This window comes from Microcaecilia unicolor, chromosome 5, assembly GCF_901765095.1.
Source record: "Microcaecilia unicolor chromosome 5, aMicUni1.1, whole genome shotgun sequence".
Classification (NCBI taxonomy): domain Eukaryota; kingdom Metazoa; phylum Chordata; class Amphibia; order Gymnophiona; family Siphonopidae; genus Microcaecilia; species Microcaecilia unicolor.
This window is the reverse complement of record NC_044035.1, coordinates 222,190,206-222,251,438: the sequence shown is the minus strand read 5'-3', so window position 1 is coordinate 222,251,438 and position 61,233 is coordinate 222,190,206. Positions and strand designations below refer to the sequence as shown.

The 61,233-nt window shown below is 44.1% G+C and overlaps 1 protein-coding gene across 1 annotated transcript; it reads right to left on the bottom strand.

Annotated features, from left to right (window-relative positions):
* Nucleotides 1-5,066: 5,066 nt before the first annotated feature.
* On the bottom strand, nucleotides 5,067-43,233 carry LOC115471236 (putative gastrointestinal growth factor xP1). Its single transcript, XM_030204940.1, has 3 exons — nucleotides 43,089-43,233; nucleotides 20,857-21,003; nucleotides 5,067-5,297 (listed from the first exon to the last, which is right to left on the bottom strand). Exons 1-3 carry the CDS (start codon nucleotides 43,168-43,170, stop codon nucleotides 5,284-5,286), a joined length of 243 nt encoding a protein of 80 aa, XP_030060800.1. The 5' UTR covers nucleotides 43,171-43,233; the 3' UTR covers nucleotides 5,067-5,283.
* Nucleotides 43,234-61,233: the final 18,000 nt, after the last annotated feature.

Here is a 61,233-nt window from a genome sequence, read left to right as displayed (position 1 = left end):
CCGTATCTCAAAAAAGATATAGTAGAATTGGAAAAGGTACAGCGAAGGGCGACGAAAATGATAGTGGGGATGGGACGACTTTCCTATGAAGAGAGGCTGAGAAGGCTAGGGCTTTTCAGCTTGGAGAAGAGACGGCTGAGGGGAGATATGATAGAAGTGTATAATAATGAGTGGAATGGATCGGGTGGATGTGAAGCGACTGTTCACGCTATCCAAAAATACTAGGACTAGAGGGCATGAGTTGAAGCTACAGTGTGGTAAATTTAAAACGAATCGGAGAAAATGTTTCTTCACCCAACGTGTAATTAGACTCTGGAATTCGTTGCCGGAGAACGTGGTACGGGCGGTTAGCTTGACGGAGTTTAAAAAGGGGTTAGATAGATTCCTAAAAGACAAGTCCATAGACCGCTATTAAATGGACTTGGAAAAATTCCGCATTTTTAGGTATAACTTGTCTGGAATGTTTTTACGTTTGGGGAGCGTGCCAGGTGCCCTTGACCTGGATTGGCAACTGTCGGTGACAGGATGCTGGGCTAGATGGACCTTTGGTCTTTCCCAGTATGGCACTACTTATGTACTTATGTACTTATGTTGTCCTGAATTGGTTTTACAGAATTTCTTAAAAATAGAAGGTATTATGTTAAGAAGAATGGGGAAATCTCAAAAGGTTGGACTCCAGCTTATGGATTCCCCCAGGGCTCACCATTGTCCACTATCCAGCTTATTTTCAAAAGAGAAGGGCGCCCATCTTTCCACACAAATCGGGAGATGGGCGTCCTTCTCCCAGGGGTGGCCAAATTGGCATAATCGAAAGCCGATTTTGGGAGCCCTCAACTGCAGGCCGTTGCGGGGACGACCAGAGTTCCCGGGGGCGTGTCGGAAGCATAGCAAGGGCGGGACTGGGGCGTGCTTAACACATGGGTGTACTCGGCCAATAATGGAAAAAAGAAGGGCGCCCCTGACGAACACTTTGCCTGAACTGACTAGATGACCACCAGAGGGAATCGGGGATGACCTCCCCTTACTCCCCCAGTGGTCACTAACCCCCTCCCACCCTAAAAAACAAACTTTAAAAATATTTTTTGCCAGCCTCAAATGTCATACCCAGCTCCATGACAGCGGTATGCAGGTCCCTGGAGCAGGTGTAGTGGGTGCAGTGCACTTCAGGCAGGCGGACCTGGGGGGGGGTTGAGGGGCTCAGCACCCAAGATAAGGGAGTTATGCACCTGGGAGCAATTTGTGAAGTCCACTGCAGTGCCCCTTAGGGTGCACGGTTGGTGTCCTGGCATGTCAGGAGGACCAGTGCACTATGAATGCTGGCTCCTCCCACGACCAAATGGCTTGGATTTTGGCAGTTTTCAGATGGACGTTTTTGGTTTCCATTATCAGCGAAAACCGAGGTCGGCCATCTCTAAGGGCGGCCATATCTAAGGTCGACATAAATGGCAAGATTTGGGCGTCCCTGACCGTATTATCGAAACAAAAGATGGACGCCCATCTTGTTTCGATAATACGGTCAGGGACGCCCCTTTATGGGCACCCCCGTTTAATTATGCCCCTCCACATTATTTAACATATATATGAGTTCTTTAGGGAATTTTTAAAATTCTTCTCAATATTACTTCTCTTCCTTTGCAGACAATATTTTCATCTTGGTGCCATTGTTGTCTGGGAGTTCCATTGCAGACAGTCTAATTAAATAATGTGTAGAAAAAAACACATCTATGGGTATTCCAAAACTTGTTAAAACTCAATACTGCTAAAACCAAATTGCTATATTTTAGCATTTCATCAATAAATATACCTGAATATATTACACTTAAGACAGGTGAACGCCTGGATTTTGACACTGCTTCCAGGCTTCTTGGTTTTATACTAGATTCACATTTGGCAATGGAATGTCAGTTTAAATGTTTGAACAGAAGGATCTTTCTTAAGTTACAGCATCTAAGAGTGGCAATGTCTTATTTTCCTGAACAGTTTAAAGTATTGGTCTAAGTGATTATATTGTCCCAGATTGATTATTGCAGTGCATTAATATGCAGACATTCATCTTACATTTCAATCAAGGTTGCAATTTTCACAGAATTGTGCTATTAAATTGATCTTTTGTTGTAAGAAATTTGATCATGCCCCTCCATTGTTGAAACATTTACATAGGCTACCTGTACAGGCCTGAATAGATTTTAAGGTGGATTGTTTGACATTTAAAATCATTTATAGTTGTTGCCCTTTGGATCATATTTCTTTGATGACTTATCTATCTAATCGTTCATCAACTCAATCAAATTGTCTTTTAAATCTTAGTTTTCCAGCTGTTAATAAGATTAATTTTAAGCGTTTTCATGATAGTCCTTTTAATTATTTTGCCACTAAATTATGGAATTCAATCCCAATCCCAATCCAAATTATAGATGCATATCTGAATTTTCGAAAAGCACTGAAAACATATTTGTTTAGTAAATATTTCTGATTTTATATGATTTTTTGCTTATATCTGAATGTGGTTTTACCCACTTTGATTCCAACTGGATATAAGTGGGATATAAATCTCAGAAATGAAATGGAATATTTTCTACATTTCCTACGATAGCATATAAACGTGGTAAAATGATAGGGGAGCATTTCTCCAGTCATAAATATAGGACTAAGAGAAACTATAAGAGGAGTGCTTGTAGGCAGTGCCAGTGGCATTCTTCCATGATACAAGGCTCAGTTTGGGTGGACCCAGGTACAAATTATAAGATCAGGGATAGAAAAAATACCACATGTTCAAGCTTAAATGTGGTATATGTTATTGTATACCTCTGTAATAAGGTCTATGCATGAAGGTGTAGCCACCCAACTAAAGTGAGATTGAATGAACATAAGTCTCGAATAACTACACAGAACTTGCAGGCACCCTTGATCCAACATTGGTTGGACAAATGTCATACAGTATCAGCGGCATAATCGAAAGAGAACGCCCATCTTCTGACACAAATCGGGAGAAGGGCGTCCTTCTCTCAAGGTCGCCCAAATTGGCATAATCAAAAGCCGATTTGGGGCGTCCTCAACTGCTTTCCATCACGAGGATGACCAAAGTTCACGGGGGCATGTCAGCAGTGTACCGAAGGCAGGACAGGGGCGTGGTTAAGAGATGGGCGTCCTCGGCCGATTATGGAAAAAAGAAGGGCGTCCCTGACGAGCATTTGGCTGACTTTACTTGGTCCAATTTTTTTCGCGACCAAGCCTCGAAAAGGTGCCCGAACTGACCAGATGACCACCAGAATGAATGGGGGATGACCTCCCCTTACTCCTCCAGTGGTCACCAACCCCCTCCCACCCCCCAAAAAAATTAAAACACATTTTTCCAGGCTCTATGCCAGCCTCAAATGTCATACCCAGCTCCATGACAGCAGTATGCAGGTCTGTGGAACAGTTTTTAGTGGGTGCAGTGCACTTCAGGCAGGCAGACCCAGGCCCATCCCCCCCACCTGTTACACTTGTGGTGGTAAATGTGACCCTCCAAAACCCACTCTAAACCCACTGTACCCACATGTAGGTGCCCCCCTTCACCCCTTAGGGCTATGGTAATGTTGTACAGTTGTGGGGAGTGGGGTTTGGGGGGCTCAGAACCAAAGGTAAGGGAGCTATGCACCTGGGAGCAATTTGTGAAGTCCACTGCAGTGCCCCCCAGGGTGCCCGGTTGGTGTCCTGGCATGTGAGGGGGACCAGTGCACTACGAATGGTGGCTTCTCCCATGACCAAAGGGCTTGCATTTGATCATTTTTGAGATGGGCGTCCTCGGTGTCCATTATCGGTGAAAACCGAGGTCGTCCATCTCTAAGGTCGACCATCTCAACATTTAGATCGACCATCTCTTAGGTCAACCTAAATGTTGAGATTTGGGCGTCCTCAACCGTATTATCGAAACGAAAGATGGACGCCTATCTTGTTTCAATAATATGGGATGCCCCTCCCCTTCATAGGGATGTCCTCAGAAATGGGTGCCCTTACAGATGGGCGTCCCCATTCGAAAATGCCCCTCCACATGATATAAGATGGCGAGTAACTGATCGAATAACAGTAGGGTGGGAGGATGGCAATATAAAACATTTGTTAAATTAAAATGAACAGCAGTGGATTTTTCATTTGAATTTTGTAGCCCCTGAGAGTTTGAATACAGAAATTGAATGGATGACAGTGGTTTAGTCCAGGGCTCTGTTCACTGGGTAAAGGAGTCAGGTGACAGGTAGTAGTAGGTATAAGTAGGGCTCTTTGTTATTTTATATAAAGGAGAAATATCAAGTAAAAGTTATATTTGTTATGAAAAATTCTAGTGGAGATAAGAAACAATGAACAATTAAGGAATATAGGGGAGCTGTGAAGAGGTGGGTGTGTAAAACTCAAGGGCAATGAAGTACTGAGGCTTTGAATGACACCGCTGAGGTGCATGATAAAGTAAGAGAGGGAAGAGTTGATTATATAGAGTTCATTATATGTGAACCATAATATTAAAAAATTTGACTAATTCCCTCCCTTTTTAGTTATTTTTGTTTGTAACAGGAAGTCTTTATTAAAGTTGCACAATACAAACAAAGCAAAAGATCAGACAGTCTCAAGTTCCCAGATGTTATACAGACACAGCAAGAAAATATAACAGAAAGTAGTTCCCTATTTATGAAAGGTTTACATACCCCAAACTAAAGTCCAATAGAATGCCAGAAAGGGGACTGTTCTTTCTCACATCCATTTCTGGAGTTCCCTCCTTTTTTAAATGCCTCATATTTTGATTCCTGCTTTGGTTTTATCTGATCTCTGTGGGAACTCATCTCATCTTTTGTTTTCTTTTACCCTACAGGTTTCAGAATGTTGATGGGCTTGTAGTATATTGGCTTTGTATATTATGAAATATGAAAACAGAAACATCAGTGCTTTAATATAATATTTAATATATGAACCATGCCCTGCAGCAACCAAACAAAACTTTGCATTTACTTCTTTTGTGAAACAAAGAGAAGTGTTTGCATTAGTAAATCAGATCTATATTTTAAGGAGATTAAAACATTGAATGGAAGCAAGTCTGCGGTGTCTGTTTTGCTTCTTTATTTTAAAAGGATGATATAGTACAAGAAACATAGGGACCAATTTTAGTAGTTGGGGAAAGACATCAGAATGGTAGGAATCCAATGATTCATATAATCCAGAGCACATGATGATGGATGAGGGATGTGAGGACTAATGCAATTCTTGTGGGAAGATGGTCCAGGAGCGGAGGAAGAGTGTGCAGATGCACATACATTACAACACGCATTCTGAAAAGAAACAGAACCAAATAATTATGTACAACATTTCAGAGATTCTAAGTCAGGTGGTTTCTTTTCTATTCTGAATTAGTGAAGTGCATTCATTTAAAACAGCATGAGAAATGTTGACATTTGCCATACCATCTCATGTAATTTTTACCCTGAAAGGACAGGGGAAAAAACTGTCATGTTTTTTTTCCTGTATCATCAATAGTGTGCTCCATTGATCAATGGTGTACATTGTTGCTCAATAACTAGGCACACAATAATGCACACTATTGATGACATTGCCTTCTGAAACACAAAAAAAATATTCTACCACAAGGGTAGAATTGAATAAAATGGGTCCCTGTGCTAAAATAACCCAACGTGTAAAATAACTCAACTTAACAGTAGCCCACATTGATAACTTCGCCCCTAAAACTCACTCATTTGAAAATCTCACTCACCCACTTTTTGAGCCTCTTTTCTTTCTCATCAGAGCTTCAGTGCCAATGCACTGATCCTGATTACTGCTTTCATTAGATAAATGGCCCCACCATTAGGAAGAAATCCAATCACACATTTGTGTGTATTTTGCTTCCTCATTCCCCATTCCTTTTCAATGTATCTAAAGTACACGTGCAGTGAAAGCCAGAAGTGTTTAATGGGAGAACATTGTAAAGGATGCAAATTATCCTCATCAACTTCTAAGCAGGTTGTAGATGCAAGAAAAAAACACAATTTGAAGTGTCTATACACAAATGCTAGAAGCCTAAAAAATAAGATGGAAGTGTTAGAGTATATAGCACTAAATGAAGTGGTAGATATAAAAGGCATCTCAGAGACCTGGTGGAAGACAACCGATGGGACACTGTGTTATCAGGGAACAAATTATATCGCAATGACAGAGTGGATCAAATTGGGGGGGGGGGGGGTTGCGCTATATGTTAAAGAAGGAATTGAGTCAACCAAAATAAACATTCTGCCTGAAACAGATAGAAGCGTGGAATCCTTATTGATAGAAATTCCATGTGTGAAGGGAAAGAGTGTAATGATAGGTCTAAACTACCATCCTCCAGGACAGAATGGACAGATGAAGAAATGTTTGCAGAAATAAGAAAAGCTGGCAAATTGGGCAACGCTATAATAACGGGTGATTTCAACTATCCCAGTATTGACTGAATAAATGTTACATCATGGAGTGCTAGGGAAGTAAAATTCTTACATGTAGTAAATGATTGCTTCTTGGAGCAACTGGTCCAAGAACCAACAAGAGGGGAAGCTATTTTAGATCTAGTCTTTAGTGGAATGCAGGGCATAGTACGAGAGATAATGGTGTTGGGTCTGCTGGGAAACAGTGAACATAACATGATCAAATTTGAACTGATATCTGAAGTGAAGTCACTAAGGAAATCTATTGTAGCATTTAACTTTTGAAAGGGCAACTACGATAAAATGAGGAAAATGTTTAAAAAGAAGCTAAAAGGATTAGCCACAAAGATTAGGACATTAAATAGGGCATGGACATTCTTTAAAAATACTATTGTGGAAGCCCAGACCAGATATTTTCCACATATTAACAAAGGCGAAAGAAGAGCAAATGTTAGCCAGCATGGTTAAAAGGTGAAGTGAAAGGAGGAGTGGCTAAGATGGCAGCTATGCCGTGAGTTTGCTGTGTCTTGCTGCTGCTTAGACTGTGTTTTTGTCCCTAGTAACTATGCCACATATGAAGAGGAAGGGGGTCTTTCTTGATGTTACCTCGGCTTCCCAAACCTCTCCCCCATGCAGCAGTCAATTGTGCAGTTCACAGCCAGGACTCCTGCCCTTTCTACCTGAGATTTAATCCTGGTGACAGCTACGAGTGAAGAAGAGTTCTCAGCTATAGTGCTAGATGTCACCCTATCTCCCCCAATGCTTGCTCATCCACTGTGCTCTACCAAACTGGCAGAAAGGTGGAGTTCCCTCAATAGAAATCCTTTAGGTGGGACCCCATGCTGGGAGCGATTTGGCTGCTGAATTTGGCATGCATGGAAGGAACATCACTGACTGGCTGCCAGTGCAGGCAGTGTCTGAGTCAGCCGTGATACCAACGTTGAAGAACATTAATAAAATGGACATTGCCATTGAGAAATTGCAAAGGAAGTATCATCTGTAGTGAGTAAAATCGATGTTCTGTCTTTAAGTAAAGTATATTATATTCCTATTAAATCTGCGGGAGGCCCAAGTAAGGCCTTTGCACAAGTGGTACAAGAGGCTGCATTGGATGATTTGACTGTGTCAGCATTTTTGGAAATATCTTTAAATGAGAACTCAGAGCAAATGATGCTGATTGCATCTTTTGTGTTTGAGCAGGACTTGAACGCTGTTATGAGACTGTACTTTAGGAATTCTCAGACTCTTCTGTGGAAGGAAAATCTGGATTTATACGGACGTAGTTAGACAAGACCGCAGGAAGGCCTTTTTGGCCTTACATCAAGAAGTATTATCTTTGGAGACCTCTTTTCTACTGACTTATATTTGCAAATGTTTAATTAAAATTATAGGGATGAAGTACATATTTTTTCAGCCTGAGCAGTTAAAATCCTTTTTCGATCTCAAGAAGATCACAAGCAGAATGTCCTAAGCAAGTTGGATTTATGTGGGTGGGTTGTATATCACATTAATGGCCTTTCTTTATATTTTTTGTTTTTGCATTTTTAGATCTCTTTCTCTTTTTTGCTACTCCCCCTCTCAGTTTGTGATTTAAGAAGGAAACTTTTGCTTTGTACTGAAATGTTTTTTTTCCTTTGTTATTTCTTTCCGCTTGTCATAAGCAAGTGGTTTAACTTGTATTGCTATTTGGAAATTATAAATAAATTAAAAAAATTAAAAAGGTGAAGTGAAAGAGGCTATTAGAGCCAAAAGAATATGTTTCAAAGAATGGAAAAAGGATCTGAATAAAGAAAATAAGAAGCAACATAAGGATCCAAATGAATAAAATAAGAAGCAACGTAAGGAGTTGCAAGCTAGAGGCAAAGCATTGATAAAAAAAGGATAAAAGAGAATATGAAGAAAAACTTGCCATAGAGACAAAAACCCATAGTAACAACTTTTTCAGGTACATCAGAAGCAGAAAGCCCGTGAGGGAATCCGTTGGACCATTAGATCATGAAGGAGCAAAAAGGGAGGACAAGGCCATAGCGGACAGACTGAGGGCCTGATGCACAAAGCTTACTGTGCTGTTATGTTTGCTTTAGACTGGCTGTAGTCAGCCTAAAGCAAAATCTAGCCAGTAATGCACAAAGGTGTTTTCTGTAGCTCTAACATGTGCCATTAGCAGCTATCAAAATTCCTATGCAAATACATTACAAGGAGCTCATTATTATTCCAATGAGCATTCCGAGTAATGCACAGACAGTTCTGTGCAAGGAGCTCCTACCTTTAACATGCAATATTTTATGGCAGGTCTGGACCTGTCGTTATGGGCAGCAGTCTGCTTGTACTGTATAGTAGTGCAAGCAGACTGCCCCCTATAAGGTAAGCTCTCAAGTGCTCAGACACCCCAACCCCTCCAGAACTTTTTGGTATCACTGCTGGTCCAGTGGACCGCCTCCTGACCCCCCCCCCCCAGCGCCCCCATGCTTCCCAACCCTCGGCACACCCAGAACAAAAATCGCCTGGTAGTCCAGTGGACCCTGATCCCCCCCCCCCCCACACCTCCTCCTGGATCCCCCATGCCTCCCGACCCCCCGCAAAAAAATTCCTGGTGGTCCAGCGGACCCCAACACCCTGATCCCCTCTGTACCCTCTCCTGGCCCCTCCCTCCCTGAAGCAAAAATGGCCTTGGTGGTCTAGTGATCCTGAGCCCGCCCTGCGCCACCTTCCCGACCCCCCCAAAGGGATTTGTGGCCCGGGTGGTCTAGAGTTGTTACTGTTTGGATTTCTGCCAGCTATGAGTGACCTGGATAGGATTGGCCACTTTTGGAAGGAGGATACTGGGCTAGATGTACCATTGTCCTGACCCAGTATAGCTAGTCGTATGTTCCTATAATGAAGTAGTGTAACCTGCAGAGAGTGGCTCTGACCACCTTGTTGGGCAGACTGAATGGACCATGCGTGTCTTTATCTGCCATCCTATACTATGTTAGTATGTTAACTTAGGAAGTTAGCCACTTCAATGTCTGCTTTTGAAAATCTACCCCCCCCCCCCCCCCCCCCATGTACACACACACACACACACCACTACCATGAGCATCAAAATTTAGCATTCACAAGGCATTTAAATCTAGCTGGTGAAAAGTGAATGTGTTCCGGGTAGGAGCATAGCCATGGTGGACCTGGGCTCCCATGCTTCGGGCTCAGGCCCCCTCTAAAATTATGGCACTGAATGCCCGGTGAGCAGGGATGCTCAAGCCTCGCCAACCAAGAGATTTTATGCCCAAGCTCCCATCCATGTTGTCTGAGGAAGAGCCAGAAGTGCCAGCATCGAGGATGGATCACCCTGCTGGTTTTCTCACTGCTCAGGCAGCACAGGTGGAGGCTTCAGCAGAAAATCTTTTTGGCTGGCGGGGCTTCAGCATTCCAACCAGCAAAAGTGTATTACAGTGGGGGTGGGGCAGAGGCAGTGCCTGGGGGAAGGGGAGAACTGAAAGGAAATGCTTGCCTCCCTTGTTCATTCCTAGGACCCCCCCCCCCAAATAACATCTGACTACACCTGTGGTTCAGAGGCATTTCTGGGACAGGCTTACAGCATAGCTGCTTAACATTCATTTGCAGCCCTAGCAAGCTAAGTTTAGGCAGCTAACCACAGCCACACAAGTAATCTGGACAGATTTTGGCCTGATATAGGAGAATTTCCAGTTACAAGCTGTTCCAACTGATAATGTGCCCAAGCTTGCTAATTACATTTGCTTTGGATCTTAGGTGCTCCTGGTTATGTTGAAAGTGCTGTGTATACAGTGGGGGAAATAAGTATTTGATCCCTTGCTGATTTTGTAAGTTTGCCCACTGACAAAGACATGAGCAGCCCATAATTGAAGGGTAGGTTATTGGTAACAGTGAGAGATAGCACATCACAAATTAAATCCGGAAAATCACATTGTGGAAAGTATATGAATTTATTTGCATTCTGCAGAGGGAAATAAGTATTTGATCCCCCACCAACCAGTAAGAGATCTGGCCCCTACAGACCAGGTAGATGCTCCAAATCAACTCGTTACCTGCATGACAGACAGCTGTCGGCAATGGTCACCTGTATGAAAGACACCTGTCCACAGACTCAGTGAATCAGTCAGACTCTAACCTCTACAAAATGGCCAAGAGCAAGGAGCTGTCTAAGGATGTCAGGGACAAGATCATACACCTGCACAAGGCTGGAATGGGCTACAAAACCATCAGTAAGACGCTGGGCGAGAAGGAGACAACTGTTGGTGCCATAGTAAGAAAATGGAAGAAGTACAAAATGACTGTCAATCGACAAAGATCTGGGGCTCCACGCAAAATCTCACCTCGTGGGGTATCCTTGATCATGAGGAAGGTTAGAAATCAGCCTACAACTACAAGGGGGGAACTTGTCAATGATCTCAAGGCAGCTGGGACCACTGTCACCACGAAAACCATTGGTAACACATTACGACATAACGGATTGCAATCCTGCAGTGCCCGCAAGGTCCCCCTGCTCCGGAAGGCACATGTGACGGCCCGTCTGAAGTTTGCCAGTGAACACCTGGATGATGCCGAGAGTGATTGGGAGAAGGTGCTGTGGTCAGATGAGACAAAAATTGAGCTCTTTGGCATGAACTCAACTCGCCGTGTTTGGAGGAAGAGAAATGCTGCCTATGACCCAAAGAACACCGTCCCCACTGTCAAGCATGGAGGTGGAAATGTTATGTTTTGGGGGTGTTTCTCTGCTAAGGGCACAGGACTACTTCACCGCATCAATGGGAGAATGGATGGGGCCATGTACCGTACAATTCTGAGTGACAACCTCCTTCCCTCCGCCAGGGCCTTAAAAATGGGTCGTGGCTGGGTCTTCCAGCACGACAATGACCCAAAACATACAGCCAAGGCAACAAAGGAGTGGCTCAGGAAGAAGCACATTAGGGTCATGGAGTGGCCTAGCCAGTCACCAGACCTTAATCCCATTGAAAACTTATGGAGGGAGCTGAAGCTGCGAGTTGCCAAGTGACAGCCCAGAACTCTTAATGATTTAGAGATGATCTGCAAAGAGGAGTGGACCAAAATTCCTCCTGACATGTGTGCAAACCTCATCATCAACTACAGAAGACGTCTGACCGCTGTGCTTGCCAACAAGGGTTTTGCCACCAAGTATTAGGTCTTGTTTGCCAGAGGGATTAAATACTTATTTCCCTCTGCAGAATGCAAATAAATTCATATACTTTCCACAATGTGATTTTCCGGATTTAATTTGTGATGTGCTATCTCTCACTGTTACCAATAACCTACCCTTCAATTATGGGCTGCTCATGTCTTTGTCAGTGGGCAAACTTACAAAATCAGCAAGGAATCAAATACTTATTTCCCCCACTGTATAGTTGGGGGAGCAGTTAGGAGAGCTCATTGCTTTTGACGGAAGGAGGATCTATATGTTGGGAGTTTACCTTGATTGGGGAGGGGACTGACTTAAATGGGAGGGGGGGGCGTGAGTGTCTTGATAACAGTTTTCATTAGGTATGAATGTTATCTAAAAATACCAGAAGCCCAGACCAGATATAAGCCATGCATTAAAAATGGCAGAAAGAAGACCAAATGACTGCCAATATAGTTAAAAGTGAGGCAAAAGAGCCAAAAGAACATATTTCAAAAAAATGGATAGCTAATCCAAATGAAGAAAACAGGAAAAAGCTTAAGGAATAGAAAGTTAAATGCAAACCACTGATCAAGCAGCCAATTCCTTAGCGTATGTAGCAGATAAATCCAAGAACTGGTGGGTTGTGTCCATCTACCAGCAGGTGGAGATAGAGATTACAAAGCTGAAGGCAGTGATACCAGACTGCCAGCTCGTCCTCCTTCACCTCAGTACATCTCTATCTCAGGTAGGTGGTGGACGGTGCTTCAGCAGCTCCTGGATTTGTTTGTTGGGATACTCCTGGGTCCTGTGGGCCAGTTGAGTTTAGGGGTGTCTGGCTGGTGGTGCCGACTTTGGGGGCATACTCAGTCTTCTGGGTCCCTGCTTCACCCTTTTCCCCTTTGCCTCCCGGTCTTTAGAGCTCTAGCCTTCCTCACCAGTAAAAAAAACCAAACCAAAACAAGAGAGCTCCTTTCCCTTCATTTGGTGTTAAAACAAAACAAAACAGAAGATTTCTGACAGGACCGGGCAGTACAGGGTTTCCCTGTCTTAGTGCTGTGCTTTCAGTCTGTGTGCCAGTTAGGCAGCAGGCTACTGCGTCTGTGGGACTCTGCTTCTCCTCCGGAGAAACCTGCTGTTCGGTGAGTCACTGCCTTTCTCTTTTGGCGCGGGGGTACCGTGCTTAATGTGGGTGACGCTGGTGTTTGAAAGCAGTTCCCGCTGCGGTAGCAGTTCTCCGCAGCAGGACTCCGTGTGGTGGCGTGTTTAAATGCTGGGGAGGGAAGTGCTGAAGTTCCCCTTCCCTGAGCAGCCTTTCCCATGCTAAAATGGCGGGAACGCGTGCCTTTTTGCTGGCACGGCCCTCTCTTTTCTCCTGATATCAGCTCTGATCCTTTCCCGCCCTGCGGCCTTGATGTGGGCAGGGGGGAGGGACGGCTTCTCATAAAGGACCTTGTGTTCCATTAAAGACGGCTGGTTCAGAGGATTCCCCTTTATTTTCTCCAGCCTTTGGTTTCCTTTACCAAAATCACTGTTGAGTCAGAAACTGTTTGCATGTAGCTGGGGCAGTGGCACAAATTCTTCTCAAACTGCCCCCACTATGCAAGGGGATCCAAGGGAAGAACAGAATTACTTTAAGCTGTTTCTATATCTTCTGAGCAGGACCTCCTCTGCTCTGGGACCCTTAATTTGAACTTTTCTTCTTAAGAGAGCTTGGCCTCTGTAGCCCTTTTTGTGATTGGGGGAGTTTTTATGCCCATCTTGGGCAGATGGGTTCTAGAGGGCTAAGTTTTCCAGAAAGAATCTGATGGTCCTGCGATGTGCCTTGATATTTTCGGGATGCATGTCAGCCACTCTGGGCTTCTTTGGGGCAGGGGATTTCTGATTCTCCCCCCCCCCCCCCCCCCCCCCCCCCCCCCCCCGAGTTCATTCTGCTGCTCTGTATGCCTATATGTTGCAGAAGTCTGGTAGGGGAGCTAACAGTTCCTTTTTAGTTCACCCTTTGGAGTTTTCTGGCTTGTTCCCTGTCTCAGTCTCTTCTGATGGACCCTGCCCCAAAGAGGGGATGTTTTCTCTCCAGCTGAACAGTAGGGTCCATTTCTCCCCTGTCTTCCTCTATTCGGAGGGAGACTTTTCAGGGCAGTCCTTTTCTGCACAAAGGCAGCAAGAATTTCCTGTGCTGGAAAGCCATGTTTGCCTAAGTGGGTACATTGATAGCAGTAGGCCTCACTGTGGTGAGTTTAGATTTTCTTATAGTTCCTGCGTTAGCTAAGACTGTTCCTGTGTGGGAAACAGTGAGCAGCATCAGAGCAGGGCTCCTTGTATGTTGGACCTGTGAAAGGGCCTATTTAGTGTTTTTATTTTCAGACTTTTCTGTCCCCTTAGTTTTTCTCTGAGGGCAGTTGCTTGAACAGCTTGGAAGTTTCCCTCCTTCCTTTGTGAAATTCTTTTTATACTGGCAGTAAAGGCATTGCCTATGAGCACACCACCCTGAGTGTGCCTGATCTCTGATCTTCGAAGCTCAGCAGGGTTCAGCCTGGCTGGTTTCTACTTGGATGGGAGACTGCCTGGGAATACCAGGTGCAGTAGGCTTTCTTGTTTTTTTCTGCATCTTTTGCTCCTTTACAATTACAAGTGGGAGTTTCTAGGCTGAGTGCCTTTGGCTCAGTGGTGTGCTGGAGCCGGCTCGCACCGGCTCGCAAGAGCCGCTTGTTAACTTTGCTCGGCTCTTGCAAGCCGGTTGTTGAAACCCACAAACCAACTCTCCCTCCCTCCCTCTTCCCTCACATCACCGACCTGACGAATTCTTCGGGGCAGGCAGTCTTGCCTGCTCGCTGCAAGTGCTGACTCTCCCCCGCTGGCACTGCAGGTTCGTGCTTTAGAAATGGCCACCGAGACTTCCAGAGGCGGCCTCGCGAGACTTCGCCCTTGTAAGTATCGGCAGCCATTTTGAAGCGCGAACCGGCAGCGCCAGCGGGGGACTGAGTCAGTGCTTGCAGCGGGCAGGCAAGACTGCCTGCCCCGAAGAATTAAAGGAGTCAGATCGGTGACGGAAGGGAGGGAGGGAGGGAGGAGAATTCTATTAACAACTCGGGAGGGGGTGGCAGGGGAGAGAACTAGTGAGTCGCTGGGCATGGGTGGATCATGGAGGGGAGAGAAGGGTCGTCGCTGGGTATGGGTTGATGGAGGGCAGGGGAGAGGAGGGTCACTGCTGGGTATATAGGTGCATGCAGGGCAGGGAAGAGGAGGGTCACCGGACATGGGTGGATGGAGGGCAGGGGAGAGGAGGGTCACTGGGTATGGGTGCATGGAGGGCAGGGAAGGGTCGCTGGGTGCATGCAGGGCAGGGGGAGAGAAGGGTCACTGGACATGGGTGGATGGAGGGCAGGGGAGAGGAGGGTCGCTGGACATGGGTGGATGGAGGGCAAGGGAGAGGAGGGTCGCTGGGCATGGGTGGATGGAGGGCAGGGGAGAGGAGGGGAGAGAGAAGAAATGCTGGACATGGATGGAGGGGAGGGAAGAGTGAGGAAGGAGATGAGATGAGGGAAAAGGAAGAGAGGAGAAAAACTGCATATGGATGAAGAAAATAGGCAGAAGTTGAGGACCAGAAATGAAGAAGAAAGGAAAGAAATAAATGGAAAGGAAGCCCTGGAAACAGAGTTAAGAGGACAGATAGCAGCAGAATCGGATATTGGGCCAGCATGATCAGAAAAACAGTCACCAGACAACAAAGGTAGAAAAAAAAATCATTTTATTTTCATTATAGTGTTTGGAATATGTTCACTTTGAGAATCGGGTGCTCAACATTAAAAGTTTATATTTATTTACTTATTTATGGCATTTTATCCCACATTAAACATGAATTAGATTGGAACCTGGGATCATTTAATTTTTTTTTCCTGGAGAGAGTAATGCATTGCGCCCCCCCCCCCCCCCCTGGCTATAGCCAGCTCTGCAATTTTGGGGCGGCGCAGAGGTGGACGGGGGGGGGGGGGGGGGGCGCAAGGGTGGACGGGGGGGGGGGGGGGGGGGGGGCCGGAGAGGTGGACCGGGGAGAGAGCCTGTTGTTAAAAATTTACCAGCACACCACTGCTTTGGCTCCACCTTTCTGTGGGAAATGTTTCATATTGTTATTTTCTGGGGCTAGTGCTCTGGTCTCCATGGTAACCATGGATCCTCAGTGTTGTTGTCAAGGGGGTTTTAGCACCAGGTGCTAAAGCTTCAGCAATATAGTTATGTTTTTTCTGCAAGATGGTTGGCTTTCAGCATGAAGGTCACAGGTTTAAGGCTGGTTTGTGAATCATATTAGAAACTGTGACCCTCATCTCCTTTTCTGTGGGGCATATTTTACTTCCCTCTCTCATATTGCTTGCCTTGATAAGCAGTTCTTTCCATAGCTGGGACAGTTTGCACTAGGCTTCAGTGCCAAAGGTTAGCAGTGGTGGTTTCCCACAGTAGTTCTGCTCTTCTAGTTTTGCTCTCTGACACTGATCAAACTATTGCATTCCAGCTCCACTGTATCTGTGGCACTTCTAGGTAGCTGTTTGTTGCAGTGTCTCTATGGCTTTTATTGCACTTTTTCTTTATATTGGACAGCTAGCTATATTCAGAGCTACTTCAATGTAGCCTCCACTTCAATTTTCCCTGCACTTCTCCCTTAGGAAGCATTTCTTTTCTTTCCTCTTTGGCCCCATCTTCTGCAGTTTCTCTGTTTGGCCGTTCTGAGCCCTCATGTTTAGTTCCAGGCTTTGCCTATCGGCATGGCTATGGCTCCATTCACCTTTTCCTAGGTTTGTGAATTTTGCGGCATTCTCCACAAGGACAGCATCAGAGTGCACCTCACTATAGATGAGATCCGAGAGTTTTCTTCCTGGGTCTTCTTGGAATCCTTGAGCTGGATGGTCACCCTTCAAATGAGCCACCTCATCCCATTCCAGGCAGCTCTGGTATGATTTTTTTCTTGACTGGGGACTGGAGGATCTAGGTTCAGACTTGGGTGCGCAGTCTGCTCAGGGCGCTGAGTCCTTGGGCCTGGCTATGCATTCATATCTTGGGTTCTGTGGTGGACACTTTGGAGGTAGTGCTGTGGGCGGTGCTCATAGATTTTATTTTATTTATTTTATTTTATTTATTGCATTTGTATCCCACATTTTCCCACCTATTTGCAGGCTCAATGTGGCTTACAGAGGTCTGTTATGGCATTGCCATTTCAGGGTGTCTGATACAATTGTTGATGCAAAGAAATTAAGGGTGGAAAGAAGTACTAAGAAAGTAGATATAGAAAGATGACTTTCGGATTGGGGTGGTTTGGTGAGGTGGTATAGTTAAGCTATGGGTCCTCTTTGTAGGCTTTATTGAAGAGATACGTCTTCAGGAATTTACAAAAGTTGGATATTTTGTCGATTGTTTTCAGATCAGCTGGTGGTTTGTTCCACAACTGCGTACTCATGTAGGAGAAGGAGGTCGTGTGTATAAGCTTGTATTTTAGTCCTTTACAGCTAGGGAAGGTGTAGGGTGGACTCCTGTGTTCCAGAAGTGTCAGCAGTGTCTTCCGTGGCTGTTCTCGGTACGCCTGCGCATGAACTGGTGGCTTCGCAATTCCTCCCTATGGAAGAGATGCCTTGGCGCCTTCGCAGTGGATGGTGGTGGTCACGGATGCGAGTCTCTTGGATTGGAGAGCCCTTTGCCTCCTCCTTCTGTCTCAGGGATGGTGGATGGTACAGGGGACAGTGTAGCTGATCTCCCACCTGGATCTGCCTTTGGTGCTGTTAGTCTTCTAGCCTTTCAGGACACATTGCAGGCCAGGCGATGTTTGTGCTGTCTCCCCCACCTGGACTGCTTTTGGTGCTGTTCGTCTTCTAGCACTTCAGGAGACGTTGCAGGCTAGGCGGTGCTTGTGCCATCGGAGAAGATGAGGCGGTGGCTGCTTCCTCAACAGAGTGAGAGTCAAACTGTGGCCATCAGGGCGTGTCGCCCCCATGGAGTGGGCAGAGGACCTCGTATTCCGTTTCTACGCAGCCCACTTTGCAGGTTTTTCCTACAGTGAGTTCTCTTTTCTGCCGTCTTCTGGTCTCGGTAGAATGGTTATTCCGCACCAGTGCTTCTCCAACATGGCCTCAGGTAGAGAGCTCCGTAGGTATATCAGATGTCGTCCCGGCTGGACGCCCAGGTGCCTTACATAAGTACATAAGTAATGCCATACTGGGAAAAGACCAAGGGTCCATCGAGCCCAGCATCTTGTCCACGACAGCGGCCAATCCAGGCCAAGGGCACCTGGCAAGCTTCCCAAATGTACAAACATTCTATACATGTTATTCCTGGGATTTTGGATTTTTCCAAGTCCGTTTAGTAGCGGTTTATGAACTTGTCCTTTAGGAAACCGTCCAACCCCTTTTTAAACTCTGCTAAGCTAACCGCCTTCACCACATTTTCCGGCAATGAATTCCAGAGTTTAATTACACGTTGGATGAAGAAAAAGTTTCTCCGATTTGTTTTAAATTTACTACACTGTAGTTTAATCGCATGCCCCCTAGTCCTAGTATTTTTGGAAAGCGTGAACAGATGCTTCACATCCACCTGTTCCACTCCACTCTTTATTTTATATACCTCTATCATGTCTCCCCTCAGCCGTCTCTTCTCCAAGCTGAATAGCCCTAGCCTCCTTAGTCTTTCTTCATAGGGAAGTCGTCCCATCCCCTCTATCATTTTAGTCGCCCTTCGCTGCACCTTTTCCAATTGTACTATATCTTTCTTGAGATGCGGCGACCAGAATTGAACACAATACTCAAGGTGCGGTCGCACCATGGAGCGATACAACGGCATTATAACATCCTCACACCTGTTTTCCATACCTTTCCTAATAATACCCAACATTCTATTCGCTTTCCTAGCCGCAGCAGCACACTGAGCAGAAGGTTTCAGTGTGTTATCGACGACGACACCCAGATCCCTTTCTTGGTCCATAACTCCTAACGTGGAACCTTGCATGACGTAGCTATAATTTGGGTTCTTTTTTCCCACATGCATCACCTTGCACTTGCTCACATTAAACGTCATCTGTCATTTAGCCGCCCAGTCTCCCAGTCTCCCAGTCTCGTAAGATCCTCTTGTAATTTTTCACAATCCTGTCGCGAGTTAACGACTTTGAATAACTTTGTGTCATCAGCAAATTTAATTACCTCGCTAGTTACTCCCATCTCTAAATCATTTATAAATATATTAAAAAGCAGCGGTCCTAGCACAGACCCCTGAGGAACCCCACTAACTACCCTTCTCCATTGTGAATACTGCCCATTTAACCCCACTCTCTGTTTCCTATCCTTCAACCTTCTTTCTTCTCTCATCGGAGAGAGGGTGATTCGGCAGGGCTGGTTGTTCTATTGATTCCTTAGCCAGAGGACGTTCTTCGATAGTGTTTCCTCCGTGGTCTCTCTGCGGCCGAGTTCTTTTTGGATCGTTCTCCACCGGGGTCGAGTCTTTCTGGTAGCTCCGGATTAACCACGGCGCCCTTGGTATGCGGATATGGTGAGGCTCCTGGTGGTGCCTTCGTTTTGGATCTGCTTGACTCCGGGCTCTTCCTTCTGGGTCCACTCCTGAGTGGATGATCCCTCTCACTTTGGTCTTACAGCCTGGTTTTTTGAGAGGCCGACTTTGAGGAACGGAGTTCTTTGGACACTATGGTTACTGTTCTGTTGCGATCTTGTATATGGTCCATGGTCCACATCAACCGCGTATTCTAAGGTGTTGAGAATTTTTTGAGGCTGGTTGCGGCCCACGCTTGGTTTTCATTGTGGGCGTCTGTTCCTCAGCAATTGAGTTCTTTCTGCAGGATGGGTTGCAGAAGAGCCTGGTCTGGCCTTGCACTTGGAGGTGGTGCATTTCTTGCAGAGTGCTTTGTTCCTCCGCTGCTGCGACCTTCTTCTCCCTGAAACCTCGTTCATATTCTACGAGTCTAGCTTGGGGCTCCTTGTCTACCAAGCATTGCTTTGGACTCCTTTTGTTCCTTTGCAGAATGCTTCACTTAGCAACTTACAAGCAGTGTTCTTGGTTGCCAATTCTTCGGCATGCAGTGTGTCTGAATTTTTAGCACAGCCATGCCGAGCTGTTTTTTCCTGCAATTTGCTGAGTCTGGAGTGACCTTGTTTTTGGTTCCTCCTTTCGTTTCCAGCTGTGGTTTGGCTTTTCTTTTTCAGCCTCTCTTTCTTCCCTCCTTTTCGGAGGGGGATTTTCATTCAGAGTACACGGCGCTTCATCTTCTGGATGTTCAGGGGGCTCTCCAGTGTTTGCAGATTTTGCATATTTTTCAGCGTTCAGATCTTCTCTTTGGCTTTGTCGCTGGTTCTTGCTGTGGGATGACACCCTCTGGTCTGATCTGATTTTTTTCTCGTTGGATTGCAGATACTTTGTGGATTTTTTGGAAAGGTTGCATCCCGCTGGTGGCATTCCAGGCTTGGTTCACGAGTTTGCTATCTATTTCTGGGCGGCATGGGTGTGCTGTCTCTATTCAGATGCTGCCTTTGCAGCAGCAGCTCTATCTCGGGGAGCGGCGACTTCCCACCCTACTTAGGGATTGCTTTGGTACATCCCATCAGTTCTTGGATTCATCTGCTGCATACGCTAAGGAAGGTAAAATTATGCCTTACCTGCTGATAATTTTCTTTCCTTTAGTAGCAGCAGATGAATCCAGGATCCCACCCTTTGTCAGCCGCGCTTGTTTTGCCTACTGTTTTTGTCCTGGTCTTTGGTTTCCAAACCCCCCCCCCCCCCCCCAAAAAAAAAGGAGAAGAGAAAAGAGAACAGAAACCACTGAAGAGGACTCCATTGCAGTCATGGTTTCTCTTAAGTCAGACTGGCAAGTTTCTATTTTGTATGGTTGGTGAGGAAGGCTTCCTGGTTTCTTGTCTGATTCTGCTTAGTGATGAGACATGTACTGAGGTGAAGGAGGAGCTGGCCGTCTGGTATCACTGCCTTCAGCTTTGTAATCTCTATCTCCACCTGCTGGTAGATGGACACAACCCACCAGTTCTTGGATTCATCTGCTGCGACTAAAGGAAAGAAAATTATCAGCAGGTAAGGCATAATTTTACTATATAAGAACTTGAAAAGAATTTTGCCCTGGAAGCAACAGTTCATAACAAACTCTTTCTCAGGTACATTTGAAACAAGAAGCTTATGAGGGTGTTCGTTGGCCCAATAAGTAAAACAGACACTCGGGTAGGGCAAGGCCATAGCGGACAGACTAAATAAATTCTTTGCTTTAGTCTTTACTGATGATGCCCCTGTAAGGAACATGAATATTACCTGCTTCTGGACTGGGATAGTAGCACCAAATCACTCCAGTCTTGTCTGAATCAAAGCAGCATCCCTTATCATAACAGGCCTGGGCTGAGATGCTTGGAGGTCCACAGTTTATCCTGAATTTGGGTTGAATTTGGCACTGGGCTTCGGCTGTCAGAAAAAAATTAATTTGTTATCTATACCCTTCTGTCTTTTAGCAACCTTAGGAATTTTTGTTTTGTTTAACTGCTTGTTTGCTTTTTCAATAATAATAATAATAATAATATAACACAACACAATAATTTTTTACGAACTTCACCAGTTGGGTTGCATATCTTACTGAGCACCTAGAGATGTCTCTTCCAAACCCAAGCTAATAACAATATGCTATAGACAAAGTAGGGTGGAAAAACCCTCAAGAGGAGCCCAAACCATGAGGGAGCATCCAAAATATTTCTCTTCTGCCATTGGATGGTGGAGCCGGTGGAGGGAAGATGGGTTGGTGGTTGGGAGGAGAGGATAGTGGTGGGCAGACTTATACGGTCTGTGCCAGAGCCAGTGGTAGGAGGCGGGACTGGTGGTGGGGAGGCGGGGAATAGTGCTGGGCAGACTTATACGGTCTGTGCCAGAGCCGGTGGTGGGAGGCGGGGCTGGTGGTTGGGAGGAGGGGATAGTGCTGGGCAGACTTATACGGTCTGTGCCCTGAAAAAGACAGGTAGAAATCAACGTAAGGTATACACATATGAGTTTATCTTGTTGGGCAGACTGGATGGACCGTGCAGGTCTTTTTCTGCCGTCATCTACTATGTTACTATGTTCTTCAAATTTACATGTAATACAGACTTGTACCCACTAGGTGTAGGAAAAAAAAGTCCATGCTGTTCTCCAGTTGGCAAGTATAGACTGAAGAGCTAAAGCCCGTAAATATATCAAAAAGCTTCATCAGTTCCTTCCTCAGTAGAGATGGCAATGCTACTGATCTCAAAACATTCCCAAAAGATGTGAGACAAAGGGGTTTAAAGTTAACCTCCTATATGTATTATCCGGGATAGAGGCCCATAACAGCCCTTCCAAGGCCCCCTCTTGAACAAAAATCTGCTCTAATCTAGTTATTGGGGATAGATCTACCTTACTTCGTACCGCAATTTGCTTTAATTGGGAAGCCCAGTAATACCATAAGATATTCGGCATCCCCCTTCCCCCTTGCTCAGGTGTACCCCACAATATTTTCCGTGCTAATCTTGCTGGTGCTCCCCCCCCCCCATACAAATGTCCCTAGATCAGATTGCAACCTCACTATTTCCCTTTTAGGTACCGGGATTGGCAACGTTTGGAATAGGAATAGAAGCCTGGGTATGATGTTCATTTTCACGGCCGCTATACACCCCCACCAAGAGAGCCACCCCTTCTTCCACCTAGTCATATCTCCTCTAAGTTCCCTCAATATGGGCATATAATTTAATTGATATAACTTATTTAGGTCTCGCGGGATCTGTATGCCTAAAAACCTAAAACTATCTTCAGTAGTTTTAAATTTAAACGTCTCTTTTATTCTTTCTTGCTCAGAGTCTGTTGTAGTGACCCTCATAACCTCGGACTTATCGTAGTTCACCTTAAATCCTGACACCCGGCCATAGGTTTTGAGTTCCCTAATCAATATGGGCAGTGTCAACATTGGAGAGGAGACGTAGAATAGGATGTCGTCCGCGAAGAGTGCAATCTTATGCTCCCGGCCTCCCATCCGGACCCCACGAATGTCTTGGAGTATTCGAATCCGCTGAGCTAGTGGTTCTATGGCTAAGGCGAATAATAATGGGGATAGCGGGCACCCTTGCCGAGTTCCCCGTTGAATACTGAATTGCTCAGAATACCCCCCATTGACTTTTATTCTGGCCACCGGATGCTCGTATAACTTCCTCATCCATCCCATGTAGCCCTTCCCCATCCCCATGTGTATCATAACCTCCCATAGGAACTCCCACTCTACCCTATCAAATGCTTTCTCCGTGTCGATTGCTAAGAGTGTCAGGGAGTCCCCTCTCCTCTGAGCCCCCCACATAATATTCAGAGTCCGGCGGATATTGTCTGCTACCTGTCTATGTGGTACGAATCCCGCTTGATCTTCATGAGTGGCAAAATCTTGCTTAGGTGGTCTGCCATCACCTTAGCCAAAATCTTGACATCGATATTTAACAAGGAGATCGGCCTATAAGAGCCGCATAAAGCTGGGTCCCGCCCTGGTTTTAGGAGAACTGTTATTCCTGCCACTTGCATACTTGTAGGCATCCCTTCTCCAATAAAGCAGGCATTACCAACCCTAACTAGTAAAGGGGCAAGTTCCTGTTTGAACACTTTATAATACTTCCCCGTGAACCCAACCAATCCCGGCGCTTTCCCTCCTTTCAATCCCTTGATGACCCCTAGCACTTCCGTCAATGTAATTGAAGCTTCCAATTCCACTCTCTGATTATCTGTTATTTTACTAAGGCCCAAATCTCTCACATAGTTCCGCATCTCCTCTAGATTTGCCCACTCTTCTTTAGAGTAGAGTTTTGTATAGTATTGCACGAACTCTGCTCTTATATCTGCATCCTGATGTACCATGTTTCCTCCTCCCCTTTTTATTTTTGTTATCGTGTTCTGTATTTGTCTTTGGCACAGTCTCCTAGCTAACATGTTTCCTGCTTTATTGCTACATTCAAAGAATTTTTGCTGTAATAATTTTCTTTGATACTCCATCCGCCCTATTTGTATCTTTTGTAGTTCTATTCTACATGTAAGTAGTTCCCTGAATATCTGTGGATTTCCCCCTTTTTGATGAAGCGCCTCACAATCTGCCAGCTTCTGATGAATCAACACTTCCTGCACCCCTTTCTCCCTCTTTCTTTGTGCCCCTTTTTTGATCAAATGCCCCCGCACCACCGCTTTAAAGGCGTCCCATATTGTCCCATCTGCTACCTCCTCATTATCATTGAATGTTAAGTACTCTTTGATTACTTCTCTCACCTCCTGACAATCTTTCTCGAATTCTATCAGGGATTATTCAGCCTCCATACCCTTCCCTCACCTACCCTTCCCAGCCCTCCCCCACTTTTACCCACACTGGGGCGTGATCCGAGGTGTGTATGTTTTCTATTTCCGACCCTTTGATTGCCCCCCATATGGAACGACTACCCCAGATTGCGTCTATCCTGGCTTAGCGTGTGACTAGTGAGTGAAAGTTTTTTTGACCCGGATGTTGCAGTCTCCATATGTCTAATAGGTCAAGTTCTCACATTAGTCTAAGAATTTTCCCCCTCGTATACCTCACCCCTGTTCTTTTTCCTTCGAATGATCTATCCCCGCTGCAGGGAAATTAAAATCTCCCCCTAAGATTATCTGGCCTTTAGCAAATGTCACTAAATCTGATCGGATCTTATCAAAGAATACCCCTTGCCTCTCATTTGGTTCATATATATTAATGAATGTAATTGGTTGGTTCTTAATTGTTCCTTTAATAGCTAAACATCTACCATCCCCCCCCGTACTCTTGTTCCTTAATAAATTGTAAATTATCTTTAAGATATATGATTAGCCCCCCAGATTTACCCCCTTCAAGATTTGCACATGGGTACCCCTCGCCAAGTACCCTGTTCCGTAACATGCTTTGTCCCTCTTCTGGATGTGTGTTTCCTGTAGCATTGCCACATCCCACTCCATCCTGCGCAATTCTCTAAAAATGATACTCCTCTTCCCTGGGTTGTTAAGACCGTTCATGTTCAATGACCCTACCTTCAGAACCCCCCTCCCCCTTTCCCCTCCCCCTCTTCCCCCCTCCCCTGTCCCCTATCTTCCCCCTCAACTGGCCATCCTCCCTTGTTGCCAGTGCCTCCCGAAGGAAGTGAGTCCTTGTCAGATATTTCCCCCCGACAGCAGACTCCCCCCAATTATACATCACCACACGTCCCGCATGCTCAATATTGTCCATCACTGCTGCTCAGATCTGCAGCCTAAGCCGCTGGTTGTAAAAGTCTCCATGTGATTTCCTATCTGACAGTTCTCAGTCCACTCCTTCTTCTCCGGATTCCACCCTTCTCTCTTCCACGTTATTAGTTTCCTTCCCCTCTGGACTTTGTCCCTCCTTGTTGCTTTGCCTTCACTGATCCTAGCTTGTGGTGCTGTGCTGGGCCCTCCTCGTTCGGAAGATCATCACAACCCAGGTCTCTTAGGGTCTTCCATGCCCCTTTGGGTGATTGTAGTTTCCTGTGCTTGTCTCCGACTGTGACCTGAAGCCCAAACGGGTACAGCCACCGGTACCTCAGTCCCGCCTTCTGTAGGTATTGAGTCACCTCCTTGAATTCCTTTCATCTCTGGAGAGTGAGTCTAGCCAAATCTTGGTATATTTTTGGTTTACAATTTTTCCAGCTGAAGTCCCCCAGGGCTCGGGCTGCTTTCCACACCGCATCCTTCATTCCAAATTCATGGAAGCAGGCAATAATGTCCCGGGGCTGACCACTCCTCTGCGGTCCCAGGCTCCGGTGCGCTCTATGATAAGACGCTCCCTTTCAATTTGTTCACCGCCTCCTGCCTGCTCTTTAAGTATGTATGAGCTGATCTCTTGCACCACATTCACCGCATCCCTGAACTGCTCATCTTCTGGAATGCCTTTGAATCTGAGATTACACCTCATCGAGCGGTTTTCTTCCACCATGTATTCCATGTCCAGTCTGAGTTGTTGCTCTTTCTTCAGTGCTGCCTGCAGTGCCTGCACCTCGTCTCCCAGCGTGTCAACTTTCTTCTCTGTCTCTGCTACTCTGGACCCATCTCTTTTAGTTCCTCATGGAGCTCTGCTACCGAGGATTGTATTCCCCTCCTGGTAGCTATCATCTTCGCTTTCAGGTCTTTAAACCAGCGGGCAATTTCATTTTTATCTAGCTCCGCACCACTCACTGTCAGTTCCTCGGGGTCCGGTTCCGACTCGGAGTCTCTGGCCACCATCTTGCTGCCTCGTGGTACTGATCGCGATCCCATGATTTTGCCTGTTTCACTTTTATCCTCTGTGTATTTAAACTTTGCAAGCCTCTTTCGGGCTGCCATGATGCTGAGCCACCTTCCGGTTTAAAATTACGGGTGGTGTACTCCTTTTTTGGGGAGGTTTAACCAATTTCTACTCCGTTGAGTACACAGCTTCGCCATCAGATGTCCATATCTTAGCGCTGACGTCACTTCCTGCAGGTATAATGGTTCATTGGAAGATAGAGTTTTGAAGACAAGTATTAAGATTTTATAGGTAATGCGGTGAGTTAGATGAAGCCAGTGTGTATCTTTAAGATAGGATGTGGTATGATTGATAGCAAAGGTTAGGAATTTCAATTTGATTGCTATGTTTTGGATGATCTGGAGACATCAGAGTTCCTTGACCCTAAGTCCCTGGTATAAGATTTTCTTTCTCCCCATTTAACAGATGCTAGTTGTGCATGACAAGTTTTATTTATGTTTTATTGATTTTTTTTTTTAGAAAATTGTCTATGTCTTACAACATTTAGCAATAAATAAACAAATTGTGATACACTGGCTCTGTGTGATTACTGAAATAATGCTTTGAATATGGTCACTTCAGTTATGTGAATGCTCCGGTTATGTGTAAGTGAAACTTCAGTCCAGACAGTGATGCTCCTTGGTCGGCTGCCACCCAGAGCAGATCGCCACTGCTTCCCCACCCCCATGTGTAGCATGACACCCCTTGGGTGCAGTGTCCCCCTGGCACATCACCTCCAACCCCCCCCCCCCCCCTCCGGGTGCATTGTTCTTACATGCTGGGGTGCTGGGAGCAGCCGCGCAGCTGTCAGCTCTGCCGGTTCCCTGCTCCCTCTGCCCCTGAACAGGAAGTAACAACAAAGGGAGCAATGAACTGGTGGAGCCAACAGCCACGCGGCTGCTCCCTGCACCCATCCTGCAGCGTGCACCCACGGCAGTCCGCCCCCACTGCCCTGCCCTCAGTACACTGCTGAGTCCAGAGCCTTTGCACTTAACTGGAGTGTGTTGTATTACTAAAGTGTTTTGTTTTACCTTCAGCCCTCTGAGTGGCTGTGTTTGTTAAGTTCCATGCCCAATCCTTGCTCACGCTGCTACACCTGGGTTAACAGTAAAATAACTCCTCTTAACAGCAGTCCACATTGATAACTTCCCCACTTAATATTTTACATATGTAAACAAAGAATACTGTCTGTATCATGTATTATTTATTTTATTGGCTTATGAAGAAATTCACCCAAGATATTGCATAAAAAGTATATCTTGATATAGACACTTTATATTGTATTAACAGCGCAATTGTAAAATGACCAAATGTCAACAAAACACACGATTAATCAATGAATCAATCAGAGATAGGCAAATTAATTTCTAGTAATGTGGATGATACAGAGGGACATTTTCGAAAGAAACGTCCAAGTTGCGATTTAGACGTCTTTGCAAAACGTCCAAATCCAGGGGCGGGGAAAACCATATTTTCGAAAAAAGATGGACGTCCATCTTTCATTTCGAAAATACTGTCAGAGACGTCCAAATCCTTAAATTTGGACGTCCCTAGATTTGGACGTCCCTAGACACGGACGTCTTTGACTTTCGGTGATTTTTGAAACCAAAGACGTCCATGTCAAAAACGTCCAAATGCAAGCCATTTGGTCATGGGAGAAGCCAGCATTTGTAGTGCACTTGTCCCCCTGACATGCCAGGACACCAACCGGGCACCCTAGGGGGCATTGCAGTGGACTTCATAAAATGCTTCCAGGAACATAGCTCCCTTACCTTGTGTGCTGAGCCCTCACTACCCCCAACTATACACACTACCATAGCCCTTACAGGTGAAGGGGGGCACCTATATATGGGTACAGTGGGTTTGTGGTGGGTTTTGGAGAGCTTGCTGTTTCCTCCACAAATGTAATAGGTAGGGGGGGTATGGGCCTGGGCCTGCCTGTCTGAAGTGCACTGCAGTACCCACTAAAACTGCTCCTGGGACCTGCATGTGCTGTCATGGACCTGAGTATGACATCTGAGGATGGCATAAAGGCTGGCACGATATATTTTGGCACGATGTTTTTTCAGGGTGGGAGGGGGTTAGTGACCACTGGGGGAGTAACGGGAGGTCATCCCCGATTCCCTCTGGTGGTCATCTAGTCATTTCGGGCATCTTTTTGTGCCTTATTCGTAAAAACAACACATCCGGGTGAAAACGTCCAAGTGTTCATCAGGGACGTCCTTGCTTATTATGGGTCAAAGATGTCCAAGTGTTAGGCACGCCCAAGTCCCGCCTTTGTTATGCCTCCGGCATGCCCCCTTGAACTTTGGATGTCCTTGCGATGGACTGCAGTTGGAGACGACCAAAATTGGATTTCGATTATATCAATTTGGACGTTTCTGTGAGAAGGAGGTCCATCTTCTTTGTGTCGAAAGATGGACATCCTTCTCTTTCGAAAATGAGCCTGACAGTGTCTGAAATATACACATTAAAACACCACAGTAGAACATTTATATAACAAAAATATGATGATATCATCAGAATGGTAGATACACCATAGTAGGCAACATAGCAGAATATTCATATAACATAGATGTGATACTCAAATTCAGCACAATAAAAATGAAACATCTTAATAGGCAACACATTAGAACATTTATATAGCATAGATGTTTTATATATTTCTTATATACCACTTCCAAGCTATACAAGTGGTGTACATGTAGATACAGTAGGTTAGTTTTCTGTCCCAGGAGGGCTCACAATCTAAGGCCCTGTTTATTAAGCAGCACTAAGGGCACGCTAGTGTTTTTAGCACGCGCTAAACGCTAAACACATCCATAGGAATATATTAGTGCACGCTAATTTTAGGCGCGCGATAAAAATGCTAGCATGTCTTAGTAAACAGGGCCCTAAGTTTGCACCTGAGTCAATGAAGGTTTAAGTGGCTTGTCCAATATCACAAAGAGTTGAGTGGCATTTGAAAAAGGCTCCCCTGGTTCTCCGTTAACTGCTCTAACCGTTAGGCTACTCATACACTTACAATGTCAACACAATACAATGAAATATCTTAATAGGCAACACAGTGGACAAGTGCAATTGGGGCATATAGGCCAAAAAAAGATGGGTAAGAAATACATTGGGTATAATTGTGAGTGGCTAGATTAAAGGCAAATTACATGTACAATGGAGTGGAGTATAATAGGTAAACACAAATCATTTGTTTACTCTTTCAAAAAGTACAAAGGGACATTTCATGAAGAAACACAGTAATACATTTAATATTTTTTACTCAAAACATAATTACTCTAAGCCTTTGTTGTAGCCAGAAAGCAATTTTTGGGTGGGCCAGTGGGTAGTTTGGGTGGGCATGCATTTCCTTTTGTCTTCCCCTCTCATTCCCCCCGCCCCCTCATGAATTTTAAAAATAAATACTTTAGCTGGTGAAAATCCCCAGCTCCACCAGCTGAAGACATCCACAGTTGCAAACAGGGCAATTGCTCTGGGTCCCCAGGCCAGAGAGACCTTCTAGCCTGCCTGAAGCTGAAGAAGGCACAGCCTGTTAACGGATTTCAGGGTCCCCTCCTAAATTTTTGCCTTGAGCCCCAGCCATGTCTAACACTCACTCTGTACATCCCAAAAACTTACAGAAAATAATATTCTTCTTTCTGCCTTTGATATCTGGTCATTTTATTTTTCTAATCACATTGTCCCAGTCTCTAGCTTCTGAATTCCTCTGTTTTCTCCATCAAAGAACTTGCGAGTGCAGTAAAAGCATTCAGCGTCGGTGTCTCAGCTTACAGGTCTTTGTGGACCTGGCATGGGCAATTAACCCGAGTCTCTGAGGAAAGCATTGAAACCCGCGGTGTCTGGCGTAACCAGGGGAAGCCTATGTGGATTACAGATTTCAGAGACATGGATACGATTTAAAGATAAGTTTATTATTTATTGAGCACATTCAGTTGGAGCAGTTTTGTGTGTTTGCAATAGCACTTCCAAAAAATTCATAATTAAGGGAAAGCCCGATGAAGAGATGCTATGCCACTAGGCAAAATAACTAATGATCTTGCCTTTATAAGTGGTGTCTCCTGAGGGTTCTTTTATATAAATAAAGAAAAAATAACAACAAGAATTTGTATATATATAAACAATGCTTAAAGAGAGAAAGTAAAAGGTACTGCTATTTGCAGGCATTAAGTTCAGATCTTTGGTTTTGTAGTTCATTTGGTTGTTTTTACCAAAGAGCATTCTTGGGGAGATTTTATGTTGTTTCAGATGCAAGCGGTGGCATCAGTGGAAAAGGGAGGAAGGTAGAAGGGAGTGCCACCTGTGTCCAGCAGTCAGTAGAAAACTGTCATTTACAGTGGCTGCTTTCTATTCTGCCAGTCTCCCCTAGTGGCTTTGGACTCCACTGGTTCCCTGCTCCCTGTGATGTTACTTCCTGTTCCAGGGCAGAGGGAACCGGCAGAGCCAACAGCTGCATGGCTGCTCCCAGCACCTCAGGAGGTAAAAGCAATGCACCTGGGGGGGGGGGGGGTGTTTTGAGGGGGGATGCGTAGCGACGATCCACCCTGGGTTGCAGCTGACCAACGAACACCACTGCAATGCACAATTACATTCAACAAGGGGGAGAATTGAACCCGGCATTTTGGGGAGATTCTAAATCATTATAACTGCTAGATAGAAAAAATCTAGATATGGAAAATAAGTGGCCTGAAGTTAGTCATGAGGTTTTGGATAAGATAGTATCTCTTTGTTCTAAAACTACATAACAGCGGAAGAGTGATAAATGGATCTCTCCTGAATTATTAATATTAAAATGAGAATGTAGGAGACTTGAGTGTAAATGGAATAAGGATAAATCAGAAACAGCTATAAAGAACTGGAGGACAGCAATAATTATAAACAAGTAATTACTCAGACAAGAAAGTTGCATTATTCAGACTTAATCCAAAAAAAATTCTAATAACACCAAACAATGGGTTTTCATCGTTAATCCGTTACTTAGATCAGAAGTTTGTACAATTTCTGAAAAGAATGAATATTCAACAGTAGATCAGTTAGCTTTATTCTTCTAAGAGAAGTTTCTAAAGTTAAGAACTGGTTTCTTAAATAATACAGAAAACAAAGAATTATCCACTGAAAGTCATGGGATTCCCAAAGATAGACTATGAAAGGAATTTGATAATAATTCATGGAACACTTTTTCCAATTTAGTTCAAAAATATGCTTCCTCTTTTTGTATATTGGACATCTATCCCCCCTGATACAATGAAGGCAGCGCCACTGTTATTTCGTTTAAATGTCTGTTCATGGATCAATTATCAGTTATCCAAAGGTATTTTTCCTAACAATATAGCAGAAATAATAATAATAATATCTATTTCTAAAGATCTAAAACTACCTAAACAGGTGGTTGCTAACTATAGACCTGTGGCATCTATCCCATTTTTTGTGAAGCTTATGGAGGGTCTGGCTGCATCACAGTTCAGTTGATCCAGTATTTAGACATGTATGACATTCTGCCTACAGCTGGGTTTCGCCCATTCTTTAGTACGGAGACGGTGTTAGGCTCACTGTTAGACCATGTAAGATCATTGTTGAGAGAAGGAAAGTGTGCTTTACTCCTTCAGTTCAATTTATCATCGGCTTTTAACTTGGTGGACCGTGCTTTGTTGCTATAGAACCTAGAGGAGATAGGAATCACGGGTAACTAAGCTCGGACCTATCATTTAGTTGGAATTACCCATGTGGGGCTCCACAGGGCTCCCCGCTGTCTCCAATACTGTTTAATGTCTTTCTACAGTCTCTAAGCTTACTATTAAATAGAAATTATTTTCATCACTACATCTATGCAGATGACATTTCTGTCTTAATTTCTTTTCAATATATTTGTGACATAAATATTTCTAGAGTTCAGAGCTGTATGGAACTGTTAGAAGGGTGGATGAATATACAGAGAAAACAAAATTTCTATGCTTTCATTCAAGACCTGAACAAATCCCGCAGTCACTCACTATTAATATTGTTCTTTACCAGGTAAATTCGGTATTTAAAAAATGCTCTTTTTTATTAAAAAAACTTCAAACCATTAGGAAATATTTTGAATCTAATCAATATGAACGATTAGTCCACTCTATATTGTTATCTACTCTTGACTATTGTAATCTGATTTATTTAGGCTGTCCGAAGGTAATGTTAAGAAAATTGCAAATGGTGCAGCCATTAGACTGATATTTGGTTTATCCAAGTACGATTATGTACTTCCTTTTTGCTTAAAACTTCATTGGTTGTCGATTGCAGCAAGAGTTTTCTTTAAATTTGCTTGTATTCTTTATAACATGTTGCATGGGCAAATTCCTGTTTACATGCTGAATCACTTTTGTTTTACACCTCTTAATAGAGTTCGGAGGCATTCAGCTGACAATTTGTTTACATTTCAACATGTTAAGGAAAGAAAAATGCTATGTCTTTTTGACCTGCTATTAGCAGTCTAGGGAGTACATTTATGGAAAGCAGAGCTATTTTCTTCATCTCATTCTTATTTGTCATTCAGGGAGTTCCCAAAAACACATCTCTTTTTTAGAAAATTTTGTAATTAAAATGTTATTGATACTGTATCTCAGAAGTTTGTTCTGGCTTCTTTGATTGGAACCCACTTAGAACTGTTGAGGTGTTAGTGGGCTAGAAGCCTGGATGTAATGTAATATAATGTAAAAAAGTGTCGCGTTTTCAAAGCTGGAAACTGGGTTTGTGAGCCCTTGGGCCACTGCCGAGGAGCGGCAGCGGCAGGCAAAACCACCTTCAAACCACGAACAGGGCAGAACAGGACTGGAACCCCAGACTGGGGTTGCAGCAGAGGCAAACCAGCTGGAACAGGCAGAGCTGGAACCCTAATCTTCACCTGCGCTTAGCCGCCCTTCCCCAGGAGTTGAGCCCCTGGGTGCAGGCGGCCGGCAGGGCTTTGCAGGACAGGGCAGGGGCAGAACACCAACAGACAACACACAACAGAGTAGGACTAAAAGCTGCCAGTGCAGCCACCAAACAAGAAACACAAACAGATAAGAAATAGGACTGCTGCCAGGAGCCACTACACAAGACACGCAGAGAACCAAGAACTAGACATAGAAACGCAAACAAGAATCAAGACTAGGACAGTACAAGCTAAACTACACAAAGACTAAACTAGAATCAGGCAGGAAACTAGAACCAGAAACTAAACTAGGCAGAAGTGCAACAAGCACCAACATACCTGGGCCTTAGACGATGCAAAAGCAAGGCAGAAAGGTTTCAAAATGGCTAATAAGCCCAGCAGCAGCTGAGGCTCACTGCAGCAATCACCAGGCAACCACGGGTGCTGTGCAGGCTCACACAAAACAAGCAAGTCTGGCAGCCCAGAAGATCCGGACTGGACTGGGCTAAAGTCTGGAACGGGTGGTGGACTATAGCAGCCACCGGTTCTGGCCACCAGAGGGTGAGGTGAGCACAGACATAACAAAAAGGTGATAGAAGAAGTTTTTAAAGGTTGCTTGAATTTCCAAGATTGAAGTAAGTGATGAGCCTAACACTATCACAAGATTCCTGACCTATGATTTATGGAGGAGTTCATACTTCCCAAATACGATTTTGAAGTCAGGTACCTGTGTGCTTGTTTTAGAAACCCACAGAATTTCTGTTTGATTTGGGTTCAGACAGAGCTTTTTGGTTTTGCCATTCCTGAGTTACTGTTAGAAAGGCAATCAATTTAATCAAAGCTGTGGGTAGATCTGATTCAATGGGTATGAGCTGCTGGACATCATTGGCACAGATATAGAATTTTGCTGCCATCAACAGAAGCAACTCATTGCTTGAGGTAGATATTAAATGAAATAGATTACCGTATGGATTCAGTGTCCAAGGTGATGATGTGCTATTGTCTGTCTGAAAGATATGATTTAAAGCATGCAAATATTGTGCTACTGATACTTATTTCCACCAGCCATGCAAGAATCATATTATAGTCCACAGTGCTGAAGGCTACTGAGAAATCCCTCAGCGGCATCCTGCCTATGTGGGAACAGGAAGTGTAGTAGAGGGAAGGTTTCCAGGGTTGGCCAAAGGTAGCGCGCTTTCATCACTGGCACTGCCAGTGGCCCGAAAGATTGAAGGCCTGCAGAGAGGGGAAGGGGTGGGAAGGGAGAGATATACCAGACCCTGGGGGGGGGGGGGTGGTGAAGAGATGCTGCATCTGTGGATGTGAAGGCTGGAAAGAGAGAAAGAGATACTGCACTGATAGGGCAAAGGGAAAGGTAAAAGAGATGCCAATTCACAGGGGGGGGGGGGGTAGGGAGAGAGATATCAGGACATGGGGGGAGAGGGAAGAGAGAGTTCAGAGAAGGAGGTGGGGAAGCGAGAACGAGAGATGATGGACCCAGAGACAGAGATGCTGAGATTGGAGGGGGGAGTGAGCTGAGAGAAAAGAGAAAATTGGAACAGAAATGGGGGGAGACAGTGGGAAAGATGCTGGACAAAGAGAGAGAGAGGTGGAACCATGAGGAGGTGGAGGGGAGAGAGAGGGAAAGGTGTTGGCCCTAGGGTGGGATGCAGAAGAAAGTGGAGAGGAGGAAAAGCTGGAAAAGGGGAGGGATAGGGACACAGTGGGCAGATACTGAACATGGGAGGAATGTGCAAGACAGGACAGATAGGGGCACAAAGGTAATGACAGTGGAATGGAGAGAGAAGAAATGCCAAATGGACAAGAGACCCTGGAAAGCAGAAATTGGCTAGACTGGGGGGGAGGGATGGGGAGAAGGGAGAGTAGAAGATGGATGGGGCTAGGGTGTGAAAGGAGGAGAATGGGAACAGGGCATAAAATGGATGGGACTAGGTAGTGGGGGAGAAGATTGGATGAGGGGAAGAAAGGGAACAGAGCAGAAAATGAATGGGATATAGAAGTTGGATGGATGGGGGGGAGGGGAAGAAAGGAACAGAGTAGAAGATGACCAGGACTCATGGGGGAGGGGGACAAAAGTTTACTGGGGCTTGGTGATTGAATGGAAGATGAGGTGAGCAGAACAGGGAATTATGGAGTACTTGGCAATTGGTAAATATGAGCTGGAGTATATTGATGAATTGGGAGAATGACAGAAGGTATGAAATGAGGGATAAGATAAGAAGGGCAAGAAAAGGGGATGGAGTGTAGAGAAAGGTTGAGACAGTGTGAATGACTTGGGAGACTGGAAAGAGGATGAGAGGCATTGCAAAAGGGATGGGAGTACTGGAGAGGGATATGAGAAGAAGGGGATGGGTCTCTGAAGGGTGAGTGAGAGTGGAAGTATGGCTAAAAAGATGGTGAAAGAGAGATAATAGGAGATAGGATAGAGGGTATGAGATAGAAGAATGGCCTGGAGGCAAGGGAAAGAAGGAGAGACATGGACGGAGATAGGATTAGAGTCAGTGGAGGGTAGGTGAGGGCTGAGAAAATAAGTACAGAGGATGGAAATAGGGGACTAGATATAGGGGGAAAGTTAGACGTGGGAATAGAAGACAGGGAAAGGAAAGAGACAGAGGGGGAATTGGGCGAGCTGGAGAGGAGATAAGAGGGATATGGGAAAAGCCAACAGGTAGATAAGAAGTGAAAAAGAGACTAAGGACTAGAGGGTGAGAGAAAGGGAGAATGAGGGTAAAATCAGATGAGTGGATATAAACGCAGAGAAAAGAGAAGTGGGGGAAATAACATACAACAAAATATCAGTGCTGGAGAGGTAGAGAAGGAAAGGAAGAAGACAAGGAGAGAAAAAATGTAAAGGAAAATGTAAAGGAAATGTAGAGATGACTGGCACATGGAAAGTGGAAAAGAGACTGGGACCAGACCAATTAGGAAAATAAAATACCCAGACAAAAGTAGAAAAGAAAAAAAAATTGTTTGATACCTTTTAAGGACTGAGATATGCCTGCTTTATGAAATGTACCTTTTTTTTAAAACATTTTTGTATTTCATAGAGTACAGGAGAAAATGCATTTCTGTTTATCTTTTACCACTATAGCACTACATACAGTCTGGCTTTCTAGGGCGGGGACGTCATTTCTGTTTCTGTCCTGCATGTTTTTTGGGTCCCCTATTTTGTATCAGGTGAGGGTCTGTCCGTGTTCTGAAAATATGACTGAGGTGAGGATTCTGCTAGCATGTAGCATCTGTGTAGGACTCCAAAACAGTCCAACTTATTCTAGAATCCCAGTAGCAAGTATATTGCTGCTCTAGAGCCCAGTATATTTATAGCACTGTCTTTTCATCGGTTAGTGCTGTCTTGGTTTGATAGGTTTCTTGTATAGGTTTTGAGTGTCTTTTTGCAGTTTTGTGTTGCTTCATAAAGTGTTTGGTCCTATTTAAAAGCAGGCCCTGGAAAAAAAAGGGTCTTCTTTACCAAAATAAAACTACTCAGGGCTAGTGATGATGATGATGATGGGTAATTATAGCCCATCACTCGCCCAAAAATAGGTTCAGAGCTGGTTAGCAGCAAATTATATTATAAACAACAATAATCCAAGATTACAATTGAATATACTTTAAGTTATCAATACTTTCAAGATAGATAGTCATGAAACAACTGTGACTTCAACAGTTTCTGAAAATTAATATAAGATGAACAAGATCTAATTTCTACTGGAAGTACATTCCAAAATTTTGCCATTTGGAAAATCATAGACCTCTCTTGAATACTTTTGAATTTAATTCCTCTAAACCAGTGTTTCCCAAGTCCAGTCCTGGAGTACTTCTTGCCAGTTAGGATTTCAGGATATCTACAATGAATATGCATGAGAGAGATTTGTATATAATGGAGGCAGTGTATGCAAATTAAGTTCATGTATATTCATTGTGGATATCTTGGAAACCTGTCTGGCAAGGGATACTCCAGGACTGGACTTGGAAAACACTGCTCTAAGGGGCCCTTTTACAGAGCAGCAGTAAGCCCAAGGCAGGATTACTGCTTGCTCTTCCGGGACTACCGCCAGCCCAATGCGGCCACCAGCGGTAGTCCCACCTCGAGTGTGCCATTTCTGGGGGAAAAAGAAAACCCCCAGAAATGGTTTGCATAGTGATAACCCGGTGGTAATCGGGCATCGCTGCATGCTGCCCAGTTAGCGTGGAAGCCCTTATTGCCACCTCAGTGGGTGGCGGTAAGTGCTCCCTGCTGCATGGCCAAGTGTGTCTGGGGGCTTTTTTTCCTGCTGCGGTAAAAACGGCCCTGGTGCATGGGAAAAATGATCCCCACCACTAGCACAGGGCCCTTTTTCCCGCAGCTTGTTAAAAGGACCGCAAAGGACCCCTAAACAAGGGAACTGTCAATGTAAGATAAGTACTAGCTACCAACAGTGTAACTAATAAAGTTAAATCAACTGAGCAATATCCCTCTAAAATGTTAAAAACAAAACAGTATATCCTACAAATAATTCTGACTTTCACCAGAAGCCAATGTAAACTATTCAACAGTGGACACACATGATCATATTTGCTTTCCAAAAAATAAGCCTAGCAGCTGTGTTTTGGATTAACTGCAATCTCTGTAGTTGCTTTTTATCAATTCCAGCATACAGAGAATTGCAGTAATCCATTGCTGCTAAAATTGTTCAGCCCCCATATTCATGGAGGCAGGGCATATTGTGATGTATATTTAATATGAGCATTATTTGTATTTGATTGCATTTTTTGTGTAATAGCATTGTGTACTGGGGTTCTCTTCCCCCCCCCCCCCCCCCCCCCCATAGTTTGCAGTTCCTGTGATTGGCTCCTTGTGAGTTTTCCTTTTTGGCTGGCAGCACTAAGCTAGGGCCTGCCCTCTTTCTTTGCCGCACAGTTTGGGTGTGAAAGGCTCAGTCTGTGCCTTCCATTCCATGTGCTAGCAGCTTTTCTAAGAGCTGACCTTTCCCAGTTCCACTGTGGTTCCACCAAGGTTTTTTTTACCTTCTTTTTCCCTCTCTTCTCTTTCTCCTCTCTCTCTCCTTTAGGTTCTTTCCTTAGAGCAAGTCCCTTCCCAAGTCTCTTAGAGGCTTCTCCCTTAGGTTGCTGTAAAAGGCATTTTCTCTTTGTTTCTTTCTGTTTGAGTTTACAGCTTTACCTCTCAGCAGTGCTAAGATCTGGCCTCTGGGTGGCTGGGTATAGACTCCATGTTGCAATAGGCATCGTTCTTACAGGCAGCTGGATTGTAGATTGGATTCTCTTTGTGCATAGGGAGAATTGCAATAAAGTAGATTTGCCTAAGAACTGAGAGTCTAGTGGTAAAGTTTTCAACTGGGGGAGGAGGAGGAGGTTTAACTGACTGTGAGGCCACACTGACCTGGATAGTAACAAAAAACAATAATTGTACTAACACCCTAAAATGATCAGGAATAAAGCACGAATGAACCAGTCGGAGCTGTTTAAGTTTAAAGAAAGCCTTCTGAGATAAATGTTTAATTTGGGCATCCATTGTCATAGTAGAATCTAAAGTCACCCCCAATACTCTTGACTTTTGATCCACCACCAACTGAGATCCATTTGAGTGAGTAATGTAGCTAGGAATATTAGAATCATTTATACTAAACCACAAAACCTTTGTCTTATCTGTATTCAGTTTAAGCTTAACAGAGAAAGACCAACATCCCGTACTGTGTAGAGTCTCCACATCCTGTATTGTGTAGAGCCATCACACAAACAGAAACCCTTCTGCTTTAAGCAAAGTATCTGACACTGAAAGGAGCATGTGCTTTTCCAGAGGTGCTAATCAGAATTTGAATATTTTTTTATATGACAACTTGAAAAGGGAATAGCTCCATTATTGGGGAATTTGGAGTTTGTGAAACAGAATTGGCTTCAGGTTTTATAGAGAGATTCTGACCAATCCTATAGCGAATCCATACAGATCCCACTCCCACATTTGTTGAATGATGGTATAAATTATAAGGGCAGTTTTATCAGGTAGCAGAAACTGGCTGGAGGAGGATGATTTCTTTATGCATAGAAGACCCTGGTGTCTTATATTGCTAATTTAACAATTGGAGGGCAAGAAGGCTTTGATGTGAAGAATTGTCATTTTGGCTTGCAATCCTTCATACCTAGCTTGCCTTTCTGTTGCCAACTCAAATATTTCTGTTTAGAGACACCACTGCCTGATACCATCACTGAATATCTGGGTAAAAAGGTTGGGGGGGAGGGGGAGAACACTAGTGAGCACAATTAAAGATGGCCACCTAGGAGCTTCCAAAAAAACACCCATTTAACTTGCCCATTTCACTCACATTGGCTTCCCTATCTCCTGAAAAAGTAACAACAGTGGAAAGAGATGGCAGCTATGAAGCCAGTTACATTAAATTTTGTTGCAGCCTCAACACAAGGAATAAAATGAGTAAAACAAAATCTGTCATCTCCATAGAAAGCCCCAGGGACTTGGGAGGCTGAGCATTCTAAATGAACTGCTACAACTCGAAAGACATGCTTAAAAATGAGGTTATCACCAAAATTAAAGAAAAAAATTGTAGGCCAGAACCAACAACTTTGGGATATGCTGACAAGAACTGCCATGATGGAACAACAGATCATGGGACACCTCGAACAGCTCAACACTCTCCAAAGTACTGTGGAAAAGATTGCTTTCTAGAGAAGAGTTTGGAACATTTAGGTAATCAATACCACAGAAACAATGTCAGGATTCTCAGGGTTCCAGAGGAATCAAAGGGAGCAGATGTTGTGAAGTTTATGGAACAGTTTGTCCCATATTTCTAGATCTTTCATTCGATCAGCTCTTTGAGTTGAAAAGGGCCCTCAGGTCACCATCACATAAACTCCTGCAAACTAAATGCCCACGTAGTTAAAGTGCTGCAAAACCCCTAGGTTCTTACTATCCTGCAAACGGCTAGGCTCTGATCTCTGGTAAAACACGAAAGGAAAAGCATTCTGATACTATTGAACCTAAATTGCATTGCAATGAAGAAAGAAATGCTTATCCATGCAACTGAAGATTACGCAGTTGAATGCCAGAAATGGCATGATTTGTCCTGCCCAACCACGAGTCACAATTAATAATACCACCTGAACTTCTGAGGATGCTGCAGTCTTATAGTCTTTTTGGATAATATAGGAGGCTCTGTGATGGAATCCAGTAAAGACCATTGGCAACATGAAATCCAACTAGTTGAAGGTCAGGACTTACTTGGGAAGATTATCTGCAATTCAGCTTCAGAAGTTAGGAAACACGGTCTGTGCCCTGATCGTGGCTAAATATATTTGGATTGGTTGGAGTGGAGCTTTTCAGGGGCTTTGATGACAACTTCTGAAGTTTTAGAACAAGGATCGTGTTGGGCAAACTTCTACAATCTATGCCCTGAAAATGGCAAGGACAAATCAAGATCAGGTATACATATAAAGTATCACATCATACCTTATGTAATGAGTTTCTTGTTGGGCAGACTGGATGGACTGTTCAGATCTTCATCTGCCATGTTACTGTCATGGGAAAATGTGTACTAGATGAGAGGCTATTAATTTGTTCAAGCCAGGTTCTGATTGTTGGTAGATGATGTATGATGGTGTATGAATTAGGGATAGTAATTTGGGGAAGGAAGTTTATACTAATACAATGTTTATATCCTGCTTATACTCATATCAGTTCAATGTGGTTAACAAACTGTCAAAACCCAGGCATACCTGGGAAAAAAGGAACAACACACCAATAATACGCAATCATTATTTATGATACAAAACCTTTGAAACAAGCAAAGAGCAGATAATCAACAATTGTTCTGATATTCTAGGAAAGTTCATTCCACATCTTTGTGGCTTGAAAAGAAAAGGCAGATACAAAAATCCACGCATGCCTTTACCCCCTGGAAAATGTAATAACATTCAATTTTTTTGATTGTAATGCACCTTGATGAGATGACCAGATCTCAAGTTTTGTGATATATTGTGATGTTTGACCATACAGAATCTTAAACACTTTAAAGATTATCCATGCCTGTATGAGTAGCCAGTGAGCCTTAATATACAAAGGTATTACTTTATTAAATATACTAGCAGAATGTACCAATCTTAAAGTCGTATTCTGCAATGAAAAGAAGCTAAATGTTTATACTCCCTGAGCTCACCCAGCCTCATCAGTCCCCCAATGCTCATCTTAAATCTAGTCAATGAAATTTCAAGGTGGAGGTGCTTTGGAATCGAATTTCATTCCATAAGGATCAGAATATAAAACACAGAATCTCATGTGGATTCCATCTTGCACAACAGGATAGTGGTGGTATTGCTAAAATTTTATCCTCACAGAAGAGGTTTGTGGTATAAGAGCATTGAATAAAACAACAGACTGGCACATTTGCATTACTTTAAATGTTAATACCAGCACTATAAACTTCACCCTATAAGGAAGAAGTAGCCAGTGGTGTTCAATGGTGTTCTTATGTTTTACCTGCTGTTGTATTGTCTTTTCAATGCTTAACAAAGACTTCAAAAATTTTTTTTTAAAATCTAAATGCAGAAACCCTGGTTATGAGGCAATAAGTTAACAATAAATATATTTTAAAAGCACAGAATTAGGTATGTAAAGTTCTTAAAGTATTGTATAAAAGAAAAAGTATTTCCATTAATTATGCTGTAATGGACACAGTTCATTCCTCACACTGGAGTGGAGGAGTAGCCTAATCATTGGTGAATTATCAGACTAAGAACATAACATAAGAATAACCATACTGGGTCACACCAATGGTCCATCTAGACCAGTATCCTGCTTCCAACAGTGGCCAATCCAGGTCACAAGTACCTTGAAAATCCCAAAGAGTAGCAAGATTCTATGCTACTGATCCCAGGGCACACAGTAGCTTCCCCTATGTCTATCTCAATAGTAGACTATGGACTTTTCCTCCAGGAACTTGTCCAAACCTTTGTTAAACCTACATATTCTAACTGTTGTAACCACATCCTCTGGCAACAAGTTCCAGAGCTTAACTATTCATTGAGTGAAAATATATTTTCTCCTATTTGTTTTAAAAGTATTATCATGTAACTTCATTGAGTGTCCCCCAGGATTTGTACTTTGTGACAGAGTGAAAAATTGATTCACTTTTACCTGTTCTACATCACTCAGGATTTTGTAGACCTCTATCATAACCACCCCCCCCCCCCCCTCCGCCGTCTGTTTTCCAACTTCTTTAGCCTTTCCTCATATGATTTCCTTATATCATTTTGGTCGCCCTTCTTTGAACCTTTTCTAATTGTGCTATAAATCTAAAAAAAAAAAAATTTAACCCAGAGAAGCCAAAGTTCAAATCACATTTGCACCCCTGGTGATTCTGGACAAGTCACTGAACACTCCTTTATTTCTGGAGACAGGTAATAACTGAACTAAATCCACAATCTCTTCCCTTAAAGATTCTCTTGTGCCCAATAATATATCTTACAGTGGTGATAACAGGTATATCTCCTGGTAAAGAATACATTCTTTTTGTGAAATTCTTCTTATCCAAACATTCTTTCTAAAAATCCTAACATGTAGCTGAATTTTGTATTATTTTTCAGTGTTAACAATAAACTAATCCTCTGTTATAAAAAAAACATTCATGGTTTATGGTTTATTAAACTTGATATACCACCTTTCGTAAAATATATAACAAAACAGGACAAAATCCTAGGAATTTGGGGAACAATTATAGATAAAAGGGTAGAGGTGGGATGAGATAGGGCAAGGACAGGACATGTGGGGGCCCTTTTACTAACCAGAGCTAAAAAGTGGCATGCGCTATTTTTAGCATATGGGTTTCCCACACGCTGAGGCCACTTTTAGCGCAGCAGTAAAATGGCCGTAATGGCCATGTGCTAATTTCCCAATTAGCGGATGGCCATTAGTGGATGAGCTCTTCCCGCCACTTATTTACTAGGCGGTAAGGGCTCCCATGCTAACCCTGCAATAATCGGCAGTGCACGGCAATTTGCCTGTGCTAATTGATTCTCCCAGGGCATGCCTACTCTCCGCCCCCAAACATGCTCCCTGCGCAAAAATGTTTTAAATTTTTTTAGCACAGTATGCACAGATCCCAGAACTACTGCAGAATGTCTGAGCATTTCCCGTGGTATTGCCTGTTATTGTGCGGTAAGCATACGTTAGTGCTTACTGCTTAGTAAAGGGGCCCCATAAATTGCAGAACAGTTTGATGTGTTTCATCTTGTTCTCCATATATTTTCTAATCAGATCTTAGCATTAGATGTAATGAGCATCCTACACCCAATTAAATGTTCAGCAAATGCACTTACTGAATGGCGCTTGTCCCTTAGCAGAACTGCTAAGTCCCAGAACCAGGGCGATGGCCAGGACACAGATGACTTTCTTTTCCATGGTAGTCCTGAACCTTCACACTTCCAGGGAGAATCTGAGCACAAATTGAAAACTTGTTCCTTGTTCTTAATCACTTTATACCCACAATCGTGTATCTTAATTACTTTCTAACAACATTTACTTAAGGAGGACACTTTCTTCTGGCTGGACCAAACAAAAGTTCCTGATGATTAAAACTGTATCCAAGGTTGTTATTGCATTGATATGGAGGAATGAGGTACTGGGTATGGATCCTGAACTTTGCTTAGGGCCAGCAATTTAGGTGGCATTGTTTGAGAAAGCAATCATATTGGTGAGTCACTCTCCTATCTAGAGAGCCTGTTAACTCAGTGCATGAGTTGTCTTTGGGCCTGACTACCAATTCCAATATCTTAAATGGGCAAGGCCCAGAGATTTGACCTGTGCTACAAATCCTCTCTTTTATACTTCAATCAACAGGAAATGAACACAGAACTATGACAAAAAGAACGATGGGAGCAAAAACAGTTTTGTACAGGAAACATTTTTGTTCATTTTTGTACTTCTCCGATTTTCAGATACTTCTTTTTTCCAGTTTGTTTCATAATTGTCTACTAAAACATTTGAATGCATTCCATAATGTTTTAACGCAGAGTATTCAAATTAATACACATTATTTCATAGGTTAATGTACATGAAGTTTTACAAAGGCACAGTAGCAGACTTCAAAAAAGGGTTGGACGGCTTCCTGGAGGAAAAAGCAATAACATTCTAGGGAATAATACAGTATTTCTAGTATGGGTGGGACAAATTGCTTGTTCTTTTGGCCGCTGTGAGTGACAGGGTGCTGGGCTCGATGGACCCTTGGTCTGTCCCAGCATGGCGATGCTTATGTACTTATGTTTTTAGTGTGCGCTAAAAATGATCATGCGATAACACTAGATGCCCATTATATTCTTATGGTCATCTTAGCATTTAGAGCATGTGATAGTGCGCACTAACAACGCTAGTGCGCCTTTGTATAACACCCCCTAAAAGAGGAAGTTAATTTACAATTAATTTGTGCTATTTTAGCACAGATCCCATTTTATGCAATGAGACATACAGTAGTTACTAATAACTGGAGTTAACAGTAAGATAACATGTTTTGGCCGATAGGCTATTTTAATTTACACAATCAAAAACTGAATGGAACAAAAAAAAAACCTGATATATTCAATATATAAAAGTGCAAATGGAGGAAAAAAGACCTCAGAGGTGCCTGTGGTGGACAGGGCAAATTCCTAATTTGTATGTCAGAAATAAAGCTAAGTGTACTTAGTTTGAACACATATGAACACCAATGTGTTTTGTTAAGGCACATTTATTTATTATTAATATAGATTTTGCTCACACCTTTTTCAGTAGTAGTTCAAGGTGAGTTACATTCAGGTACACTGAATATTTCTCTGTTCCAGGAGGGTTCACAATCTAAGTTTGTACCTGAGGTAATGGAGGGTTAAGTGACTTGCCCAAGAACACAAGGAGCAGCAGTGAGATTTGAACTGGCCACTTCTGGATTGTAAACCCAGTGCTCTAGCCACTAGGCCACTCCTCCACTCACTTTGCACAAACTGGAGGATTTTTGACCGATGATTCTGTGTAGTCTTTTGAGACATTGAGTATAGAAGCTCCTTGAGTCCGCAAATAGTCTGTTGTGACATAAGAATTGGAAATTTGCCTTGTCCACAGGCACCTCTGAGGTCTTTTCCCTCCGTTTGCACTTTTATATATTATATATTGAATATATCTGTTTTTTATTCCATTTACTTTTTGATTGAGTTTACACTGTTTTGTGGATGCGCCCTCTGTTTTGTATTGACTTTGGCAAATTTACAGTCTTAGTCCTAATAGGGGATATACATAGAATAGGAAGTACCTAAAACATTAATAACAAACAGTACTCCTGTTCTTTATAAATTACAAAATATTTATTAGTGAAAACAAATCAGTGCATTAAAAAATTACTAAATAATATCCCTGCAACTCACTCGCACTGCCATCCACACCGTACTTATACCCTGATCACATATGCAAGTCCCACAGAAAGCATTAAACATAACCTCTGAATTGCAGTTTCTTCAGTCTCTGTATATCATCAGAGCACAGGCTCAATAAAGATCAGTCAATAAGCCATAGATGACAATAGCATACCGGACCCAGTTCTTAGTAGTAGTAGTGGATACTGCTGATCTTTGTATCCAACAAATTCTCAGGTGAAGAGAGGAAAAAACCTCACTGCAATATAAAGCCACTGTTCTTATCCCTGTGATAAAAAAGCACCCAGAGAAACACTGGGGATGGCAAAGTCACACAAATCTTCTGTGATCCTACACACAGTCAAACCTTTAATTTAAAGGCAGCCATGAAGTGCTTCAGGCAAGTGGGAGGCTTCCAGGGATAAATTAATTAAACCCACACCGTTGGTATACTCCAAAGTTCCCCAATGCGAGACCACATTTCGTAGCTCTTCCTCAGGAGGAACCACCCCTTATAGCCAACGGGACCAACGTCCAGGCAGGGAATCCCAGCCCCGCCTCCAAGCTTCCAGCTTCCATAATTTACAGCCATTGTTTCAGTTTCAGCTGCAACTGACGTTGTGTTTTTGGTGGAAACCAAAAATTGGTGCTTTGTCCTATTTAGCTACCTCCCTCACCCCCCCCCCCCCCCCCGGGCCTATCTTATAGTCCCTGGTGAACTAGCAGTATAGTTAGGGCAGGAGTAATCTTCAGTCCAGTGGCGTAGCCAGAAGGCAATTTTTGGGTGGGCCAACAGGTTGGATGGGTGGACACTCAAGTTACCAACTTTTTTGAAAGAGAAAAAACAGCAACCTGATACATCCATGCTCTGTCCCTACCCCACTCTGTGCTCGACCTCTACTTCACTTCCAATAACTTCAATGAGGGTAGCAGTGTAGGCTTCAGTGGCTGCAGGCCAATTGAGAGCTAAGGGAAGTACAATAGACAGCACTCTTCAGCCCCATTGAGCCACGGTCCTCCAACACACATATGGTATTGAAGCCAAACATTCTGCATCCAGAGAACCTCCTGGCCTTCCACCAACAATGGATACAGAGCAGAGCAAGGACATTTCCCAATAAAACTCACCATACAAAGAAAATTTGGTTTCTAGTGTAAACTCAATAACTGACATATAACGTAATCAAAAAAAATCTACAAAACAAAAGTCACTCAGAACCTAGAGCAAATCTACCATGCCAGCACTAACTTCCAAAACAAGGATCCTACCTATGAAAAGGCAGTGCCTTAAATGTTATAGTGGGGCCCTAAAATACCAATACATTTATCAGGAAAGCTGAACAAGCCAAATTACTACACAATGCTACATAGAAACTTCATGCTAAAAGAATACCTCAGTCACACACACAGAACATAAATGCCGAATACAGAATAAGTGACTCCAAACTCTAGAAACATAAATTAAACAGAAACCCCAAGAAACCAGACGTTGCATGTAGTACAGCACCAGAGAAACAAGAAAGAAAGACATTTTCTCCTGTGCAAAATATAAAGATGGCACATGCCAGGGATGGTGTTAGGGGTTGCAACTAGGGTAATTGTGCTTGGTTCCCTGGCCAGAGAAAGCCCCAAGCCTGCTGGAAGCTGAAGACACAGCCTGGTAATGGACTTTGGGGTCCTCTCTTAGACTTCTGCCCTGGACTCCAGCCATGTTTAACACCAACTCTGGCAAGATGTATATTCCAAATCCAACATATTATATTCACAACTTAGAAAATAAAATAATGTTTTGTACCTTTTTGTTGTCTGGTCATTTTATTTTTCAAATCATATTGGTCCCAGTCTCTGGTTTCTGCTTCTCTCTGTCTTCTCTTAACTCACTTGCCAGGGTCTCCTGTATATTTGACATTTCTTCTTTCTCCATGTCCATCATCCATCTCCCATCTCTGTTTTCCTATATTTCCTTGTCCAGTATCTCTCCAGTGTATATATTCCCTCATCCATCATCATTCTTCTGTGCACCTATGCACCCCATGCTCAGCATCTTATTTTCCCCCTTGTCTGCTATCTCCCCTCTGTGTCCATATACTCCCCTCTTCAGTGTCCAGCATTGTATCTTTTTTTTATTGCTTTACAATATTTATAATCAAGTACAACCTCTTGAAAAGAAAGTGATAGAATTAAAGGAAAATTTTTAGATAATGCTTAAAACATAATCAACATTACCAATTTTATCACTCAAGTCCACAAACAAGATTCCAAAATCTTAAGAAAAAAGAGGAGATAAATCAAAAGGAAAATATAACTAGAAGAAAATGGCTTTCACGAAGGGATTGGTGATTCAAAATTTATGAAATTTCAGATGTCATCTTGGAAGCGATAAGTTTTGAAAGCTGAGGCAGATCCGAACATGTATTTAACATTATCAAATCTTATTATACACTTGCAGGGGTATCTCAAAAAAAAAGGTACCTCCTGCTTGAGTTACTGCTATTTTCATTGTGAGAAATTGTTTCCTTTTCTTTTGAGTTTCTCTTGAGAAATCCGGGAATAAGGAAATTCGAAAACCAAGAAATGGTTTCTCCCTATGCTTAAAAAACATCTGGAACAACCATGCCTTGTCAGGAGCTAAGGCCACGGTTGCAACCAAAGTTGCCGCTGTAGCCTGTTGAGTATCCGATGTCTCAAGAAGAGCTGTTACATTCAAACTCTGTTGAGGAAATTTTTGAGGAAGATAGAAAACCAGCATTGTATCTTTATTCCATGTCCCCTCTCCCCCCCTTGTCAGGCATTGTCCCTCTGTGCCCATATGCCATCCCCATATAGCAACTCACATTTGTGTCCCTGTCCCCATGCTCCCACCTAATGCCCATCATCTCCCTTCTGTATCTGTACACCTCCCTGTGTCCCCTTTTACCCTCTTCCACACCAATGTGTCCCTCTCCTCTCTGACCTCACCCCAACCAGCTTTTTTTCCTCTCTCTTCCCTTCCCCTTATGCATCTCGCTCTTTCTCCCACTGTGGGTTCAGTATTTGACCCCCCCTCTTCCTTTATGCCCTTGTCCAGCATCTTTCTCCCTTCCCTCTAACCCCTCCTACTCCCAAAGATCCAGCACCTTTCTCCCTTCGCTCCAGCCCTCCTTGCAGGTCCACATCTTTCCCTTCAGCCATCCTGTACATATCCATCAATCCAGCACTTCTCTCCCTTCCCTCCAGCCTCCCTTACATGCCCAACACCTCTCATCCTTTTATTCAGGCCCCCCTACATGTCCAGCACCTCTTCCCTTCACTTCAACCCTTTGCATATCCAGCACCTCTCCCCTTTCCCTCCAACCCCCCCCCCCCCCATATCCGTGCAGCAGACTTTGATTCTGGGGAACTGGGTTCAATTCCCACTGCAGCTCCTTGTGACTCTGGGCAAGTCATTTAACCCTCCATTGCCCCAGGTACAAATAAGTACCTGTATATAATATGTAAACCACTTTGAATGTAGTTGCAAAAACCACAGAAAGGCGGTATATAAGTACATAAGTAATGCCACACTGGGAAAAGACCAACGGTCCATCGAGCCCATCATCCTGTCCACGACAGCGGTCAATCTAGGCCAAGGGCACCTGGCAAGCTTCCCAAACGTACAAACATTCTATACATGTTATTCTTGGAAATGTGGATTTTTCCCAAGTCCATTTAGTAGCGGTTTATGGACTTGTCCTTTAGGAAACCGTCTAACCCCTTTTTAAATTCTGCCAGGCTAACCGCCTTCACCACGTTCTCCGGCAACGCATTCCAGAATTTAATTACGCGTTGGGTGAAGAAACATTTTTTCCGATTTGTTTTAAATTTACTACACTGTAGTTTCATCGCATGCCCCCTAGTCCTAGTATTTTTGGAAAGCGTGAACAGACGTTTCACATCCACCTGTTCCACTCCACTCATTATTTTATATACCTCTATCATGTCTCCCCTCAGCCATCTCTTCTCCAAGCTGAAAAGCCCTAGCCTCCTTAGTCTTTCTTTATAGGGAAGTCGTCTCATCCCCGCTATCATTTTAGTCGCCCTTCGCTGCACCTTTTCCAATTCCACTATATCTTTTTTGAGATGTGGCGACCAGAATTGAACACAATACTTAAGGTGCGGGCACACCATGGAGCGATATAATGGCATTATAACATCCTCACACCTGTTTTCCATACTTTTCCTAATAATACCCAACATTCTATTCGCTTTCTGAGCCGCAGCAGCACACTGAGCAGAAGGTTTCAGTGTGTTACCGACGACGACACCCAGATCCCTTTCTTGGTCCGTAACTCCTAACGTGGAACCTTGCATGACGTAGCTATAATTTGGGTTCTTTTTTCCCACATGCATCACCTTGCACTTTCTCACATTAAACGTCATCTGCCATCTAGCCGCCCAGTCTCCCAGTCTCGTAAGGTCCTTCTGTAATTTTTCACAATCCTGTCGCAAGTTAACGACTTTGAATAACTTTGTGTCATCAGCAAATATAATTACCTTGCTAGTTACTCCCATCTCTAAATCATTTATAAATTTATTAAAAAGCAGCGGTCCTAGCACAGACCCCTGAGGAACCCCACTAACTACCCTTCTCCATTGTGAATACTGCCCATTTAATCCCACTCTCTGTTTCCTATCCTTCAACCAGTTTCTAATCCACAATAGGACATTTCTTCCTATCCCATGACCCTCCAATTTCCACTGTAGCCTTTCATGAGGTACCTTGTCAAACGCCTTTTGAAAATCCAGATATACAATATCAACTGGCTCCCCTTTGTCCACATGTTTGTTTACTCCTTCAAAGAATTGAAGTAAATTGGTCAGGCAAGATTTCCCCACACAAAAGCCGTGCTGACTCGGTCTCAGTAATCCATGTCCTCGGATGTGCTCTGTAATTTTGTTTTTAATAATAGCCTCTACCATTTTCCTCGGCACCAACATCAGACTCACCGGTCTATAATTTCCCGGATCTCCCCTGGAACCTTTTTTAAAAATCGGTGTTACATTGGCCACCCTCCAATCTTCCAGTACCACGCTCGATTTTAAGGATAAATTGCATAACACTAGCAGTAGCTCCGCAAGCTCATTTTTCAGTTCTATCAGTACTCTAGGATGAATACCATCCGGTCCAGGAAATTTGCTACTCTTCAGTTTGCTGAACTGCCCCATTACTTCCTCCAGGTCCTCCGACTCGTCCGCTTGAAATATCATTTCCGACACCGGTATCCCACCCAAATCTTCCTCGGTGAAGACCGAAGCAAAGAGTTCATTCAATCTCTCCACTACGTCTTTGTCTTCCTTGATTGCCCCTTTTACCCCTCGGTCATCCAGCGGCCCAACCGATTCTTTTGCCAGCTTCCTGCTTTTAATATACCGAAAAAAATTTTTACTATGTTTTTTTGCCTCTAATGCTATCTTTTTTTCGTAATCTCTCTTGGCCTTCTTTATCTGCGCCTTGCATTTGCTTTGACACTCCTTACGCTGCTTCTTGTTATTTTCAGACGGTTCCTTCTTCATTTTCTGAAGGCATTTCTTTTAGCCCTAATAGCTTCCTTCACCTCACTTTTCAACCAGGCCGGCTGTCTTTTGGAGTTCCGTCTTTCTTTTCTAATTAGTGGAATATGTTTGCCCTGGGCCTCCAGGATGGTATTTTTGAACAGCGTCCATGCCTGTTGTACAGTTTTTACCCTCTCAGTTGTCCCCCTAAGTTTTTTTTCCACTGTTCTTCTCATTTTATCATAGTCTCCTTTTTTAAAGTTAAACGCTAACGTATTTGACTTCCTGTGTATAGTTACTTCAAGGTTAATATCAAAACTGATCATATTATGATCACTGTTATCAAGCGGCCCCAGTACAATAACGTCCCTCACCAGATCATGTGCTCCACTAAGGACCAAGTCTAGAATTTTTCCTTCTCTCGTCGGCTCCTGCACCAGCTGCTCCATAAAGCTGTCCTTGATTTCATCAAGGAATTGTACCTCTCTAGCGTGTCCTGATGTTACATTTACCCAGTCTATATTTGGATAATTGAAGTCACCCATTATTATCACATTGCCCATTTTGTTTGCGTCTCTGATTCCCATTCCCTTTCCCAACCCTCCCTGCAAATCCAGCATCTCTTTCCCTTCCCTCTAGCTCCCCTTGCAGGTCCATATCTCTATCCCATTCCTCCAGCCCTCCCCTGCATATCCAGAACCTCCCCCCGTCCATTCCCTCCAACACCCTGCCCCTCGCAAGTCCAGCACCTCCTCCTTCCCTCAAACCCCCTGCATGTCCAGCATCTCTTCCCTTCCCTCCAAACCCCCCTGCATATCCAGCACCTCTCTCCCTCCACCAACCTCCCCCCTCGCAAGTCCAATACCTCTCTCCCTTCCCTTCCCTCCAACCCCCTGCCCCTCGCAAATCCAGCACCTTTCCCTTCCCTACCAGGGCCAGCACCTATGCATCTTTCTTACTCACCCCCCAACAAGTCCAGCACCTCCATGTCTTCCTTAATCTCCTGCAAGTCCAACACCTCTGCATGTTCCTTACACCCCCCCCCCCCACAAGTCCAGCACCTCTCCCTTCCCTTCAGCCCCCTCCCCTTGCAGGGCCAGCACCCCACTGTATTCCTCACCCTCTCCCATCTCCGTCGCAGCGCTTGCATTTAACGCTATCGGTGCTGCCTGGCTGCAACTCACAGATGCGGTGTCCTGCTCCTGCAGTTCCAACACCTCTGTGTCTTCCACATCTCACCCTTTCCCAGCCCCACCGCAGTGCTTGCACTTTGCTATCAGCGCTGCCTGGCAGCAACTCACAGATGCAGCATCCTGCTCCAGGGCCTTCCCTCTGCCTTGTCCCACCCTGCGTAAACAGGAAGTTGCATCAGCGCGGCATCCTGGAGCAAGATGCTATATCTGTGAGTTGCTGCCAGGCAGCGCCAACAGCAAAGTGCAAGCGCTGTGGCAGGAGTTGGAGATGGTGAGGAAGACACGGAGGTGTTGGAACTGCAGGAGGGACTGTGTTTCTGGGTGGGCCTGGCCTGGGCCCACCCATAGCTACGCCCTTGCTTCAGTCAGTTTTGCTCTCAAAATGACTGTCTCATGATACTGCTGCAAGAGGTCATGGCAGTCATTTTGAGAGTGGAGCCAGCACAGGCATGAGCAACTGGGAATCACTCCTGCCCTGACTACACCACTAAACCACCAGGAATTGTAAGGGGGAAGGGTCTACTCTTTGCATTCTATGTTTTTGTGTAATATGATTGCAAGTGGTGCAGTTATGATCCTGCATAGTACTTTATATGGTAAATAGAGTGCTCTAAATAAGAGCTTTGATACAAAAGTTTAACAGGAATTTAAGTCTATAAATTTGGAATGATAGGTTTCTTAGGAATTAGCCTCTCTGTGGAGATATGACATCAGTTGTCACTCCAAATGTGGTGCAAAGTAAGCCATTGTAAAAGTACTTTGGCTTTTAGTTTCAGTTTTCATTAGCTGAGATTCATGTGTGTGGAGGCTATTTTGCTTAGAGATAAAATACAGTCTTTCAATGTTCCAATTATTATATATATTCTGGCTTAGATACTATTTAGTGATTCTAAAGAATTTTCAGGCTCTGTTGGGTATGATGAAGATGCAGCGTTTAAATTATAATTCGCTAGAAACTGTGGACTAAGCGGAATATAAATGCTTTAAATAAATAGAAAATGGGAAACCTGCCAATGTTACTTTCTCTTGTTAATCGTGCATAGTTTAGGTAAGCATAAAAAGCTGGTAATAATAATTTTTTTCACACATTCTCAGAAAGTTCCTGTCCCAGAGGATATATACAGGGCTGGGCCTAGGGTCTCTGGTGCCCCCCTGCAGACCATCAGTTGGTGCCCCCCTGCAGACCATCAGTTGGCACCCCCCCCCCCCTTTGCTTTAAATTTACCTCTCTCCGCCTCCAGCTCTGACATCTGCGCAGCGTCAGTGAAAGCGCTGCCTGTCTGACGTCTCTCCACCAGCCTTCCCTTCGCTCGTTCATTCCCTCTATGTCCCGCCTTCTTCTGACATCATTTCCTTGAGGTCAGGACACAGAGGGAACGAACGAGCGAAGGGAAAGCTGGTGGAGAGACATCAGACAGGCAGCGCTTTCACTGACGCTGCGCAGACGTCGGAGGCGGAGCGAGGTAAATTTAAAGCGCCGGGGAATCGGGGATGGAGCAGAGGAGTAAGGTTTTTTTTAAAAATACAACTTGACAGCGCGGCGCCCTTGAAGGCAGGCGCCCCCCTGCGGCACTTACCATGCTTACTGTGTTGGCACGGCCCTGGATATATAACTACGTCTGCATAAATGTGCCAAATTTGTTGAGAAGTCCTTGTTTAAATGGCTCTCCCAGTTATCAGCCTTTCAGGTGCTGTGGAGGACTTGCAGCTCATCTGCATATCCTTACAGCCTTCTCCGGGGTGACACCCAGGTCCACTCCGATCCACCCAGGGCCTCCGCTCTAGGTGCCCAGCACTCCCACCAGGTGCTGTGGAGGACTTGCAGCCCTTCTGCATTTCCTCACAGCTGTATCCGGGGTGACTCCAGGTCCACCCCGAGCTTCCCAGGGCCCTCGCTCCAAGTGCACAGAGTTTCCAGGTGCTTTTTAGCTAGGATCAGGCGACCCTCAGGGGGAGGAATGCTGGCTTTGGCCTAACCCCTGGTAAGCCTTTCCTCAGCTGCTATGCTCAGACAAATGGTGACAGTGTGTCAAATGTATGAGTGGGTGCCCACCTGGGCAGCAGTGACCATCATAAGTAGCCACACTGGGAAAAGACCAAGGGTCCATCGAGCCCAGCATCCTGTCCACGACAGCGGCCAATCCAGGCCAAGGGCACCTGGCAAGCTTCCCAAATGTACAAACATTCTATACATGTTATTCCCGGAATTGTGGATTTTTCCCAAGTCCATTTAGTAGCGGTTTATGGACTTGTCCTTTAGGAAACGGTCTAACCCCCTTTTAAACTCTGCCAAGCTAACCGCCTTCACCACATTCTCCGGCAACGAATTCCAGAGTTTAATTATGCGTTGGGTGAAGAAACTTTTTCTCTGATTTGTTTTAAATTTACTACACTGTAGTTTCATCGCATGCCCCCTAGTCCTAGTATTTTTGGAAAGTGTGAACAGACGCTTCACATCCACCTGTTCCACTCCACTCATTATTTTAAATACCTCTATCATGTCTCCCCTCAGCCATCTCTTCTCCAAGCTGAAAAGCCCTAGCCTCCTTAGTCTTTCTTCATAGGGACGTCGTCCCATCCCCGCTACCATTTTAGTCGCCCTTCGCTGCACCTTTTCCAATTCTACTATATCTTTCTTGAGATGCGGCGACCAGAATTGGACACAGTACTCAAGGTGCAGTCGCACCATGGAACGATATAACGGCATTATAACATCCTCACACCTGTTTTCCATACCTTTCCTAATACCCAGCATTCTATTCACTTTCTGAGCTGCAGCAGAACACTTAGCAGAAGGTTTCAGTGTATTATCAACGACGACACCCAGATCCCTTTCTTGGTCCGTAACTCCTAACGTGGAACCTTGCAAGACGTAGCTATAATTCAGGTTCTTTTTTCCCACATGCATCTCCTTGCACTTGCTCACATTAAACATCATCTGCCATTTAGCTGCCCAGTCTCCCAGTCTCGTAAGGTCCTTCTGTAAATTTTCACAATCCTGTCGCGAGTTAATGACTTTGAATAACTTTGTGTCATCAGCAAATTTAATTACCTCGCTAGTTACTCCCATCTCTAAATCATTTATAAATATATTAAAAAGCAGCGGTCCTAGCACAGACCCCTGAGGAACCCCACTAACTACCCTTCTGCATTGTGAATACTGCCCATTTAACCCCACTCTCTGTTTCCTATCCTTCAACCAGTTTTTAATCCACAATAGGACTTTTCCTCCTATCCCATGACCCTCCAATTTCCTCTAGAGTATTGTGTTCAGTTTTGGAGGCCGTACCTTGCGAAGGATGTAAAAAGAATTGAAGCGGTGCAAAGAAAAGCTACGAGAATGGTAAGGGATTTGCGTTACAAGACGTATGAGGAGAGACTTGATGACCTGAACATGTATACCCTGGAGGAAAGGAGAAACAGGGGTGATATGATACAGACGTTCAAATATTTGAAAGGTATTAATCTGCAAACAAACCTTTTCCGGAGATGGGAAGGCGGTACAACTAGAGGACATGAAATGAGATTGAAGGGGGGCAGACTCAAGAAAAATGTCAAGAAGTATTTTTTTCACGGAAAAAGTGGTGGATACTTGGAATGCCCTCCCGCAGGAGGTGGTGGAGATGAAAACTGTAACAGAATTCAAAAATGTGTGGGATAAACATAAAGGAATCCTGTTCAGAAGGAATGGATCCTCAGAAGCTTAGCAGAGATTGGGTGGCTGCACTGGTGGTGGGAGGCGGGGCCATTGGTTGGGAGGCAGGGCTAGTTCTGGGCAGACTTCTACAGTCTGTGCCCTGAAAATGGCAGATACAAATCAATGTCAGGTATACACATAAAGTAGCACATATGAGCTTAGCTTGTTGGGCAGACTGGATGGACCGTACGGGTCTTTCTCTGCCATCATCTACTATGTTACTATGACTTTTACCATCAATCGATCATTATGAAAAAGAGGTTCACCCAGAGAGGCTATCCACAGTACTATTACTACTAATCATTTCTATAGTGGTACTAGACGTACACAGCACTGTACACATTAAATGCAGGTACCTTCTCTGTCCCTAGAGGGTTCACAATGGCAATAGAGGGTTAAGTGGTTTGCCCAAGGTCACAAGCAGCTGTAGTGGGAATTGAACCCAGGTCTCCAAGATCAAAGCTCACTGCACTAACCATTAAGCTACTCCTCCACTGCATCCAAGATGAATTTGAAAAAATGTGAAAAATCTAGAAGTGTCCTCCTTAGCAAACAACAGAACAAGTAGCCACCAGATGTCGTCTGTACACTCAGGTAGCCACATATAGCAGCACAGGTCCAGAAAATCATAACTGACACATCCTAGAAGGCCATGAATGCTTCAAAAATAAAAACTTAGTACTATCCTACTCAAGAGGCAGAAATTTAAAAGAGAAGATGGTACCTCAGCTTTATCAGATGCAGTCTCAGATCCCCTTGCTGATTTACACATAGGCCACAGATGGTGTGGAAGATGCAGTGTCTGTCCACATTCACTTGAATTCTCCACCGACAAGGTTTATAATCTCAAGCCTTTTTCTAATTGCCAGACAGCACAAGTCATTTATGTCATCATGTGCCCATGTGATCTACTGTATATAGGGAAAACTAAGGGGGCCTTTTACAAAGGCGCTCTTAAGATTTGAGGACATGCTGATCATTAGTGTATGCTAAACGCTAGTGACGCCCATCCTATATAATAATTTGCACCTCCAATGTTCCACGGCTGGCTGGCTGGCTGGGTTCGTAACATCTCCTGATGCCAGCCAGCCTCCAGCGTTCCATTCCCCCTCACTGTCCCGCCCTCACGTCAAGACATAATGACGTCAGAGGGTGGAACAGTGAGAGGGAAGGGAACACTGGAGGCGAGCTGACATCAGGAGGGATGTTATGAACGGAATGGAAGCCAGCGCCAGCCAGCCAGAAAACGTTCAGGTACAAATCGAGGGGAGGAGAGAATCGCGGGACATCGAGGGGAGGGAGAGAGGGGAAGGGGAGGGCAGGGCAGAGGAGAATTGATGGACATGAATGGGATGGGAGGACAGTAGAGGAGAGAATTACGGGACACGGATGGGAAGGCAGGGAAGAGGAGAATCGCTGAACATGGAGGGGATGGGATGGGATGTGAGGGGAGGGGAGGGAAGAATCGCTGGACATGGAGGGGAGGGCAAAGGAGAGAGAAAAAAAAAGCTTACATGACAGCCTTCCTAGGGCCCGTTTCATTGTTGAGGAAACGGGCATGGTTCCACTAGTAGAAATATATGGGTGACTCTAACGTTTAGCACGTTCTTATTTTTAGTAAACACTAAAAATGTTAGCATGTCTTTGTAAAAGGACCCCTAAAAGAGCTAGTAAAAAAACACGCATAATACAACACAGAAGCTGCATAAGCCAAAAGATCACCACTGCACCGCTACAGTGGCGTTCCTAGGGTGGCTGACACCTGGGGCGGATCGCCGATGCACCCCCCCCCCCGGATGCAGCACGACACCTCCCCCCGGCGAAAAGGACACCCCCCGGATGCAGCGTGACCCCCCCACCCCCGATGAAAGGACACTTCCCCCCAGCAACAGGACGGACACATCCCCTCCAGCGAAAGGACACCTCTCCCCCCGGGTGCATTTTTACCTGCTGGAGGGGTGCCGCGCGCCTGACGGCTTCGCTCATTTCCTGCTCCCTCTGCCCTGGAACAGGAAGTAACCTGTTCCGGGGCAGAGGGAGCAGGGAATAAGCGTTGCCGACAGACGCGCGGCACCCACCCAGCGGCGTGCACCCGGGGTGGACTTCACCTCCCCCCCCCCTTGGTACGCCACTGCACCGCTAGTAGAACATTGGTATGCACAGAATCACACAGTTCAAGATCTGAGGTTCTTTGTGTTTAAGGTTCTTCATACATCAAGGAGAGGTGATGACCATGAGAAGCACCTCTTGCAAGAAGAACAAAGAACCATTTTTTTCATGAGAACATTAGCACTGCAGGGTCTTAATTCAGAAATTGATTACAGACCTTTTCTTTAATTTGCCTGCTTTCTGTGAGTACCCCATTAGTGTTCTATTTGTTTATCTTTTATTTTCAATTTTCTTTTTCATAGACCTTTTTTATACACATTTTTACATAGCCCGTTTTTAACCCTTTTTTTTTCTCTTAACTGGTCTTTTTACAGCCATCTTTTTTATATACATTTTTACATAGCCCCTTATTTACCGTTTTCCCTCCAAACCGATCTTTTTATAGCTGTTTGTTTTTTAACCAGATATGTTTTTAACTGGTCATTCCAAGCAGCAACTGAAGCATTACTGTCCCATTTGTTGAGATCTCATTATTATTTATGATCTTACTAGTAAAAAAGGCCCGTTTCTGACACAAATGAAACGGGCGCTAGCAAGGTTTTCCTCGGAGTGTGTATGTTTGAGAGAGAGTGTGTGTGAGAGATGGAGTGTGTGTGTCAGAGAGAGAATGAGAGAGAGGCAGAGACAGCGTGTGTGTTTGTGTGAGAGAGACAGTGTGTGAGAGACAGAGTGTCTGTGTGTGTGAGACTGTGTGTGTGTGACAGAGAGATAGAGTGTGATAGACAGGGAGTGTGTCAGAGAGAGTATATGTGAGAGACAGTGAGTGAGTGTGAGCCCCCACCCCCCCTCTCGCAGGGCCCCCCTCCCCACCCCCACCTCTCTGGTCTCAGGACCCCCTCCCCACCTCCCTCTCCCCTGCCCCCCTGCAGCCACCCATGTCCAGCGACCCTCCCCTACCCCACCCCCCCCGGCACATCAAACCCCCTCGCCACCCGCAGCTGCCAGTGGTAACGCTGCCCAGCCGCTGCTGCTTCTCCTGTTGAGCAGCAGCGGCCGGTACAAAAAGAAAAAAAGCGATAAATGTTTTTAAACCCAGCCCAAATCATTCGCAAATGCCCGAGTCTTAAAACACAGTCTCTGAAGCCGCTCCTCCTCTCGCCTGTCACGTCATTGCGCTCCTCCAGGGTCTTACTCCAGGGGCAGTGACGTGGAGGCGAGAGGAGGAGCGGCTGCAGAGACTGCATTTTAAGACTCGGGCATTTGCGAATGATTTGGGCTGGGTTTAAAAACATTTATGTTTTTTTTTCTTTTTGTAGCGGCCGCTGCTGCTCAACAGGAGAAGCAGCAACGGCCGGACAGTGTTACCAGTGGCAGCTGCAGGTGGCAAAGGGGTTGATGTGCCCGGGGGGGGCTTGGGTGATGCGCCGGGGGGGGGGGGGTTCTGTGGTGCCGCGCTTGTAGTTTTTTGATGCGCCGCTCCCTGCCACTTGCTCCGAAGTGGCAGGGAGTGGTGCACTGACAGCTGATTCCCAGGCAGGGGGAGGAGTAGGGAAATATGCTCCATGTGTTTCCCTACTCCTCCCCCTGCCTGGGAATCAGCTGTGAGTGAAGTCATCCTGGCTACGGAGCCTAGCTCAGCAACTCCAGGAGCCACGGACACAGGCAGTCCCACATTAGAACGTTGGTGGTGAGAATTATTATATAGGATTGTTATTCATGACCTTATACATTATTCATTTTAGACATATTTATATTTATGATGTCATCTATTTTTTTCTTGTTTGCCCTTCATTGTGGCTGTGTGTTTGGCGCTGTTTCATGAGAGACTGTACATCAGTAAGTATACTTAACTTAACTTCAAGTTTATTTGTTAACTATGTTTCTATACTTACAACTAAGCACTTTTGTTTCTTTTAACTTCTTTTAAGCCCTTTAACTGGTTTGATCCATTATTTTTGGCGCCTTTTTTAGACTACCAGTTAAAACACATAACTTTGATTTCTTCAGACTGGCTTTTTATTTCACCAGGTTATTTAAGCAGAAGATGACCACAAAAGTGGAGGAATGTGAAACATTATAAAGGTAGGTGCTACAAGGGCCGAGTAGTGTAGTCAACAGGACACTTCCAAAGAGGACCATATGGACGATGAAGATTTAAAAACCCTTTATTCCATAAAAGAGACTCGACACAGCACTGTGTTTCGGGTATAATATCTGAATCAGGAGTCTCAATGAATCATTGATGTTAAAAAAACTTTGTGGTTCTGACCATCAATAAGGCTGAGAAATCTTTATAAAGACTCTTGTAGAGAAAAAGTCCAGGTTTTTTTGAGTTGTACTGTCAAGGCAGCAAAAAAGTTTATTTTAACCACTTTTTCATAACTGTTTATCTTAACTAACAGTTTTTATTTTATTTTATCTTTTTTTTAAACATTTTTTTACCTATTTTTAAATGTATTTATTACTAGCGTTTTTCAGCAGGGTTTTAAAGTTTTGCAACTTTTTTTAGCCTTTTTATGAACACTATCCCTACTTTTATTCTACAGTACATTGAGTGCAGTTTGTTACCTTGAAGTATTTATTCATTCAGGGCTTCTTTTACAAAGCCACACTGCCGATTCTTAGTGCAGCAAATGAGAGGAAGCCCATTCAATTCCTATGGGCTTCCTCTCATTTGCCGCAAAGGAATCATTAGCTTGGCTTTGTAGAAGAAGCCCTCAGTTCTCACACTTAAATGGCTATAGTTCCAAAGTTCTTCTGTTTACAATAGTGTCAACTATAATAGCATAAGAACTTCCAATTTTCAAACACTTCCAATATCACCCAAGAATTCTTTTATTATAGGTAACAAAAGACTTCAGAAAATGCTACATGATAATAGTGCCGTGAAATAAATGTGGCCTTTTTTTATATCATGAGCCAAACTTCAATCATTGGTCCAAAAATACCTATTAAATCACCCTTTATTTTAATTTTTTATCTTCTAGTTCTCATTTTTTTATTCTTTAATATTTTCATAGAACTTCATCATTTTTTCATTACTGGCATTAACTTCAATGACATATCAACAAGATTTCATAAACATTTTGGACTAGTGATTGAAGTTTGGCTCATTATGTAAAAAAGGCCACATTTATTTTGTGGCATTATCATGTATCATTTTCTGAAGTCCTTTTTTACCTATAATAAAAAGTTCTTGGGCGATATTGGAAGTGTTTGAAAATTGGAAGTTCTTATACTATTATATTCATTCAATGCACCAGATTCAAACATCACCATCTGAACATAGATGTAGGAGATCCCCCTTTTTTTAGTATATCCTCTTTTAGTATATCCTTTTACAAGTGTATACATATATATCTTGCTTACAATCCCTTTAAAAGTGAAGGTTTTCATACCACATTTCCTTTTAATTGAACCCCGAGACACACAGATTCCATAGAGGACACAGTTGTGATTATTATTACCTTTTCTCCTTGTTTCCAGTTTTGCAATACTGGTCATCTTCTTAGTATTTTATTTAATGTACTAGTAAAAAAGGCCCGTTTCTGTTAGAAATGAAACGGGCGCTAGCAAG

Bases quoted from the DNA above. Each gene is read 5' to 3' on its own strand.
- LOC115471236 (XM_030204940.1), bottom strand. From the start codon at position 43,170: ATGGAAAAGAAAGTCATCTGTGTCCTGGCCATCGCCCTGGTTCTGGGA. The intron at 21,004-43,088 runs GTAAGTGCATTT...TTTTTCTGACAG, and splicing joins TAAGGGACAAGCGCCATTCA to CCGAAGCCCAGTGCCAAATT.